Genomic DNA, 72,089 nt, shown 5'->3' with positions numbered 1-72,089 from the left:
CAGGGGTGCGCATCATCAGCCCGGTCCGGCCCGTTGCTGCTCCACGCACCAAGCCAGGGGTGCGCATCGTCAGTCCGGCACAACCCGTGCCTGGGTCACCGGTGCCTGGTCAGGTACCGGTCAGCTGCTCCACACCGGAGCTGAAGCAATCCGCTCCTACGACGTCCAGTCCAGCTCCAGCCAGCGGGGCCAGACCGGACCAGGGGCGCTACGGGGGGATTATTAGAGGGTGGTGGTCAAGCCCGGAGCCGGAACCGCCTCCGAGGAGGAATGCCCACCCAGCCCTCCCCTGGTTTGTCTATGTTGAGGCGCGGTCGCAGTCCGCGCCTTTGGGGGGGGGTACTGTCACACCCTGGCTCTGGGGACTCTATATGTTGAGCCAGGGTGTGTAGATTCTATGTGTTCTAGTTCTGTGTTATAGTTCTATGTGTTATATTTCTATGTTGGCCAGATCGGTTCCCAATCAGAGGCAACGAGTGTCAGCTGTTGCTGGTTGTCTCTGATTGGGAACCATATTTAAACAGTCTGTTTTTCCCTTAGTGTTTGTGGGATCTTGTTTCCGTTTGGTTTGTTTCCGTGTTGGTTGTGTTAACCGTAGGACTGCACGTTTCGTTTGTTGTTTTGTTGTTTATATTATCACTAAAGATAATAAACATTAAGTATGTTTGCAACTAACGCTGCGCATTGGTCTACTCCGTCTAACGATCGTGACAAAGCAAAGCATACGGTGCTTCAGAACTGTGGACCTCATTATTTTTTGTGCATACATTCTGAAAACTTTTATGCGGTCTACTAGAAAGAAGTCCTGGGCACCAATGCTCTCATACGTCCTGGGCACCAATGCTCTCATACGTCCTGGGCACCAATGCTCTTATATGTCCTGGGCACCAATGCTCTAATACGTCCTGGGCACCAATGCTCTAATACATTTCTCACAACAACACCACCAGATAACAAAGAGATGTGGTGTCAGACTCTGTGTCACCGGTAGTCCCCTACCCTCTCATCTCTAACCTCGGCATGGGTACGTACCCACTTCCTTATTTCACACATTTAACGTGATCTATAGTTCCCCTTATTAGTATAGATTAGGGGTGTGGTGGTACACAGAAGAGCTGCAACGCCCGAATATCACTCAAATGGATACTAACTGTGCAGTTTCAGTCCCCCTCTCCACCCCTCATATCTCATAAACAGCTTCAACAACTAAATGGATCAACTAGCAGATTAGCTTTCAGGCTGAACCAGTTGTCTGATTGAACCACTGCCGTGACCTGAGCAGTTCAGATGTCATGTCAGTGGTTGCATGCCAGGCAGCTATTCCACATAGATAAGGACATAAAGGCATTATGACAACATGTCACAGTCATATTTTATCAAGATACACTGTGACCTGATTGTAGCCAGAGGTCCAGTGAGTTAGTCACAGTGACTGGCTGTGTTTGGTAAACTGGTGAGGCCACGTCTCTCTCCTATCCCATGGACCTGTCTGTCTGTTACAGTCTGGTCTGGCACAGTAAGACAGATCTCAGTTACTGATAGGAGCCCTGACAGTTGCACAAGAGCAGCCAGAATGTCAACAGAACCATAATAATGGGTAAAATATTAATCTCTTTAAATTCACTATTTCACTATGGCTGATCCTAGTTCAGCTGCTGAACCCTGCTCACTGTAACCTAAGCCAAAGCCACCCACACAGTCAGAGGCTGAACACCAAGGGAAGGGCCACAGGCTAAAGAAAACAAAGACACTTACTCCCCAGGGACCTTTACCTTCAGATAAGACTCTTCAAGATGGTGATGTATTTTAAATGGGACCCATAACAATCTGCAACATTTGTTTTTAAGCTCGATAACCACCTGGCGCTATCTGGGGACATACAGATAAGGCCAACCCATAAATACATTGAATGGCATTTAATAAATCATTTATTATATGAGTCATATGGCTGGCATATGGATAGGGGAAAAAAAAAGACTAGGCAAGGCACTCCTTAAAGTAGTGGAGTTAGAAAGAAGTAATTTGTCATTGCAAACCCCATTTACATTGCTGTTGTAGGACAGACTAGAGTGTCCACATTTTAGCTGTGGACAGGCTATCTGGATTCCATTAAACTGCCTCCCTCCATTTCTCTTTACTGTGGATTCCCAAAATGGCCACAAAGAGGTTTAATGCAACATGGTGCTATTCATTTATGCCTAAGAGAGTGTTTTTTAAAGAGCCCAACAAGTGAGGACTTCACTTGTGCCTGTGCATGCTTATATGCTCCTCCTTGCTCCTATATCATTCCACATGAACATGCCACATAACAGTGGAATGGAAACCGGGTAGATTATGTATTGAATGTTATTATTGGCATGTTCAGTATATTACAGTTTCTGTAAATCTTTCACCCACCCTCTCCCCTAACGTATAAAGACCTCAGTCTTCAGTCCTAGTAAATGGAGCATCAGCCTTATCTGGTGATCTGAGCGTCAACACACTCCTCCATCCATCACTCCATCTGAGAGACACATCACTTAGATTAGATTCCCAATGTCCCCCCCCCCCCCCCCCCCCGCTTTCTCTCTCCCCCCTCTCTCTGTCATTATTTCTGTGTACTGTATAGATCTCCTTTTTCCTTGCTCTTTTTCTGTTCTGTTGTAGTGTAAAGTATTTGCATCTGCATAGGGTACACTCTCACATCATTCAACTAAGTCTTATAAGGAGAAATAAGGAGCCAACTGGTGAAGGCTTTAATACAGCACCATGTGCATTACCATTTAACAATAAAGAAACACCTTTTTTTGAACCTCCACTTTGAAGATTCCTTTGCAGATCCAGTAGTAGTAGCCTACATACCACAGGCATACTGGGGAGAGCCACTGAGATGAGGTGATAGCGCAGCAGTCTGTCTGAGAGCCACCGCCATTCATACCAAACAGGTGCTCTGCCTTCCTTCTGCTCTGTCTGACAGGTAAACACTTTGAAGGATTCAGCATTATCTAGCCTGAAACCCAGTCTGATACTTGGTTATAAATCTTTGTTATGATATGCGAATGCATGTTTGATCCCAATGTTTTAGCATGCATTAACAACAGGTTGTATTGTATGGTGATGTTGTTTATAAGCTTCTTTCATGCATTTATACAATGCAACAATGCAGTGCACTCAATGCACTGTCAGTCTTGAGTTGTATTTGTTTACTAAAAAACAAAAGCAGGTGGAAGTCATTCCTAACTTCAATATAAAGAGGCCTTGAGACCAGTAGACCCCATTGTTTGAAATGCTGCTTACTGTACATGGAGGTGTACTTGATTACCTCACAAACGAACACACATGGCCTACTACAGGACATACTGGGAACGCCTGAACACAATGTATGTCCCATTGTCCTATTTATGTGTGTGTTTGTGTGTGTTGGGTAATGAACCTATCTGAGTCAGGCCCCATGCTTCCCAGCCTGATCCCCTCTTTGAGTCACTTCCTCCTCCACATTCCCGGGCTTCTTTCCAAAACGCTGCTTTCTGTGACTCATGACGTGACCTCACACAGGCCCAGGCCAGAGCTGCAGCGTTCACACAGTCACAAACCCCCCTAAAATCAGGTGTAACATAGGTTTCAAGGGCAGACTGGCTGGCCCTGTCCAGGGAAGCCACGCAGCGGTCATCTTTCCCCTATTCAGCTTTCAACACATAGGGACAGCATCAGACTGTGTGTGTGTGTGTGTGTGTGTGTGTGTGTGTGTGTGTGTGTGTGTGTGTGTATGTGCAGTTGAAGTCGTAAGTGTACATACACCTTAGCCAAATACATTTAAACTCAGTTCTTTACAATTCCTGACATTTAAACCTAGTAAAAATTCCCTGTCTTAGGTCAGTTAGGATCACCACTTTATTTTAAGAATGTGAAATGTCAAAATAATAGTAGAGAGAATGATTTATTTCAGCTTTTATTTCTTTCATCACATTCCCAGTGGGTCAGACGTTTACATACACTCAATTAGTATTTGGTAGCATTGCCATTGTTACTTCAATATATCCACATAATTTTCCTTCCTTATGATGCCATCTATTTTGTGAAGTGCACCAGTCCCTCCTGTAGCAAAGCACCCCCACAGCATGATGCTGCCACCCCCGTGCTTCACGGTTGGGATGGTGTTCTTCGGCTTGCAAGTTACCCCCTTTTTCCTCCAAACATAGCGATGGTCATTATGGCCAAACAGTTCTATTTTTGTTTCATCAGACCAGAAGACATTTCTCCAAAAAATACGATCTTTGTCCGCATGTGCAGTTGCAAACCGTAGTTTGGCTTTTTTATGGTGGTTTTGGAGCAGTGGCTTCTTCCTTGCTGAGTGGCCTTTCAGGTTGTGTCGATATAGGACTAGTTTTACTATGGATATAGATACTTTTGTACCTGTTTCCTCCAGCATCTTCACAAGGTCCTTTGCTGTTGTTCTGGGATTGATTTGCACTTTTCGCACCAAAGTACGTTCATCTCTAGGAGACAGAACGCGTCTCCTTCCTGAGCGGTATGACGGCTGCGTGGTCCCATGGTGTTAATACTTGCGTACTATTGTTTGTACAGATGAACGTGGTACCTTCAGGTGTTTGGAAATTGCTCCCAAGGATAAACCAGACTTGTGGAGGTCTACGATTTTTTTTTCTGAGGTCTTGGCTGATTTCTTTTGATTTTCCCATGATGTCAAGCAAAGAGGCACTGAGTTTGAAGGTAGGCCTTGAAATACATCCACAGGTACACCTCCAATTGACTCAAATGATGTCAATCAGAAACTTCTAAAGGCATGACATCAATTTCTGGAATTTTCCAAGCTGTTTAAAAGCACAGTCAACTTAGTGTATGTAAACTTCTGACCCACTGGAATTGTGATACAGTGAATTAAAAGTGAAATATTTGTGTCATTCACAAAGTAGATGTCCTAACCGACTTGCCAAAACTATAGTTTGTTTTACAAGAAATTTGTGGAGTGGTTGGAGTTTTAACCCTTGTGCTTTGCTGGAAAAAAATGACATCCATTATGTTACGGGTCAAATTGACCCGCACAGTTTAAACACACTCAAGACAGTCAAAGAATTAAGTAAAAACAGAAACAACTTTATTTTGTCTTATCAGACATTTCAGAAAGAAGAAATACAATACTTTTTATTTTTTTTAAACAATATTTAAGAACTATTTGTTAAACATATTTCCTTTCTCACAAACAAGATTTTTCAGTTTCCCCAAGTAGGTTTTTTCCCCCCCTATTGGTCCATATTATCCCTTCAGTCTTTCTCTCTACATGTTGAACACAATGTGTGTGTGTGCTTTCTGCAGATGTATTTATTGCATTCTACACAAGTGGTGCTTGTTTTACTGTCTTGTCGAGGGGGGCAGAGCTGGCATCTTTTCCGTTTCTTGCCACTGCCTGTATCCACTGGATCCATTTCTGGTTGATTGGAGGCATGTGTTGATGGTCCAGCTTGAATTTTCTGGACGGCAGATGCAGCTGCTGTCGTCCGAGGAGGCCGGACTCTCCTCTGGATCTTGGGAGTGATGAGAGCTTTGCCGAGCTCCTCTAGGAAAAGCCGGCGTCGGTACAATTTGCCACCATTCCATTGCTGGTTGATTTCAGTCCACAGGACATAGGCATTGTAAGCAGACACATCCACAATGTTGTAGAAAATCACCAAAGGCCAGCGGGCAGTCATGCGCTGACAACTATATGTTGCTGTGACTTTATCCAAATTGTCAACTCCTCCTTTGGTGGAATTGTAGTCCAGTATTATTTGTGGCTTGATGTCCTCTCTTGCACTCAGCGATGCATCTTTGTGCATTGTGCTCATTACAAGAACATTCTTGTTCTTCTTTGGGCAGTATGAAACAACAGTTGCATTTTCAGAGAAAGCAAATTTAGAGGAATGCACAGTTCTGCCCTGCATTTTCAGAAGCTCACTGGGAAGTTCAGGTTTGTTTTTTCTGATTGTTCCAACCATGGTCAGCTTTCTCTTCTGTAGTTCAACACCAAGGCGGTAGGATGTGAAGAAGTTGTCACACGTGATGTTATGACCTTGCAGCCCTTCACTCATGTCCAGCACCACCCGCATCCCCTGGTTTTTCTCAGGCACTCCGCCGGGTGGCTTCCCAGTGTAAACTTGCATATTCCATGCATAGCTTGATGTGGCATCACATGCTGCCCATATTTTGATGCCACATTTTGCAGGCTTGTTTGGCATATACTGTCTGAAGGGACAACGTCCTCTGAATGGAACAAGGCGTTCATCAACTGTAACATGAGGACTGGGATTGTACAGTAACGGTAGAATTTCCACCCATTTATCCCATACATCTCTGATTGCAGCTAGTTTGTCTCTTTCACGTCGACCCGGTCTGGTATCACGGTTATCAAAGCGAATCACCCGAGAAATTATGTGGAATTCTTGTAGAGACATTGTTGCCCGAAATATTGGCCTTCCATTCTCTTCATTCCACAGGCTGGCCGTTGCTTCTCCGTTTGACCGGTAGACTCCAGCTAATATGAGCAATCCAATGTATGCATGCAAGTCAATCCGATCCAGTGGCTTCCAGTTCTCTTGAAACACACGGCTCCCCTCCAAGTTGGTCATGTCCAGAACAATCTTCTCTATTGCTTGGGGTAAAAAGAGCTCAAAAGCTGATTGTATGTCATGGACTCGAGTGACAGCAAATCGTGTAGGTCCTGGAACCATTTTTATTACATTGGAAGCTGAGAGTCTACCTTGACCTCGTTGTGGTGACGGTGACCATTCAATATGACCATCTTTAGACTTCCATGTCTTCTCTTCTCTTGATGATGCTTGTTGCATGCTCTGTCTCTCATCTGATGTAGGGGATGGTACGGCAGACTCCTCCTCTGAATCCTCTTCAATGAAGACAAAATCTGGATCATCAACAGCATTGTCCTCTATCTCTGAAATATCCTCTGTCTCTGAAACCTCTTCTTCTTTTTCACTGTCACAGTCCAGAATTTGTGATAAGACTTCATTGATTGAAAATCTTTTGGAGCTCATTTTTGAGTGTCTGTGTCAGGGACCTGCTGCTCTCACACTGAGGAGAAGCTTGGGAAAGCCCTTTTTAACCCAAACACAATTCTAAAAGTGCAACCAGGACCAGTCAAAACAAAATAAATCAAAGACACTTTTTTGTTTTGCACCTGTGCAAATATATATACACATGAAAGCCTCCGGGTCAAAATGACCCACAACATCATGTTTGTATACAAAATGTACACAGACATTCCACAACACATCAGTGTGTCCACATTTTGCAGTTAGGTTCATGACCCTAAATGAGGAAAAGTCATGTAATTTCATGGCGAAAAAGAGTGGTTAACTAGTATTTTAGACAACGCAAAAGTGGAAACGGGTCAAATTGACCCACAACATAACAGGAGGGTTAATGACTCCAACCTAAGTGTATGTAAACTTCCGACTTCAACTGTATGTATACATTGACAGGGAAAACAGCCTGCCACTTCCTGGTCCATGTGAATGCAAGTCAGACCCCTTGTTTGCGGGCAATACAGTGAGGGAAAAAAGTATTTGATCCCCTGCTGATTTTGTATGTTTGCCCACTATCAAAGAAATGATCAGTCTATAATTTTATGGTAGGTTTATTTGAACAGTGAGAGACAGAATAACAACAACAAAATCCAGAAAAAAGCATGTCAAAAATGTTATAAATGTATTTGCATTTTAATGAGGGAAATACGTATTTGACCCCTCTGCAAAACATTACTTAGTACTTGGTGGCAAAACCCTTGTTGGCAATCACAGAGGTCAGACGTTTCTTGTAGTTGGCCACCAGGTTTGCACACATCTCAGGAGGGATTTTGTCCCACTCCTCTTTGCAGATCTTCTCCAAGTCATTAAGGTTTCGAGGCTGACGTTTGGCAACTCGAACCTTCAGCTCCCTCCACATATTTTCTATGGGATTAAGGTCTGGGACTGGCTAGGCCACTCCAGGACCTTAACGTGCTTCTTCTTGAGCCACTCCTTTGTTGCCTTGGCCATGTGTTTTGGGTCGTTGTCATGTAGGAATACCCATCCACGACCCATTTTCAATGCCCTGGCTGAGGGAAGGAGGTTCTCACCCAAGATTTGACGGTACATGGCCCCGTCCATCGTCCCTTTAATGCGGTGAAGTTGTCCTGTCCCCTTAGCAGAAAAACACCCCCAAAGCATAATGTTTCCAACTCCATGTTTGACGGTGGGAATGGTGTTCTTGGGGTCATAGGCAGCATTCCTCCTCTTCCAAACACGGTGAGTTGAGTTGACGCCAAAGAGCTCAATTTTGGTCTCATCTGACCACAACACCTTCACCCAGTTCTCCTCTGAATCATTCAGATGTTCATTGGCAAACTTCAGACGGGCATGTACAGTGGGGAGAACAAGTATTTGATACACTGCCGATTTTGCAGGTTTTCCTACTTACAAAGCATGTAGAGGTCTTTAATTTTTATCATAGGTACACTTCAACTGTGAGCAACGGAATCTAAAACAAAAATCTAGAAAATCACATTGTATGATTTTTAAGTAATTAATTTGCATTTTATTGCATGACATAAGTATTTGATCACCTACCAACCAGTAAGAATTCCGGCTCTCACAGACCTGTTAGTTTTTCTTTAAGAAGCCCCCCTGTTCTCCACTCATTACCTGTATTAACTGCACCTGTTTGAACTCGTTACCTGTATAAAAGACACCTGTCCACACACTCAATCAAACAGACTCCAACCTCTCCACAATGGCCAACACCAGAGAGCTGTGTAAGGACATCTGGGATACAATTGTAGACCTGCACAAGGCTGGGATGGGCTACAGGACAATAGGCAAGCAGCTTGGTGAGAAGGCAACAACTGTTGGCGCAATTATTAGAAAATGGAAGATGACGGTCAATCAACCTCGGTCTGGGGCTCCATGCAAGATCTCACCTCGTGGGGCATCAATGATCATGAGGAAGGTGAGGGATCAGCCCAGAACTACACGGCAGGACCTGGTCAATGACCTGAAGAGAGCTGGGACCACAGTCTCAAATAAAACCATTAGTAACACACTACGCCGTCATGGATTAAAATCCTGCAGCGCACGCAAGGTCCCCCTGCTCAAGCCAGCGCATGTCCAGGCCCGTCTGAAGTTTGCCAATGACCATCTGGATGATCCAGAGGAGGAATGGGAGAAGGTCATGTGGTCTGATGAGACAAAAATAGAGCTTTTTGGTCTAAACTCCACTCGCAGTGTTTGGAGGAAGAAGTAGGAAGAACACCATCCCAACCGTGAAGCATGGAGGTGGAAACATCATTCTTTGGGGATGCTTTTCTGCAAAGGGGACAGGACGACTGCACCGTATTGAGAGGAGGATGGATGGGGCCATGTATCGCGAGATCTTGGCCAACAACCTCCTTCCCTCAGTAAGAGCATTGAAGATGGGTCGTGGCTGGGTCTTCCAGCATGACAACGACCCGAAACACACAGCCAGGGCAACTAAGGAGTGGCTTCGTAAGAAGCATCTCAAGGTCCTGGAGTGGCCTAGCCAGTCTCCAGACCTGAACCCAATAGAAAATCTTTGGAGGGAGCTGAAAGTCCGTATTGCCCAGCGACAGCCCCGAAACCTGAAGGATCTGGAGAAGGTCTGTATGGAGGAGTGGGCTAAAATCCCTGCTGCAGTGTGTGCAAACCTGGTCAAGACCTACAGGAAACGTATGATCTCTGTAATTGCAAACAAAGGTTTCTGTACCAAATATTAAGTTCTGCTTTTCTGATGTATCAAATACTTATGTCATGCAATAAAATGCAAATTAATTACTTAAAAATCATACAATGTGATTTTCTGGATTTTTGATTCTTGATTCCGTCTCTCACAGTTGAAGTGTACCTATGATAAAAATGACAGACCTCTACATGCTTTGTAAGTAGGAAAACCTGCAAAATCGGCAGCGTATCAAATACTTGTTCTCCCCACTGTATATGTGCTTTCTTGAGCAGGGGGACCTTGCGGGCGCTGCACGATTTCAGTCCTTCACGGCGTAGTGTGTTACCAATTGTTTTCTTGGTGACTATGGTCCCAGCTGCCTTGAGATCATTGACAAGATCCTCCCGTGTAGTTCTGGGCTGATTCCTCACCGTTCTCATGATCATTGCAACTCCACAAGGTGAGACCTTGCATGGAGCCCCAGGCTGAGGGAGATTGACAGTTATTTTGTGTTTCTTCCATTTGCGAATAATCACACCAACTGTTGTCACCTTCTCCAGCTTGGTGATGGTCTTGTAGCCCATTCCAGCCTTGTGTAGGTCTACAATCTTGTCCCTGACATCCTTGGAGAGCTCTTTGGTCTTGGCCATGGTGGAGAGTTTGGAATCTGATTGATTGATTGCTTCTGTGGACAGGTGTCTTTTATACAGGTAACAAACTGAGATTAGGAGCACTCCCTTTAAGAGCTCATTACCTGTATAAAAGACACCTGGAAGCCAGAAATCTTTCTGATTGAGAGGGGGTCAAATACTTATTTCCCTCATTAAAATGCAAATCAATTTTATAAAAATGTTGACATGCGTTTTCTGGATTTTTTAGTTGTTATTCTGTCTCTCACTGTTCAAATAAACCTACCATTAAAATTATAGACTGATCATTTCTTTGTCCGTGGGCAAACGTACAAAATCAGCAGGGGATCAAATCCTTTTTTCCCTCACTGTATGTATGTATGTATGTATGTATATATTTGCGAGAGAAAAAAACATGGGGGATTGGAAGTGATGCAGACAATTACATTGATGTAAGTTACAATCTATCTGAAATATTAAAGCTGATCTACCCCCTAAAAAGAGACGGAATTCACCCAAACTATCTCAGGGTTTATACATTGCAAAGCCATTTTAAGGCTGCTCTGAGAGACTGACTGGGATATAACCCGCACTCTAACCAGGTTATCCCAACCATCATCACACATCAAATTGTTAAATACTCTAGTCAAGTCAAGGAAATCTACATTATCCCCTTCTTAATTTCAATAGGATTTAAACAACCACCAAATAGATGCAGCCGCAGGCCCATCGGGGAAAGCTTTGATAACTTAATTTCTATTCCTACGAAATCTCCTGACTTACTTAATGATAAAGTTTATAATGACATGGTTAGGGTAAATATGGACACCCCTGCTGTTTTTAAGTCTCGCAAATGGCTGGGTCTGTTACATTTAAATGTGCGAAGTATGACGTCAAAGATGGACTTTATCGACATCTGGATGCATGACACAAACACAGACATTCTTGTTTTATCAGAGATTTGGTTAAATGATTCAATCATGGATAAGGACATTGACATTGCTAATTACAACATTTTTAGATGTGATAGGCAGAGAAAAGGTGGAGGGGTGGCGATGTACAGTCGTGGTCAAAGGTTTTGAGAATGACAAGTATTGGTCTTCACAAAGTTCGCTGCTTCAGTGTTATGAGATATCTTTGCCAGATGTCACTATGGTATACTGAAGTATAATTACAAGCATTCCATAAGTGTCAAAGGCTTTTATTGACAATTACATTAAGTTTATGCAAAGAGTCAATATTTGCAGTGTTGACCCTTCTTTTTCAAGACCTCTGCAATCCGCCCTGGCATGCTGTCAATTAACTTCTGGGCCACATCCTGACTGATGGTAGCCCATTCTTGCATAATCAATGCTTGGAGTTTGTCAGAATTTGTGGGTTTTTGTTTGTCCACCCGCCTATTGAGGATCGACCACAAGTTCTCAATGGGATTAAGGTCTGGGGAGTTTCCTGGCCATGGACCCAAAATGTTGATGTTTTGTTCCCCGAGCCACTTAGTTATCACTTTTTCCATATGGCAAGGTGCTCCATCATGCTGGAAAAGGCATTGGTCGTCACATTTTTTACATTTTTGTCATTTAGCAGACGCTCTTATCCAGAGCGACTTACATTTAGTGAGTGCATACATTATATATATTTTTTTCATACTGGCCCCCCGTGGGAAACGAACCCACAACCCTGGCGTTGCAAACGCCATGCTCTACCAACTGAGCTACATCCCTGCCGGCCATTCCCTCCCCTACCCTGGACGACGCTGGGCCAATTGTGCACCGCCCCATGGGTCTCCCGGTCGCGGCCGGCTACGACAGAGACTGGATTCGAACCAGGATCTCTAGTGGCACAGCTAGCACTGCAATGCAGTGCCTTAGACCACTGCGCCACTCGGGAGTACAGTCACCAAACTGTTCTTGGATGGTTGGGAGAAGTTGCTCTCGGAGGATGTGTTGGTACCATTCTCTATTCATGGCTGTGTTCTTAGGAAAAATTGTGAGTGAGCCCACTCCCTTGGCTGAGAAGCAACCACACACATGAAAGTCTCAGGATGCTTTACTGTTGGCATGACACAGGACTAATGGTAGCGCTCACCTTGTCTTCTCTGGACAAGGTGTTTTCCGTATGCCCCAAACAATCGGAAAGGGGATTCATCAGAGAAAATGACTTTACCCCAGTCCTCAGCAGTCCAATCCCTGTACCTTTTGCAGAATATCAGTCTGTCCCTGATGTTTTTCCTGGACAGAAGTGGCTTCTTTGCTGCCCTTCTTGACACCAGGCCATCCTCCAAAAGTCTTCGCCTCACTGTGCGTGCAGATGCACTCACACCTGCCTGCTGCCATTCCTGAGCAAGTTCTGCACTGGTGGTGCCCCGAACCCGCAGCTGAATCAACTTTAGGAGACGGTCCTGGCGCTTGCTGGACTTTCTTGGGCGCCCTGACGCTTTCTTCACAACAATTGAACCTCTCTCCTTGAAGTTCTTGATGATCCAATAAAGGACCAGACAACCCCCAGTGAATCCTTGTACTCTCTAGAGCAACTGTCTACTTCTAATGTATTGGAACAACTAATGATTGATGTAAAAAACATCTACTGGGGCTGATATGCTTGATCCCTTCTTATTTTTAACTTGACAATTATATCGAGTACTATCCCTAGAGTTTGGAAGGCGGCCCATGTGCTTCCTTTGCATAAAGGTGGCGACCCGAGTTATCTAAATAATTATCGGCTATTTCCATACTCTCTTGTCTAGCAAAAATCCTGGATTCATTGATTAATACTCAGCTTAGATCCCATTTAACTGCCTCTTCATTGACCTGTCCAAGGCTTTTGACACTGTGGATCACACCTTACTTATTCAGAAACTCTCTACCATTACCTTAGATCAGGCTGCTTGAAGCTGGTTTGAGAAGTATTTAAAAGACAGAACACAGTGTGTACTTACTGATGGCATTAAATCTGGATTTTTAGACATAACAAAAGGTGTCCCACAGGGTTCGATTCTTGGTCCAGTTCTTTTCACTATTCATATTAACAGCATTGGTCTATCTGTACAAAACTGTAACTTTCATCTGTACGCAGATGACACTGTTGTATACGCTACTGCCCCTACGGCAGCTCAGGCTCTGTTGACTCTTCAATTTGCTTTTACTACCTTGCAGAATGCCTTGGTTGACCTGAAGTTGATACTAAATGCTGGTTAAACCAAGTATATGTTATTTTCCAAAGTATGTAATAATGTAACTGATGATTTGTGCATAAGTACGTTAGATGGTGCCCTCATTGATCGTGTCCCCGCCTATAAATATCTGGGCATCTGGATTGACGAAAAGCTATCTTTTAAAAAGCATGTTGACGAGTTAGTCAAGAAATTAAGAATTAAGTTGGGCTTCTTCTATAGGAATTCTAAAGGCTTGCCTTTCATTAACTAGTAGAAAACAGATAATTCAGTCTACATTCATCCCTGTTATAGATTATGGCGACATTATATACATGAATGCAGCTACCAGTGTTTTGAAGCCCTTGGACACAATATATCATAGCGCACTTCGTTTTATAACATCTGACAGTTTTGACACTCACTACTGCATCCTTTATCATAAATTTGGTTGGACCTCGCTAAAAACACGTAGGTCACTTCATTATTTTGTTTTTGTTTATAAAGCCTTACTCAATAAACTACCAATTTACTTAACATCATTGTTGAAATATAGAAACTCGGATTACAACACTAGATCACAGGGTTGGTTAATGCTGGAGACTCCACGTGTATCCACAGAGTTGGGTAAATCTGCCTTTTCCTACCAGGCCCCTATCATGTGGAATAATAAGTAACGTTTCATTTGGATGTGTTGTCTCAGGGTCAGTTTAGGAGAAAGGGATTTTCACATTGATAAACGTGTTTGTTTTGTTTGATTGTATATTGTGTATATAATATTTGCTATTTATTTAATTTTGTGTTTTAAATTGTGTATAACTTTATTTTCTGTATTGTTCCCAGGGCACATTTGCAAATGAGACTTAGGTCTCAATGTGTTTTTCCCTGATAAAAAATATATATTGTATTAAACTGAAACATGTTCTTGTATTTGTTTGTAAGTGTCTATTTTTGTATCAAGTCTGGTACGACTTTTGCCATTCTATTACTTATAAGCTTTGTTATTATTTTGTCACAATTGATTAAACTTATGGGTCTATAAATCAGCAGGGGACTCTAGATTTTCCTGGTTTTAATACAACTGAAATAACCGTTTGATACATGGAACTAGGAAGTACAGAATTGAGAGTGACGTGTGTTGTCATATGTGTAAATAGGGGGGGCTAAATGTTGAATAGAATTCTATGGGAAAGGCATCCATTCCTGGTGCTTTTCTCCACGTGAATGTTTTAACAGTATCAAATATTTTTTATGGGCTTTTTCTAAGATTTTTTTCTCTTTCATTTTAATTTCTAAATGTGATTTAACTTTTGCAGAGTATGATTATCATCCCCCTAATGTACGCCTTAAAGGCATCCCAAATTATATCGGGGGATCGGCTTTTCTCTTTTCTACATTTGTAATGGTAAAGGTTTTTATTGTTTCGTTTAAGTTTACGTATTTAATACATTTCGGGTCCGGAATTTCCAAACTCTGTCACTAAGTGTATTTTCTATTGGTGTAATTAAACATGATTCCGGAGAATGACCCAATATCACTGTATCATACATTTTTGAATCCAGTAAATTATTGAGTGCATTTTTGGAAATAAAAATGTAGTCAATTCTTGAATAGCTTTTCTTACTTTGAGAAAATGTATAGTTGGGAATAATAATCTCCAGGTGTCCTGTAAATCATTTGTAGAGATTACATTTTTCATTCTCTTTGGAGGCTTCCTACATTTACCTTTTTTTATTACTACGTCTGTCAATCTTATTGAATGTATAATTTAGGTCACCTGCTAAAATAATAGTTCCTGTCTGGATTTGATCCAACATAGGTTGAATTCTATCTACAAACACCAGATTTGCCCCTTGTGGGATATACAATGAAATCAATGTGTCTTTTTTGCTATGTAATGTACAATTCAACTTTAGAAAACAGTGTATTCTTATTTATCAAGATGCCTACACCTCTGCTGTTACTACAGTAGGTGGCAGCATAGGCCTCTCCAACCCAGCTCGTCTTCAAATGTTCAATTTCTAATTTTCTTAAATGGAACTCGTGCAAGAAAACCACATCTGCTGACAATCTAAGTGTTCGAGAGTTGGATTTTGTTGGTCTTTACTTGAATAGAATCAAAGTTAACCTTGTATTTTCCATCTATCATTAAATAACTAAGTAAAACATTTGGGCAGACATGACATATGAGGGCAGTGGGCATTTCATAGAATGGGAGGTTCATAGTATAAATACATACAGTACCAGTCAAAAGTTTGGGCACACCTACTCATTCAAGAGTTTTTCTTAATTTTTTACTTTTTTCTACATTGTAGAATTATAGTAAAGACATCAAAACTATGAAATAACACATATGGAATCATGCAGTAACCAAAAAAGTGTTAAACAAATCAAAATATAAAAAGGTAGCCACCCGTTGCCTTGATGACAGCTTTGCACACTCTTGGCATTCTCTCAACCAGCTTCATGAGGTAGTCACCTGGAATGCATTTCAATTAACAGGTGTACCTTGTTAAAAGTTAATTGGTGGAATTTCTTTCCTTCTTAATGCGTTTGAGCCAATCAGTTGTGTTGTGACAGTCCATATTATGGCAAGAACAGCTCAAATAAGCAAAGAGAAACAACAGTCCATCATTACTTTAAGACATGAAGGTCAGTCAATACGGAAAATGTCAAGAACTTTGAAAGTTTCTTCAAGTGCAGTCGCAAAAACCATCAAGCGTCACAGGAAAGGAAGACCCACAGTTACCTCTGCTGCAGAGGATAAATTCATTAGAGTTAACAGCACCTCAGATTACAGCCCAAATAAATGCTTCACAGAGTTCAAGTAACAGACACGTCTCAACATCAACTGTTCAGAGGAGACTGCATGAATTAGGCCTTCATGGTCAAATTGCTGCAAATAAACCACTACTAAAGGACACCAATAAGAAGAAGATACTTGCTTGGCCCAAGAAACACGAGCAATAAACATTAGACCGGTGGAAATCTGTCCTTTGGTCTGATGAGTCCAAATTTGAGATTTTTGGTTCCAACCTCTGTGTCTTTGTGAGACGCAGAGTAGGTGAACGGATGATCTCCGCATGTGTGGTTCCACCGTGAAGCATGGAGAAGGAGGTGTGATGGTGCTTTGCTGGTGACACTGACTGTGATTTATTTAGAATTCAAAGCACACTTAACCAGCATGGCTCAGCATATGTGGGAACTCCTTCAAGACTGTTGGAAAAGCATTCCTCATGAAGCTGGTTGAGAGAATGCCAAGAGTGTGCAAAGCTGTCATCAAGGCAAAGGGTGGCTACTTCGAAGAATCAAACATCTAAAATATATTTTGATTTGTTTAACACTTTTGGGGTTACTACATGATTCCATATGTGTTATTTCATAGTTTTGATGTCTTCACTATTATTCTACAAATTGTATACAAAAACAACACACAAAAAAACCAAAGCAAAGTATGTCTCCTCTCTCCATTCTCACCAATAATCACCATTACATCTTAGTTGTAATGCCAAACAAGGATTAATAATTATTCGACATCCTTTCCTAATCTGTCCAGAACTCTTATTCATTTTACGAGTTCACAAGTCATTAAAAAAAAAAATACAATTACAATGTAGTATAATTAAGTCCTAACTTCTCTCTCCCAAACTAAATCCATCCCTCTCCACCACCCCCTCCCTGTTCTCCCCCCTTTACCCCACCCAAGCCAAGCTTATCCCCACCTCCCATCTTCACTCCCCCAAGCCAACCTACCCTCCCATCCTTATCCACCCAGGCCAAGTTTATCCCAAACTCAAAGAAGAAGGGAGGGGGGGGAACGACTAACACATTTACAACATCCCATTTCTATACATCTACTTACTCATCCATTCTCCCTTATTCACACACAACATAAACCCTATGCACACCCATTCTCTCCCGCCCTCCTACACATATTCATAATCACCCTCCTTCATTCTCCCATGTATATGCACAGATGAATACCCACACATACACCCTCTCGTCCACACACACAACAATTGACAATTATTGACTTACATGCTATATTTCCTCTATTGTATTGTCTTTTCAGTGACCATGTATGTCATTGGCTAATTCTATTGTTACTTCCTATAGAAAAAAAGTTGCTTGGGGACTATACATTTACATTTACATTTGAGTCATTTAGCAGACGCTCTTATCCAGAGCGACTTACAGTTAGTGAATACATATTTTTTTATACTGGCCCCCCGTGGGAATCGAACCCACAACCCTGGCGTTGCAAATACCTGGTCCACTCTAACATATCACCTGGACACCTGCTTGAGGCTAGCAATCAGTAGCTACAACCTAGACTATGCAAAGCTTGCTGACAACATGCAGTGCAAATAATCCAATCAATAAGGTGACATTTTATTTAATATTGGCGGGGGAGAGGGCGACGGGGGGGTGGTGGGTGTACAATGCCACAGATGTCTCAAGTTTTGAGGGAGTGTAAAATTGGCATGCTGACTGCAGGAATGTCCACCAGAGCTGTTTCCAGATAATTGAATGTTAATTTCTCTACCATAAGCCGCCTCCAATGTCGTTTCAGGGGGGGGAGTATTTCTGTCTGTAATAAAGCCCTTTTGTGGGGAAAAACTCATTTTGATTGGATTTTTTTTTATACTGGCCCCCCGTGGGAATCGAACCCACAACCCTGGCGTTGCAAACGCCATGCTCTATCAACTGAGCTACATCCCTGCCGGCCATTCCCTCCCCTACCCTGGACGACGCTGGGCCAATTGTGCGCCGCCCATGAGCCTCCCGGTCGCGGCCGGCTCTCTAGATTCGAACCAGGATCTCTAGTGGCACAGTTAGCACTGCGATGCAGCGCCTTAGACCACTGCGCCACTCAGGAGTACAGTCTAGATCAGGGCTCTAGATAGTCTAGATCAGGGCTCTCCAACCCTGTTCCTGGAAAGCTACCCTCCTGTAGGTTTTCGCTCCAACTCCAGTTATACCTAACTTGATTCATCTTATCAACCAGCTAATTATTAGAATCAGGTGTGATAGATTAGGGTTGGAGCGAAAACCTACAGGACAGTAGCGCTCCAGGAACAGGGTTGGAGAGCCCTGGTCTAGATTGTATGGGGGGAGGGGGAAGGAATATTGTCTCAATTTACAATAAGCTGGTCTTGGGCATCACTGTGCCCTCATAATGTTGACTTTGGTCTGATAGTTCCACAGCTTAAAGTTGACCATCTGAGGGTATTTATTGTTCTTCTGCTTCACGCCGATCCGATGGCATCACTCCAGATTCTCCGGTGATACATCCACGCCAAGCTCCTCCGATATCAGCTTGATCACGTAGCTTGAAAGGTCCCCTTTTTCCCTCGTCTTCCGGTAGGGACAATATTCTCATTATTTTGTCTCTTTTCTAGCTGATCCTGTTCATCTTCTTAAGTTTGCACCTTTGTTTCCAGAAGGCCAATTTTGTCTTGTTCGTCCAAGCGCACGCCTTGTATATGCATATCTGACACGATATAGACCACCTTCCTTTCGAGCAAATCAAATTTTTTAACAAAATTGTAAGTTTGTTTGTTTTGGTGAGCATTTAAGCTATGTTTTCCTGGATATCCTTCAGCTGTTCGCTGCTCTCATTTGCATCTCCAAGTTGTTCTTTGTCTTCTCCTCTAAGGGAAGCCATGACTTGTTGGGTTCCAGTCGCAGTGTCGCTTCATTCACAGATTGGTTCGCTGTTGTGTATAACCAACCGCTCCCTCTCCTGGTTGCTTGGGGATATATTGATCTATCGATTTTAAAGGCTTAACTATGTTGTCTGGCTTCTACATATAATCACAGCTGACAGTACAAAACAGAGCTACTATTCATCAACCCAATGTGTCCTATCAGTACATGCATGCGCTTCCTCAAGGAGACATACTTCTGTTGTGTAAAGGGCAGACCAGCTATGCAGAACCGGTCTATGTATCACCATTATGATCTAAAGCTCATCAGCTGAGACAATGGCAGATAGATTTGTTTTAGAGAGAGAGAGAGAGAGAGAGAGACTCACAGGCCTGCATGCTATTCACACCCCAGTGGTCTGCAGGGAGATATTCCATTCTGATCTGGAGCCGGAGCATGAGGAATGCACGCAACACAGCATCTGGACTCACATCACAACTCTCAGAGGAGAGTAGAAAGTGAATTAACACAAATGGGCTGTAGTGATAGATATCCAAGACCAGTTTGAATAGTTTTATGCTATGTTGGAATACTTTGAAAATACATCCTTCCTCCCACACTTTCTTGAAATCAATCATTGGTCAAACACGTTTGGATAGGTGAAAGCAGGGGTGCCACTACATAGCTTTCACAGATGCAGTCATGTCAGATAACTGATTGCATCCATCCATCCTTTGTTGAAGTATTTTCAAATTATTCAAATGTAGCCTAAACATGCTGCAGACAACATAATGCAGTAGGAAGCCTGCAATCAAGTCGAAAATAGTTCATCAATACAAAGGAAACAGTCAAGCTCTTTTTGATAAAACTACTTTATAGATGCTTGATTTTAAAGAAATGGATAACAATACATGCAACTCAATACCACTGCTAAAATAGGTTTCCTAATTTTAACTATTTGAAGGGTTCCTTGTGTCATATAATTAAAAAGTAAGCAAAAGTTTGGTTGGATGATGAAGTCCAACAAAAAAATATTTCATTCCATTTCATTTTAAAAGATCAATTAACTGAAGGTCTAAAAAAAAGTTAGATCAAATCGAGGACACTTTCAGATACATTTTCTGGGGAAGCAAAAGCTCTCGCCACAACAGTGTTGTGATCAAAATGAATGGACAAAAAACACAGAGAAACCTCAAACCCAAACTCACAACCACTAGGACTGTTGTCTATTTGATTTGGACATAAACAACAGTTTACAGCAAACAAGACGATCAAACTATGAGGGAGAAAATATCCGATGGTGGGATCACCAAAGCAATGTTTTTGCAAATTTGCGGTTTACAGCTTTTGGCCTAGTTTTTGAGAACTTATTGAAATCAACCATGGCAGTCAACTGTTAACACAAGTCATCTAAAATATCTGCTAGCAATGTACAATAACATTTCATAGCTAGCTTCATTCAGAACGGTTTATAAATGTTGTATTCCACTGACCATGTTGTATTCCACTGACCAATGTGAGGATAAGAAACCAAAACAGAAAGATGAAAATGACACACAAAACAAACAAAAAAAACTACTCAGCAGCCAATTAGCAACTTAATACATCCTAATAAACATTTAGGATTTGATTCTTCACAGAGGTAATGGTGGCCTAAAGGAACTGCAATTTCTGAGTCATGAGAAAAACATAAAAACTGATATGTGGCACATATTTTATTATAGTTTGACCATTTTAAGTGCTCACTTCGATCTGCACGAATGTACCATTGCACATCATTCTCATCACAACAGCCATACAGACTATGCTGTCTGATGATTCCGGACCAGACAATATATTGAAGAGCTTTTTCAGCCTTGCATCAGGCTATCACCAAGTAAACGGGACAACAGATAAATGAAGAACGCTGTGTATAAATTCACATTAAACTTCTTATAACACTTTACTGTTTCATTGGTCACACTCAACTTGTAACACCTGAAATTAACCTATAAAATATATGATCACATCTCAGGCAGGTAATTTAGATGGTAAAGGGGTAAGTAGAGTATCAACAATTGTATTCATTATTTGCAACTGACCTACTATAGAAATATCATACATTTCACTACTTTTAGAACAGAACTGTAACCAAATAAAAGCTTATATTTAGAATTTTCAGAGGAATATAATTTTTGTATTATGGCACTAAACTTGAAACAAACTTCAAACTTGAAAACAAATGAAGACATTTGACAAGAAATGTCCATGACAAAGGACTAAAAGTAATTATACATCCGTGACCAATAATGGTCCATCCATAGAAATATGGACCATTCCCTTTCCTGTTGCAGTTTCTATTGGGTTCGGAGCTGGTAATCTGGAAAAGAAAATGGAAACAAATATCATTAGTTACATCAATTTAGTTGACAGTCATTCATGGATATTTACTGATATATAAACACCGGTTTGGCCATAAAAGCGCATGCTTATAGAGAAGCCATTTTCCTACCCTTCCACCTTAACCTCAAACACAATGGAAAATAATTCATCAAAATGAATTAGTGTTTTAATATTATTCCTAGAGCCAAACAAAAGAAAACCGGATGCGTCTCTTGGGAGCTGGCTCCGCCCATTGCAAAACTAACAGAGGACAAGTAAGTATGAGACAACTGATTAAACCAGCAGAACCAGCTCAAAGATAAGTTTCCTTATTTTGGTTCCCTAAGTCCAAAAATTGTGTGTTTGTAAGGAGATGTGGAGTTAAGTTCCTCTGGTGCTTTGCTTGGCAGTATGAGTTGTAAACAAACATACACAGATTTACAATGGGAAGCACACAGCTGTGTCCAGTTTGGTTTCTCCGCTCAGGCCAAGTTCTGACTGCTTATCTGTTCAGGAATCTCAGAGTTTTGAGTAGAGGTGAGCATGACATCCGCACTCCCTCCCTCACACACACACACACACAACGGCTTGTGTACTTCTTTATGTTTGTGTGTTTGTGGACTGTGTGTGTCCTCTTACACATCACAACGAGGGCAAGCACGCAGCATGGGCCGGATTTAATGAGATCAGTACCGTCTGTTAGTAGAAACCTCTCCAAAATCACACTCTTTAGCCTAAGAAACACAGCCTCAATTTATGTAATAACAATAGTTCGTTATGGAAACAGTGTGGTGTGTGGAACGTTAGACGTGGAATGATAAAACCGCTTGCCCCCTAAGCCCAGCGTATCTGGTTTTCATTTGCCTTGAACCGTATCTGCTTTAAGAGCAATTAAGTGCAAAGGTTAAGGTGGAGCAATGTTTTTGTGGTTGTTAGGGGGAACCAGGGGCACTTGGAACAATAGTGACCGGAGCCCAATAGTATTGTTGTGTGACGTGGGTTGACTTGGAAACACACTACTGACATATTTGTAATTCGCTCGTGACGGTGGTTGGAGAAATTCTGTGCCAAATTCAGTAGTTATGAAGAGTCTAACACAGACGCCCACAAGTCCCTGCCACACACGCTTTAAATTTCACAACATGTTTACTTCTAGTGAAACTCAATGGTTCGCTTTCTAAATGTGGGGATTCATATTGTTCGTTTGAAATACTTTTTTCACGTGCATGAAACAGAATACTTTTGGACCCTTTTTAAACGTTGAACAACTAAAAGACCTAATAAACATCAAAATACTACTACTTTATAATATTATGACATTTCTTAAAAAATATGATACTTTTAACGGAACTCTTTAATCCAGTCTACGCATCAGTCTAAATGACCGACTCGGTAGGATAACTATTTTTAATTGTAGCAAGCACATGCCACGGGCTAGACAATGGGTCTAGTGGCTCCCCCCCTTCTTAACCATCAAACACATGCTGGTTCCCTATATGGCTTTTGAGTGAGAACATTAAAAGGGGTAGAATAAGACAGCTTAAGTCTAGGACTACTTTGGCTGTGGTAATTGATAGGCTGTGTTTACAGGCCTTTACTGCCCGCTCATGGGAGATCTCTCATTTGGTCCTATGCTCCCCTCTCCCCAAAAACGCACGCACACACACACAGTTGTTCTTGCGGAGACGGAGCCAGTGCGTGGCTTTGCTGACTCAGGCTCCTGGCCACTGCACAGTCACACACACAGGGACACCCAGATTACGTGCCATTCGCTCTCCGTGGTCCACAACAAAGTGTTTGTCGGTGCAGGGGTAAAGCTAAACCACAGCCCTGTGACCTCACAGCCACCAACATGCCAATCAGGACCTAAGGCCACATCAAGGGCCCCAGGCCACTCTGAAAATCTGACAAGGCTTTTCAATCAGCCTGAAGAAACCACCAGGCTGCCAAAGGCATCAAGGTCTCTAGTTGAGTTAGGGCCAGTGCTTTATTGTTGTACAGTGACGTGTATCACTTCTCCATAAAAGAACACTGCTCCTCTTTAAAAGTGATATGAAACGTGGAATTTGAAGTACTTCGTCTTTCATTGTTTGATAACAGAGTGATATGTCATATCGGCTAGGCATTGGTCAATAATGATTAACTTCTTTCCCTTTGAAGTTGTAAACGTTAATAGATGAAGTTAATAAAACCACACAGGGTGCCACGCTTAATATTAAGGAAGCCTAATTACATCTGCTCTATTAAATGAATAAATCTCAAAGACTGAATCATCTGTCAGTTAAGGCTCAGGACATATTTCTGCTAACCTTGCATCACTTTTGATCAACAAAATTACAGAGGAGAAAAAAACAAAAACAAAATGGTGGTGTGGTAGCAGTCTGCGGTGGGCACTGGCAAGGAATCAGTCTGGAAACTGGTGCCCAGTGTGGCCACTAAAACCAAGAGCTCATCAAGATGATGCAAGCACTCAGATCAGGTGGCGTTGGCTTGTATTCAGTTGGGCCCTTGGGGGTGAATGTGGACTTAAAACTTGGCACTTCCCAGAGTACATGAGGTAGCCTACATGAGATGTCTTGTCTTCACAGTTAATTACAAACACCTTCACATCTAGTTTGTAATTACACGGCTGTGATCTCCTGTGTGGTTTAATTGCCGTGACAGCTTACATAACATGTTAACTTAATGTGTTTAATAACAGCTTTGATGAGAGATAAAGTTGGATTTTGTATTAACATTAGGGACATAAACAAAAGCTCTAGAACTAGTGGAATACGCCACACATGCACATGACAAATACAGATGCTTAGTATGGAAAAGGGTGGCTACAACTTCCCTTTTGGTGAGATACAACAGTGCAGTATGCTGGCACCGTTCTTAAATATATATTTTTTATATCTGTGTTAAACTAAAGAATTTAAAGATTAATCTATATGCACAGTACATCTACTGTAAGTATTCAGCGATCCACCCACAGTTAAGGTCTAACCTCTCCAGTATGAAATCTATCGCCCATACTTAAGACTTGAGTAATTCAACAGACCCACTGGTGCTTGTTTTATTAAATCTTATCAGAAACATTTAGAGAGAGAGGGACAATCGACAAAATTACGCTTTCAGTTTCAGCAGCCCTGAATTCCCCTACTCACATACGCATTCCTAAATCATTCCTTGGCTAAATGCACTGGCAATAACCCCTAGACAAAAGGTAACAAACATTTAAGAGCAAGGGCGTGCATATGTAGTCCCTGTGGGCTGCCTACACTCGTCATCCGCCAACCCCAAACTGGAGGGGTCACCATCGTTTGGCAAAGACCTCTCCGGCCAGCCCTCCCCTCTCGCTACGCAAGCAGGTTCTCTCAGTCCTCCGGGACCTCAAAGCTTTTACCCCCTCCTGTGTTTTTATTCCCTTTTTTCACTCTTGCAAAAGATAGTATCAATGCCAGAGGTGCAGAATCATTCTTAACTGCTTCAGCATATGTTGGTTTAATCTCTCCTCGCAGAAAATGGAGGTGGAACTCATCTATTCAGAGGGATTGAGACAAAAAGGAGCTGTCTTATTGCCAGGACTCATTATACTTTCTAGTGAAAATGGATCACTGGAGATTAGGCTTGGGCGGTATACCGTATATACTGGGCTATTTTGGGGGGGGGGGTTTGGGGGGCCCTAAAGCTCAGGGGGGATGCATGCTACGCCACTACTTATAACTATAACTTAACTAAAACACTAACTCCAGCAATGCATTTGGTTTGCTAACTTGAAAGATCAAGCTTGTTGTTTACAGCAGAGACAATCAATCCCTCCTGGATCAAGATCTCTGCCTCCTAAATTTGTTTTGTGAGTCAAATGTATAATTTGTTTATGTTTGGAAAGAAAATAGCGCCCCTTGTGTGCACTGCTGGTAATACTGTATACCCCGGTATGGTACAGGAATGGTATGAAGACAGAGCTCAACATTCAGGCAGAGCTCAACATTCAGGGCTGCCCACTGGCCCAGCAACTTCTGCCGAGCTCACCTGGGCCAGTTAAGCAAGCTTTCATATAGCCGCTTGAGCCACTACATTTTCAAACTACAAAACAAAAAATAAGAATTTATATTTGTATTTAATCCTTAACAATCTTCCCGACATCTGACGCTTCACACTTAATCAGCATTCGGTTTCCAAGCGGAGGAAAGAATGTCAAAGTCTTCCATCGCTGTCTCGAGTGAGCCCCGCCTCAGTAGGCTACGTCCTGGATACTCGTGCCAGACCCATCTCAGCGGAGGCGGGAAGCCCAATTCAGAGTTGAACATTGGCACTTGGATTCCACACAATCACAGAATAAAAGTCATCCACCTGCTTTTCAGTATTTTTTTTATATAAGACGACATCCTACACAGCGATGTCATTATTAGCAAAGAAAGGTTTACGTAGGCCTACACTATGGAACTGCTTGCTTGTCAAGACATGATCATTATTTACACAAATCACTTTTTTGGTTAAATATAGGAAGAAGAAGAAGAAACATAAATATTTTAATAATGCTATTGTGTGTAGTCTATATCATTTTTTAAAAACAGATGAATTCCCAAATCTGTTAAGTAGCTATGTCGTTTATTTATCAGCTGAATATCAATTGTCGGGTGGCAAAAGAGCGCAACTCCTCACACAGCTGATTGCTGAGTGGAAAATAATACAGTGGGGGGAAAAAAGTATTTAGTCAGCCACCAATTGTGCAAGTTCTCCCACTTAAAAAGATGAGAGAGGCCTGTAATTTTCATCATAGGTACACGTCAACTATGACAGACAAATTGAGAAAAAAAATCCAGAAAATCACATTGTAGGATTTTTTATGAATTTATTTGCAAATTATGGTGGAAAATAAGTATTTGGTCACCTACAAACAAGCAAGATTTCTGGCTCTCACAGACCTGTAACTTCTTTAAGAGGCTCCTCTGTCCTCCACTCGTTACCTGTATTAATGGCACCTGTTTGAACTTGTTATCAGTATAAAAGACACCTGTCCACAACCCAAACTCCACTATGGCCAAGACCAAAGAGCTGTCAAAGGACACCAGAAACAAAATTGTAGACCTGCACCAGGCTGGGAAGACTGAATCTGCAATAGGTAAGCAGCTTGGTTTGAAGAAATCAACTGTGGGAGCAATTATTAGGAAATGGAAGACATACAAGACCACTGATAATCTCCCTCGATCTGGGGCTCCACGCAAGATCTCACCCCGTGGGGTCAAAATGATCACAAGAACAGTGAGCAAAAATCCCAGAACCACACGGGGGGACCTAGTGAATGACCTGCAGAGAGCTGGGACCAAAGTAACAAAGCCTACCATCAGTAACACACTACGCCGCCAGGGACTCAAATCCTGCAGTGCCAGACGTGTCCCCCTGCTTAAGCCAGTACATGTCCAGGCCCGTCTGAAGTTTGCTAGAGTGCATTTGGATGATCCATAAGAGGATTGGGAGAATGTCATATGGTCAGATGAAACCAAAATAGAACTTTTTGGTAAAAACTCAACTCGTCGTGTTTGGAGGACAAAGAATGCTGAGTTGCATCCAAAGAACACCATACCTACTGTGAAGCATGGGGGTGGAAACATCATGCTTTGGGGCTGTTTTTCTGCAAAGGGACCAGGACGACTGGTCCGTGTAAAGGAAAGAATGAATGGGGCCATGTATCGTGAGATTTTGAGTGAAAACCTCCTTCCATCAGCAAGGGCATTGAAGATGAAACGTGGCTGGGGCTTTCAGCATGACAATGATCCCAAACACACCGCCCGGGCAACGAAGGAGTGGCTTCGTAAGAAGCATTTCAAGGTCCTGGAGTGGCCTAGCCAGTCTCCAGATCTCAACCCCATAGAAAATCTTTGGAGGGAGTTGAAAGTCCGTGTTGCCCAGCGACAGCCCCAAAACATCACTGATCTGCATGGAGGAATGGGCCAAAATACCAGCAACAGTGTGTGAAAACCTTATGAAGACTTACAGAAAACGTTTGACCTGTGTCATTGCCAACAAAGGGTATATAACAAAGTATTGAGAAACTTTTGTTATTGACCAAATACTTATTTTCCACCATAATTTGCAAATAAATTCATTAAAAATCCTACAATGTGATTTTCTGGAAAAATTTCTCATTTTGTCTGTCATAGTTGACGTGTACCTATGATGAAAATTACAGGCCTCTCTCATCTTTTTAAGTGGGAGAACTTGCACAATTGGTGGCTGACTAAATACTTGTTTTCCCCACTGTATGTTCTAATAAGCCCAGTCACTGCACAACATTTCTAAATGCAATCTCAGGAAAAGACAACAGTTTTGATTGCAATTATTCAAACAAGAGCGTGATCACAGCTTTTCAGTGCTGTAACTCCATTTTTACAATCGAGGTGTCTTGCATGACAATAAAAAAAGTAACCCAGGGAAGCGCGTCGGCCAATTTAATGCATAAACGGTATGCCTATATTCACTGTAAAATGCACACAATTACACAGTATTTGTTAAAAAACACTCAAAATCACATGATTTTATTAGCGACAGTGGGATTTTTTTTTTGTTGGGACATTAAAACAAGCAACAAGATGATATTTCGAGTCTGTGGTCTAGCTAATGATTAGCCCATTGTGGTAAACAATGCAGAAGAGCAACCCCATGGCTTCAGCCATGTAGCCTAGAGTATGTGGACAACTACAAATATCTAGGTGTCTGGTTAGACTGTAAACTCTCCTTCCAGACTCACATTAAGAATCTCCAATCCAAAGTTAAATCTAGAATCGGTTTCCTATTTCGCAACAAAGCCTCCTTCACTCATGCTGCCAAACATGCCCTCGTAAAACTGACTATCCTACCGATCCTTGACTTCGGCGATGTCATTTACAAAATAGCCTCCAACACTCTACTCAGCAAATTGGATGTAGTCTATCACAGTGCCATCCGTTTTGTCTCCAAAGCCCCATATACTACCCACCACTGTGACCTGTACGCTCTTGTTGGCTGGTCCTCACTACATATTCGTCGCCAAACCCACTGGCTCCAGCCCATCTATAAATCACTGCTAGGCAAATCCCCGCCTTATCTTAGCTCATTGGTCACCATAGCAACACCCACCCGTAGTCTGCGCTCCAGCAGGTATATCTCACTGGTCATCCCCAAAGCCAACACCTCCTTTGGCCGCCATTCCTTCCAGTTCTCTGCTGCCAATGACTGGAACAAATTGCAAAAATCTCTGAAGCTGGAGACACTCATCTCCCTCACTAACTTTAAGCATCAGTTGTCAGAGCACCTTACCGATCACTGCACCTGTACACAGCCCATCTGAAATTAGCCTGCCCAACTACCTCATCCCTATATTGTTATTTATTTTGCTCATTTGTACCCCAGTATCTCTATTTGCACATCATCTCTTGCACATCTATCATTCCAGTGTTAATACTAATTGTAATTATTTTGCACTATAGCCTATTTATTGCCTTACCTCCATAACTTGCTACATTTGCACACACTGTATATATATGTATTTCTGTTGTATTTTTGACTTTGTTTTGTTTTACCCCATATGTAACTCTGTGTTGTTGTTTTTAATCGCACTGCTTTGCTTTATCTTGGCCAGGTCGCAGTTGTAAATGAGAACTTGTTCTCAACTGGTTTACCTGGTTAAATAAAGGTGAAATAAAAAAATAAAATAAAAAATAGCCACCATGCTGCATCCATCAGACTACAGGTGATAATGCTTATTGCTATAATAGCACACCTGCCTGATAATATGGATCTTGTACATGCCCTAAAGATATTGCTTTTCATCAATATGTTATTGGGCTCATTTCAGGAGGAGAATATTATATTTTAAACGGTTTCATATGTTAAGGCTATATGTCATCCTTGAGAGGGGGGATGGTTTAATTTATTTTTCCCAAACAATCAGTGTAAATATCAGATTTTATGGTTAGCTATAATATAAGAAAAGGTACTTGTCCAGACTGCAAATGAAACATGAAATCACCCACTATTGAAATTCTGCGTTCATAACTTGCTTTCCTGTGATCTTTGCCCGGGCCAGTAATTTTCTCATTTGGGCCAGTAGTTCACTTGGTACTGGCCCGGCGTGCCGCTGACAAATTTACCTGAATGTCATACCCTGGAAGGTAAGAAAATCTGGCTACCGCCCAACCCTACTGGAGATATAGTTTGTCAGTTTAATCTACTTTTATTGTAGTAAAAACATTTACATGAATTCCATCAGCGAGTCAGCGATTCCAAATAGGCTACAGATAGACTGGATTTGAGCTAGGCTAGTCTTCAACTGTATCTTCAAGTCACGCTCGCAGACAACAACAGACCCAGGACCTGTAGTCTGACCTTGAACAGAGCAGACACAAAAGACCGCCCTGACCAAAAAATGTAACCCCCCGATTGACAAAGTATCAAAACAAACGTTACAGTCGAGTGGAGACGAATGCCTTCCTCTGGTTGATATTGGAGATAATTAATATTGGCTGGGTCTGCTTTGCTTTATAACTTAAGACAGCCATTCGTTGGGGTGTAGTACAGTGTGACAGCTGGCCAGCAGCCGCCAAGAACAATGCTATTGCCTGGCTGCTTCCTTCCTGCCAATCTGAGGTGGGAGGGGAGTGGCCCTGTCTCAGACCATCTGCACAGATAACCTTATTAGGAAGAGAGGCCTGGAGAGACGGACTGCAGACTGTACAGTCGTGGTCAAAAGTTGACACGAGTATTGGTCTTCACAAAGTTCGCTGCTTCAGTGTTATGAGATATTTTTGTCAGATGTTACTATGGTATACTGAAGTATAATTACAAGCATTCCAGAAGTGTCAAAGGCTTTTATTGACAATTACATTAAGTTTATGCAAAGAGTCAATATTTGCAGTGTTGACCCTTCTTTTTCAAGACCTCTGCAATCCGCCCTGGCATGCTGTCAATTAACTTCTGGGCCACATCCTGACTGATGGCAGCCCATTCTTGCATTATCAATGCTTGGAGTTTGTCAGAATTTGTGGGTTTTTGTTTGTCCACCCGCCTCTTGAGGATCGACCACAAGTTCTCAAATGGGATTAAGGTATGATGTTTTGTTCCCCGAGCCACTTAGTTATCACTTGCTCCATCATGCTGGAAAAGGCATTGGTCGTCACCAAACTGTTCTTGTATGGTTGGGAGAAGTTGCTCTCGGAGGATGTGTTGGTACCATTCTTTATTCATGGCTGTGTTCTTAGGCAAAATTGTGAGTGAGCCCACTCCCTTGGCTGAGAAGCAACCCCACACATGAATGGCCTCAGGATGCTTTACTGTTGGCATGACACAGGACTGATGGTAGTGCTCACCTTGTCTTCTCCGGACAAGGTGTTTTCCGGATGCCCCCAAACAATCGGAAAGGGGATTCAGAGAAAATGACTTTACCCCAGTCCTCAGCAGTCCAATCCCTGTACCTTTTGCAGAATATCAGTCTGTCCCTGATGTTTTTCCTGGAAAGAAGTGGCTTCTTTACTGCCCTTCTTGACACCAGGCCATCCTCCAAAAGTATTCGCCTCTCTGTGCATGCAGATGCACTCACACCTGCCTGCTGCCATTCCTGAGCAAGCTCTTCCCTGGTGGTGCCCCGATCCCGCAGCTGAATCAACTTTAGGAGACGGTCCTGGCGCTTGCTGGACTTTCTTGGGTGCCCTGACGCCTTCTTCACAACAATTGAACCTCTCTCCTTGAAGTTCTTGATGATCCGATAAATGGTTGATTTAGGTGGAATCTTACTAGCAGCAATATCCTTGCCTATGAAGCCCTTTTTGTGCAAAGCAATGATGACGGCACGTGTTTCCTTGCAGGTAACCATGGTTAACAGAGGAAGAACAATGATTTCAAGCACCACCCTCCTTTTAAAGCTTCCAGTCTGTTATTCTAACTCAATCAGCATGACATAGTGATCTCCAGCCTTGTCCTCGTCAACACTCTCACCTGTGTTAACGAGAGAATCACTGACATGATGGCAGCTGGTCCTTTTGTGGCAGGGCTGAAATGCAGTGGAAATGTTTTTTTGGGATTAAGTTAATTTTCATGGCAAATAGGGACTTTGCAATTAATTGCAATTCATCTGATCAATCTTCATGACATTCTGGAGTATATGCAAATTGCCATCATCAAAACTGAGGCAGCAGACTTTGTGAAAATTAGTATGTGTCACTCAAAACTTTTGACCACGACTGTACTGTAGAGCCTCACAACAAGATGTACAGTAGAAGAGGAGAGAGAAAATAATCAAATCCACTGGAGTTACAGACCACTTGCTAGCAGTCTGTCTCCTAGATGGATTCCATGGCAGGGAAAAAAGTTCCCTGAAGCAATATTCAGGAGGGTCCACCATGAAGCAGGAGATCCAATGGCGCCACGGAGGACAGGAGCAGAGCCACATGGCTGTTCAGACACATGCACAATCCAACACATAGGATTGATGGTAGATGACAGTGTTTTATATGCAGATGTTTAGTGGGTGGTATGATAATGAGAGATCATTATTACAGTAGTGGGCTGTGGTTAAGTCTTCTTTCGGAGGCTTTGAGAGTGTTTATGCCTATTATTATTATTATTATTATTATTATTATTATTATTATTATTATTATTATTATTATTATTATTATTATTATTATGATTATTATTATTATTATTATTCAGCCTTACCCCCGTTCTGTGTGATGTATCGAACCCATGGCAGAGCCTGGTAGCCACTCTTCTCAATGATCTTCAGGTAGCGCACCTAAAAACAAGAGTGAGCAAACGTTATCACAAAACAATGTCTTTCATCACACTGAGAGCAAACAGTGATTCAAGTGAGGAGGGGGGGGTCGAACTCACATTCTGAGCCTGTTTGCAGAATCAGTGTTCATTGTAAAGTACACTATAATGAATATAACAAAATCGGGTGTACTGTATATGATACTGCATTGTTTTTACCAGGGTGATTTTATTTTTATATTCACTTAAATACTAACTTTAACAATGCCACGTTTCAGGCAACAACCATAAAGGTCAAATACGCCCTGGCTGCAACACAAGTCAATGTCTACAGATGAGAACTTTTCTCACATTCGAGAAACAAGCTGGTATGAAGAAGTGGTTAAGAAACTTTTCATTATTAATACAAAGTGGGGAACTGGCACTTCCCAATCCTATGTGAACTTTCATCAATTCTTCACTTGCCCTTCTTGTCAAACTACAACCTATTGAATAAGATCTACCAAGGGCACAAATATTGCATAATATTACATAAAGAATTTACCAAATCGAGCCATACCATGGGGGCGGGGTGGAGTGGGCTAACTGTTCCAATTAAGACTTTTATCCACTTCCCCAGAGTCAGATGACCTTGTGGACACCATTTTTATGTCTCTGCGTGCAGTTTGAAGGAAGATACCATAGATTTTCAGTCATTGCGCTAAAGCTAGTTGGCATTGTCTCGCAAATCTACCTCCAACTTCCTTCATACTGGATGCAAAGACATAAAAATGCCATCCATGAGTTCATCGGACTCTGGGGAAGTAGATAAAGGGCTTTATTGTCAAAAACCAGAAGTATCCCTTTAATATGCTTATCTTCGTGGTGGTCTTATCATTGAATTGAGCTTCATATTCCCCCATCATAAAACAGTTCCCCATTGTTTCATGGCCGGGCTCTCATTGAAACGAGGAGCACCTTGAGGCATTCAGAGATTCTATCAGAAAGAGAGTGGGGGGGGATTAGGTCTTAAATCTTCCCCAAGATAAAACACTTGCAATAATGGCCCAGAGAATTACACTGACAGGCAGATTTGACAATGTGTAAATGGCCTCAGCACACCACACCGCAGCCCAGCTGTCTTCACATAAATTCTGAGCTTTTTATCAACACCATATGGGGAAGATAATAGTTTTTGCATTAGGGAGTGAAACACTTTACACCAAGGGTACCATCAATCATAACTGGGCCGTAACGAAGAAACCCAAGCTACTTACAGGACATCACCGGCCCTTATAGGCTCCTCAACGAGCACATCTAGGTCTGATCTGTCTGGGGGTCCTGATGAAGATGCAACAGGCGTGCAGTCGGCCGCCCAAAACAAATATTTTATCTTCCTCTCAGAAAGGTGTGAACACTGCTAGTACTAGGATGCAACCTGCCTCCAAGACACACAAGGTTCATTTGTCTCATAACAGGCAACAAAGAAACAATTGATGTAGTTCTGTCCTTGAGCTGTTCTTGACTATTAATGTTCGGTATTACGTCATGTTTTGTGTGGACCCCAGGAAGAGTAGCTGCTGCTTTTGCAACAGCTAACGGGGATCCTAATAAAATACCCCAAAATACCAGAACAGCTAGAGAGGGAGCTGCTGCATTCCTCTATGAAAAGGCTGTAATCCCACATACTGGTGCAAAGGTAACCTAGTAGGATACAAACACATAATTTACTCCACCGAGGTAAATCTGTCTGCTGACTTGACATTATCCATGTCAGACTAGTGCTGTATTTGGACTGTGAGCTGTAAATCTCCTCCCATTTGCGCACAACGCCAATTCCATGTGTAATTTAAGATCTAAAAGGGTGTTCGAGGCAGATCACACGACCGATATACAATGCGAAATGAATAGGTCTATATGCATGTGGGAGGACTATCTGAACTGTCTCAGAGCGGTGTGTGTGTGTGAGTGCCTCCGTGTGTGCGTCTGCAGTCTAGACAGTGGAGGCTCTTCTCATTGTGAGAACAGGAGGATCTCAGTGCTGGCATGTCAAAGCTAACATCAGTCAGGTCCAGTGGTTGTCATTGGCAGAACAGGAGCGCTAGCAGGTTAAAGCAAGCCTACAAGGCCGAATCAGAAAGGCCTGGTGGTTATCACTTTGACAGTGTCCCTAACTAACCTCAATTGTGCTACCACCTCATACATAGACCTACACAGCAATAAAGATTATGAATGACGTATTTGTAGAACATTTCCAAAACCTCTGGCCTATATTGATACATTCATACTTTTCTCAACAAGAATCACGCTAACCTTTAGTCTCATCTTGCCTAAATGTGATACGCTAACTGAGCCTATTCAAAGTTGAACTTAACTAATATTTCATAGTTTCTAAAGTTTTAGTTAACAAGAGTCATAGTGAGAAATAGCCAGAGATACAGGAATAGTACCCACCGGGTGAAACAAGGACAAAGCCTTATTCTCCTTCGGAAGTCTCCAACATTAGTTGACCTGTCTACAACTCTACACGGCCTGTGGTGAAATTGGTAGCTTCTTATTCCTACACTACCAGTTAGTCACAGACAGTAACAAGGTTGGCTGATGTGATTCTGTAATAAAAAGCAGCTAAATCGAGGTGTAGCCTACTATACTCTATGTCTAAGTTGTCTGGTGCCTTACAAATTTAGATGTTTGTTGTTATAAACTACAGTAAGACCAAAGCAGGCACGATTTGGCAACATTTTTCACACATTCAGTCCAAAGTTTCAGACACATTTGGACCAAGCTAAATATGCCATATTTCAAGGACACCCACTTGAAATATAGCATATTTAGCTTGGGGATGAATGTGTCCTCAGTCTTCAAGGATTTCTCTGAGATGGTTCAGAATGTGAAAACAGAGACAGTAGTTATTTATAAGCGGTTTCTCCAGGCTATCTGTTAGATCATTTACCATTTCAACAGCTCTTTGATTTGACCAGCATGAGGAAAGAGCTTCAATTAATGCTCAAGCTGAAAGGCACTGAATCTGTCAACCATGGTCCAATAAATAACTTGTTTTTGAAGTTCTTCTTTGAAACAACTAGGCCTACATGACAGCTCTACTACCTACTGATAGATGTCCGATCATTGCTATTTATAACAGGAACAACTTTTACATCAAATTAAGATCAAATCATCATCTGCATATAAAACATACAGCTAAGGCACATCCATCGATCGCTTTCTTGGGTACGTGAAGTTGGTACCACACCGTAATATCTACTTTTCAGGATATCTGTGATGATGTCTGTGCCAAATAACGTTTTTATTTTCATACACAGTACAAACATGATATGGACTATGATATATTTCGTGTAAATGTTATAGTACATGAGTACTGGCAGTTAGCCGTGCGTTCTATTCTGGTGGTTGACTAGGCCTATATGGAGTACATCTCTGAGGGGCTGGTGGGTCACACCACTGTGTCTGAGGGGAGGGGGAACCTGGCTATAATTATCCCCTGGAGGGGGACAGATGAGCCCTGATGTGGTTTCCCCCCCCTACCATCAGCAGGCTATAAAGAAAAACTGCAGCCCCCACCTCTACAGCAGTCCAACCACTCTGGTGGTAAACTTCCCTTTTCTACCTCAGATGGGATATGGCTGGGGTGCTTGATGCGCATCTGCCTGTACGTCTGGCAAGGCTGGCGGTGGGGTTAAACACCACTTTGATACGCTCTGATATACCACACTGTCTAATTAAGGAGCTGATGACGTGGCTCCTCTTTTTTTTTTTTTGGTGCCGTGTGTCGTGTCCGAGAGACAAGGGAGCGTGGAGAGAGTGAGCACGCACAGTCGCACACACACGCAGAGGCACGCATACATACGCCCACACACCAGGGTTTCCGTTAGGAAAATGTGGTGCCGGACATTTGACCGGCAGCATTTTAATTTCGCAGACATTTAAGAAATTTACCGGACCCATATGCATTGGATGCGTAAACTGATTAGGGCGTCCATCCACGGTGCTCAGAATGACTGAAATCACATGTAGATAAGGGTAGGCCTAATTCTCGAGGATGCAACGGTGTGCGTCCTTCTTACCGAATTCCGATGCCAATTTGAAATGTTAGAATAACGGTCCACATTTACTTTTCCACAGTCAACAACAAGAGTATTGAACAGCAAAATCACAAGCCTATGTCAATCTACTATCCTCCACAGTAGAAAAGTTCACCTATTCTATTGGTCAGCTTGTCGTTCTGTGTGAGAAATAAATAGCGTATTCCAAAACAGACTCTGGGAGTTGTCGGATGATATATCACAAATTCATACAACCAGCAGGCCTAGGCTACATCGAAAAAACATTAAAAAGCAATGAGGCTCATACAACAGATCAGAACATTTAGCTTAAAATGTTGATAAACTATACTGAACAAAAATTTTAAAAAATGCAACATGCAACAATTTTACTGACTTAAACTTTATGTAAGGAAATCAGTCAATTGAAATAAATTAATTTGACCCTAATCTATAGATTTCACATGATTGGGCAGGGGCGCAGCCATGGGTGGGCTAAGGCCCACCCACTGGGGAGCCAGGCCCAGCCAATCAGAATACGTTTTTCCCTACAAAAGGGCTTTATTACAGTATTTCATCAGCTGTCCCGAGTGGCTGGTCTCAGACAATTCCGCAAGTGAAGAAGCCGGATGTCGAGGTCCTGGGCTGGCGTGGTTACACGTGGTCTGCGGTTGGGAGGCTGGTTGGACATACTGCCAAATTCTCTGAAATGACGTTGGAGGCAGCTTATGGTAGAGAAATTAACATTCAACTCTCTGGCAACAACTCTGGTGGACATGCCAATTGCACGCTCCCTCAAAACTTGAGACATCTGTGGCATTGTGTTATGTGACAAAACTGCACATTTTAGAGCAGCCTTTTATTGTCCCCAGCACAAGGTGCACCTGTATAATGATCATGCTGTTTAATCAGCTTATTGATATGCCACACCTGACAGGTGGATTGATTATCTTGGCAAAGGAGAAATCCTCACTAACTGGGATGTAAACAAATATGTACACAAAATTTGAGAGATAAGCTTTTTGTGCGTATGGACATTTTTGGGGATCTTTTATTTCAGCTCATGAAACATGGGACCAACACTTCACATGTTGCGTTTATATTTTTGTTCAGTATATTATTTATTCTCATTATAAGCACAGCAATGCACACAAGGCAGTAGGTACTCGCGAATGTTCATTCCATAATGCACTTGTTGTCAAAAGCGCACCACACATGTGAGCGGTTTCATGAGACAGATGAAAATATGTAGAAATGTAGAAAGAGGGCAGATAAAGATGCAACAACTAGCATGGGATGCTAATATGACTAGGATTGTGCCTTTGGCTACTGGACAATGAAAGACATTTGAAAACCAATAGGACATGAGAGAATAGGCTACTGGTTTCAATGGCATATGGAAGTCTTTATAAAATAATTACTTGCACGTTTGGTTGGATTTTGGCTAGGCTACTTTGAAGCAAGGTAAGACATGCCTCATATGATGTTGCCAATTATTTTAATGATTACTTCATTGGCAAAGTGGGCAAACTTAGGCAGGAAATGCCAACAATGAACAGTGAGCCATCGCATTCATGCATTAAAAAAAAACAATTATGAAAGAAAAGCATTGCTTATAGGGAAGGGCACTCAACATGTACTGCACTGACACAAATGACTGATGATTGGTTGAAATAAATTGATAAGAAGATTGTGGGAGCTGTACTGTTAGATTTCAGTGCAGCCTTTGATATTATTGACCATAACCTGTTGTTGAAAAAACTTGTGTTATGGCTTTTCAACCTCTGCCATATCGTGGATTCAGAGCTATCTATCTAATAGAACTCAAAAGGGTTTTCTTTAATGGAAGCTTCTCTAATGTCAAACATGTCAAGTGTGGTGTACCACAGGGCAGCTCTCTAGGCCCTCTACTCTTTTCTATGTTTACCAATGACCTGCCACTGGCATTAAACAAAGCATGTGTGTCCATGTATGCTGATGATTCAACCATATACGCATCAGCAACCACAGCTAATGAAGTCACTGAAACCCTTAACAAAGAGTTGCAGTCTGTTTTGGAATGGGTGGCCACTAATAAACTGGTCCTGAACATCTCTAAATCGAAAAGCATTGTATTTGGTACAAATCATTCCCTAAGTTCTAGACCTCAGCTGAATCTGGTAATGAATGGTGTGGCTGTTGACCAAGTTGAGGAGACTAAATTACTTGGCGTTACCTTAGATTGTAAACTATCATGGTCAAAACATATAGATTCAATGGATGTAAAGATGGGGAGAGGTCTGTCCGTAATAAAGAGATGCTCTGCTTTTTTGACACCACACTCCAAAAAGCAAGTTCTGCAGGCTCTAGTTTTGTCTAATCTTGATCATTGTCCAGTCGTGTGGTCCAGTGCTGCAAGGAAAGACCTAGTTAAGCTGCAGCTGGCCCAAAACAGAGCGGCACGTCTTGCTCTTCATTGTAATCATAGGGCTGATATAAATACTATGCATGCCAGTCTCTCTTGGATAAGAGTTGAGGAGAAACTGCATTACTTCTTCTTTTTATAAGAAAATCCCAAATTGTTTGCATAGTCAGCTCTGACACACACACTTACACCACCAGACATGCCACCAGGGGTCTTTTCACAGTCCCCAAATACAGAACAAATTAAAGAAAGTACAGAATTATATAGAGCCATTATTGTATGGAACTCCGTTCCATCTCATATTGCTCAAATAAACAGCAAACCTGGTTTCAAAAAACAGATAAAGCAACACCTCACGGCACAACGCCTCTCCCCTATTTGACCTAGATAGTTTGTGTGTATGTATTGATATGTAGGCTACGTGTGCCTTTTTAAAAAATGCTTGTAGTTCTGTCTTGAGCTGTTCTTGTCTATTAATGTTCTGTATTATGTCATGTTTCATGTTTGTGTGGACCCCAGGAAGATTCAGCCTGCTGCTTTTGCAACAGCTAATGGGGATCCTAATAAAATACCTAAAATATGTAGTAAAACGTTCATGTTTCAAACAATGAAGTAGGCCTATAGGTTTTCAAAATGCATACTGCCTCCAGCTCATTGCAAAGTGGTGTTTGATGTGCTGAAGCCTGCCTAGTTGCACTTAAATGGTGCTTCAATTAGCAGTTGAGAAATAAAAAGAGTTGCTATTTTTTAATCGTGGCCATCAAAACTGTTTTTGAACACACGATTGCATTTACAATTGTTGAGCAATGATTGGGCTTATAAAAGCATCTTTCACACCAGCAGCAACTAACAAGCTGTTTGATGGAGCTGTAGCAGCAGCTCTCGCGCTACATTGACAGGTATTTCAATCAATGAGTAGGCTAAAATGCATGTTTTCTTCTCCTGGACAATTGGCCGAAGCCATTTTTATTTATCGGCTTTTCTTGGATGGTTTTTTTTTTTTTGTCGGTTATTACTGGCTAACGGAAACCCTGCCAGACACACACACACACACACACACACACACAGACACACAGACACAGTAGTGAGTAGTAAATGGCATACTCTCTGTAATAAGTTCAGGCTGCCTAAATGTTCCCTCCATGCTAGCAGAGATCCTTGGTGGCGTGCGGTGCGGTGGGCTCCGTTGGAGCTACCACAGAGGCACTGCACAATTCAAGAGGACCTGGAACACCAGCGAAGCGGCCTTGGGGTCAGCCAGAGCCACAAAATACAGTAGCTCAATCAAACTCCCTAAATAGTATCTTCCAGCAGCTAATAGTGGCATCTCTCTGATGATGGCTCCATTGATCTCTGGTTGAGTGTGTTGAGGAGCTGCGATTTACAAGCAACTCTTTCCTCAAGGTGCCATTACTGGGGTTAAGTAGACCTACATGTGGCTATGTTAACGAGAGCATCTTGGAGTGATGATGAAACCTTTCAGTGACCGTTCTCTGATAGAACATAACAGGAAAACACTGTCAATATCTCTGTCGCTTGATTTCATTACACAATCCCTCATTTCCCATTAGTGCCAAAACTTCCTGATTTCCAGAGAAATTCAAGCAAAGTGTAATTTAAACCTCTGCCTCAATTCTGTGTGGGATGCTGTTATTGAATGTATTGCAGAACATCGATATGGGTCATTCCACCTCAAAAAGCACAATAGGTTTGACACCCACCATCTCAGATTGTTCTGAAATTGTTTCTGTTGCTAGAAACATAAGATTAGCATAACTGCAACATTATTTTGTTGAAATAGAATTGGAACTGAGAAATTAAGCTAATTGATTGCACCCAAATTGGCCATTTTAATTTATCGGATTCATATCATATTCAATAAATATAGACCCTAACATCAGATTTTGACTAAACCTTTTTCTAACAATGAGTTAGACATGAGGAATCCAAAGAAATGGTCAAAAGCAACCCACTGACCCACCACACCCCAGCAACGAGTATATAGTATCAGTTATCTATGTCTGACAAGTAGTATAGAGGTGCGGCTCAGAGTATTGCTTCTTCATCCTATGTCAAGTATTCCCAGTGAATTTGGTGATGTTTTTCTTCCCCTGAAATATGTCACAACAACTGTGGGAAGCATTGGAGTCAACATTGGCCAACATCCTTGTGAAATGCTTGACACCTTTTAGAGTCCATGCCCTGACGAATTTAGGCTGTTCTGAGGGCATACAAAGACATGAGGTGAGAGAACTCCCTCTGAGCCAATGAAAAGGCATTCCTTTGATTCTCTGGGCTATGATGTCGTTTCCCTGGTGGCAGATATGGAGGTTGATTGAATATATCAGGGGACCCACAGAGAATGACATTGACCCAGAACAACAAGGACCTGCACACTGTACTGTGCTCCTAATTGTTCTTCGCTTAACCATCCCATCTACAAGCTTTTGACCATTATGTCACAGTATTATGGTCAAAACAAGGCAATTTAGAGTCCTAAAAGCAGTGAGTGTGTGCATCGTTTATTATTTTAAAAAATTGGCAATTGCCTGATGCTGTTTCCCAGAAAGAGTGCAACTTATCAACTCCTAAGCTCTCCAGTGTAGCTTTGTAACAGAGAGACCCACATCTTTGACAGAGACCCACCAGGCAAACGCTATGATGAAGGGATGTTGTTCTACCTGTGTTGACTGACAGTGTGCCTGTCATACAGTCTGTCGTCAAAATGCCATATACAAATAGCACCAGTCCCCGAACAGCAAACCAGGCTCACCAAACCAGGCAAACCTCAGGTCTCAGCTTGAACAGCCAGACCTCATATGTGTTATAATAGCTCCATCATGTGTTAGAATGATTTCCAGTGTCCCACTACTAAAAGCAACAAGAGACACCTGGTGGATAGAATAGGTACTGCAGTGAGGACGGCATCTTACCTGGATGCCAGAAGTAGTGAAGTAGGGGATCTCAAACTTGACACTGATGGGGGGCTTCCCCTCCTTGTCCTCTGCTTCCACACTGGGCAGACCGAAGTGGGCTCTCATCAGATACTCCTTACCCCCCTGGGACAAGATGAAACAGAGCAAGAGTTAGGATTGTGGTGTTGTTTCTTTTTACATAAAATGATCCAGGTTAGTTGAAGTGACACTTGAGATCTTTATTTCTGGTTATGATGTTCAATCACTTAAAGAACCCCACTTTGAGAACTATGGTTTACTGTAGCATGCAGTCCAGTGTGTTGTTGTACTCACCGGGAATGACTTAATGGACCAGACGACCTCGCTGTTCTCTGGGATCCACTTGACACTGCCCACCGTGGTCTTGAACTTGGGCGAGTCGGCGTCTGTGGGAACTGGAATGTGGATCTCCACGTTGTTGGCCGTGGACCGCCTCTTGAACTGACTTTTAGCCTGAGTGAGTGAGTGAGTGAGTGAGTGAGAGATCAATATATTGTATTTCAGAAGATCATGCTTATAGTGTTTATGATAGCTTCGTGGTTAACTATTGATTTGATACCAAAGCATACTGTTATCTTAGCTGCTGGGTAACGTTACAGGGCTGGTGTTTACCTTGATCATGTACTCGATCCTGCTGTGGGAGTGTTTCTCTATCACAGACTCTATCCAGATCAGGGGCTTCACCTGGGGACAACACATTTCAAAGGCTTAAAAAAACAACTCCTCATCAATACAACAAAAGTGTAATTTCTGCTTTGACACGTCTTTCTCATACATGCATGTCATGATGTCACAATCTCATATGCATAAAAAAATGTACTAATACCGTAAAGCTGCAATCTACATAAGATGAAACAGTGCCACTGTTTACACCAGCGCATTTATTATTGTTTTAGTTGATGAAACGGATGAGAGGAGCATCCAGCATCGTAGCAAAAAAAAAGTACATACTCTGCTGTTCTATCGCGCATGCGATGATATGCAATGATGTCCGAGGGAAGAAAACTGTATTCGTTGTTCGAAGTAACTTCTTTGTTGTTGTAATAATCGCAAAATGGATGTGGCAGTTTCACCAAGTAAGGATTTCAACTTTTACTTGAACACTTCTAATGGCATGCGCATCCCAAAAGGGCGGTTTCCCGGACAGATATAAAGCCTAGTCTTGGACTGAGAAGACATTTCAATGGATAATCTCCATTAAACAGGGGTTTGAAGCCCTTTGAATGGAGAATATCCATAAACAACATGGGCTTGCAGATTCAGAGACTCTTTAAAGGTGCAATATGCCGAAATTACGCCGCCATTTCCTGGTTGCTAAAATTATAATAGTACGCCTAATTTTAGTTTGTGAAAAAACAAGCAGTCATTGTGTAGAGAATCATTGTACCATCTAAACCACTGTGAAATACATTTTCCATAACTAAAAATATTGTATAGTAAACAAAAATAAACGCAACATGCAACAATTTAATTGATTTTACTGAGTTACAGTTCATATGTGGAAATCAGTCAATTGAAATAAATTCATTAGGCCCTAATCTATGGATTTTACATGACTGGGAAAACAGATATGCATCTGTAAAAAAAAAAAAAATGGGCCTCAGTTTCTCGTCACTGTAGTTTTGTGCATTCAAATTGCCATCAATAAAATGCAATTGTATTTGTTGTCCGTAGCTTATGCCTGCCCATACCATAACCCCATCGCCACCATGGGGCACTCTATTCATAACGTTGACGTCGGCAAACCGCTCACCCACACGATGCCATACACATGGTCTGTGGTTGTGAGGCCGGTTGGACGTACTGCCAAATTCTCTAAAACAACGTTGGAGGCGGCTTATGGTAGAGAAATGAACATTCAATTCTCTGGCAACAGCTCTGGTGGACATTCCTGCAGTCAGCATGCCAATTGCACGTTCTCTCAAAACTTGAGACATCTGTGGCATTGTGTTGCGTGACAAAACCGCACATTATAGAGTGGCCTTTTATTGTCCCCAGCCCAAGGTGCACCTGTGCAATGATCATGCTGTTTAACCAGCTTCTTGATATGCCACACCTGTCAGGTGGATGGATTATCTTGGCAAAGGAGAAATGCTCACTAACAGGTATATAAAAAAATGGTGCACAATTTGAGAAATATTTTTTTTGCGTATGGAACATTTCTGGGATCTTTTATATCAATCAGATCATGAAACATGGGACCAACACTTTACATGTTGCGTTTGAAGTTGGTGTACAAACCCAAAAGTAAAAGATGCAAAACCAAAACTTCAGAATGGGAAGCATAGAAATAGCACACATAGAAAATACCTACCGCTTTGTAGACTTGCTTTCAACGGGACTAAATTTTTTATTTTACCTTTATTTAACTAGGCAAGTCAGTTAAGAACAAATTCTTATTTACAATGACGGCCTACACCGGCCAAACCCGGACAACGCTGGGCCAATTGTGCGCCGCCCTATGGGACTCCCAATCACGGCCGGTTGTGATACAGCCTGGAATCGAACCAGGGGGTCTGTAGTGACGCCTCAAACACTGAGATGCAGTGCCTTAGACCACTGCGCCACTCGGGAATGAAAGATCTAACTCACATTTCTATGTGAATTTGGTTGGGTTGACCAAAAAACTAGCTTAAAATCCCTGCTGAAGACACACTTTTATAAAGATGCTTTTAATGTATGATTTCAATGTATGAGTTTAATTAGCTATCTTTTTTCATTCTCCTTCCTCTAGTCTTTGTTAATACTTGTATTTTATGATGTGAAGCACTGTTACTTGTATTGAAAAGCACTATAAAAATAAAGTTATTATGAGGGGTTATTCTTAGATGGTCAAATAACTCAAGCATGAAAAAAATCTAATTTGGCACACAGAAACTAGAGGCCATGAGTAACTTGGTCAAAAAGAATGGCACCGATTGGCCTATAGGTGGCGCCGTTATAAGCAATCTCACTTAAACCCTCATATCCACTATCCTCATTGACCTAGAGACTTGAAACTTTGTATGTAGGTGTCTTTTCTTATGCTGAAACAATTTTGCCTCAAGGGCCCATAAGGTCCATCAGGATAGATTTTCTTCCATCCAAATAACACTGGTATGCATGCCCATGGTACATCGCTTAACTTAGTTTGAGAAGAGCTACGGGATTGGTTAAGAGATGGCTGAGTTATTGTTAAATCAGGAAATCAGATTTTACGTGTCCATTTAAATCCTTGGTAAATCCACTTCACAATGGCCTATCAACTTAACTTTATCGAATACATTACCATGATGAACCATGTTAGGTTTGGCATTGATATCTTAAATAATAAGGAACCTTTTTTTTGTTAGTTTTTTATCTTGACATACATTGTTGGGAGATTTTTATAACTAACCCAAGATAGACCAAAGCCTGTTGTTTCCAACGGGAGCAAATTAATTATAGTGGGCAGAGCCAAGAACAAGCAAGGAGGTGGGCAGAGCCAACACGAGCTAGTGAGATCCTATTGGCACGTTCTAGCATTTATTTGCATATTTCCATTAGGGAATGCCTACTCTGTGAAGTGTGCAATAACTCAATTCGCCCTTGCACTCATAAACAATGAAAAATTGTGAAACTTTGGCAAAGGGTAAAGTCTACAAAACGCAGTCCACTGTTTGTTACAGATTCTAGTTTTGGAAACAGAATACTCTATGGAGATGAAATGTTTAAATCAATGAAAAGAATTTGCAGAATGTTTGCCAAAATCCATTTCGCTTCTCCAACTGCCGGCCACTGGGCTTCCTCTCATCACCATATTTGGTATTGAGTGGAAACGCCAACCAGGATGCTTCACATTTATATATCCAGTGAAATATCTGGCTCATTGCTCTGTGATGTATGGTTATACAGTGAGGGAAAAAAGTATTTGATCCACTGCTGATTTTGTACGTTTGCCCACTGACAAAGAAATGATCAGTCTATACTTTTAATGGTAGGTTTATTTGAACAGTGAGACAGAATAACAAAAAAATCCAGAAAAACGCATGTCAAAAATGTTATAAATTGATTTGCATTTTAATGAGGGAAATAAGTATTTGACCCCCTCTCAATCAGAAAGATTTCTGGCTCCCAGGTGTCTTTTATACAGGTAACAAGCTGAGATTAGGAGCACTCCCTTTAAGAGTGTGCTCCTAATCTCAGCTCGTTACCTGTATAAAAGACACCTGTCCACAGAAGCAATCAATCAATCAGATTCCAAACTCTCCACCATGGCCAAGACCAAAGAGCTCTCCAAGGATGTCAGGGACAAGATTGTAGACCTACACAAGGCTGGAATGGGCTACAAGACCATCGCCAAGCACCTTGGTGCGAAGAGTTGCTGCGATTATTCGCAAATGGAAGAAACACAAAAGAACTGTCAATCTCCCTCGGCCTGGGGCTCCATGCAAGATCTCACCTCGTGGAGTTGCAATGATCATGAGAACGGTGAGGAATCAGCCCAGAACTACACGGGAGGATCTTGTCAATGATCTCAAGGCAGCTGGGACCATAGTCACCAAGAAAACAATTGGTAACACACTACGCCGTGAAGGACTGAAATCCTGCAGCGCCCGCAAGATCCCCCTGCTCAAGAAAGCACATATACAGGGCCGTCTGAAGTTTGCCAATGAACAACTGAATGATTCAGAGGAGAACTGGGTGAAAGTGTTGTAGTCAGATGAGACCAAAATCGAGCTCTTTGGCATCAACTCAACTCGCCGTGTTTGGAGGAGGAAGAATGCTGCCTATGACCCCAAGAACACCATACCCACCGTCAAACATGAAGGTGGAAACATTATGCTTTGGGGGTGTTTTTCTGCTAAGGGGACAGGACAACTTCACCGCATCAAAGGGACGATGGACGGGGCCATGTACCGTCAAATCTTGGGTGAGAACCTCCTTCCCTCAGCCAGGGCATTGAAAATGGGTCGTGGATGGGTATTCCAGCATGACAATGACCCAAAACACACGGCCAAGGCAACAAAGGAGTGGCTCAAGAAGAAGCACATTAAGGTCCTGGAGTGGCCTAGCCAGTCTCCAGACCTTAATCCCATAGAAAATCTGTGGAGGGAGCTGAAAACCTTAATGACTTGGAGAAGATCTGCAAAGAGGAGTGGAACAAAATCCCCCCTGAGATGTGTGCAAACCTGGTGGCCAACTACAAGAAACGTCTGACCTCTGTGATTGCCAACAAGGGTTTTGCCACCAAGTACTAAGTCATGTTTTACTTATTTCCCTCATTAAAATGCAAATATATTTAGAACATTTTTGACATGCGTTTTTCTGGATTTTTTGTTGTTATTCTGTCTCTCACTGTTCAAATAAACCTACCATTCAAATTATAGACTGATCATGTCTTTGTCAGTGGGCAAACGTACAAAATCAGCAGGGGATCAAATACTTTTTCCCCTCACTGTAGTATATCCAGTCACTAAATATCCTTTCCGGAGGCAAAGTCATTGATATCATTTGGGTGATTGGTTGAGGCTTGGGGGAGTGACGTTACGCCGAGCCCTTACCAAAACACCAAACATGGCGGACAGTTTTTGTCACCATCTGAAACCAGTAGTAACCACCAACTTCAATGACAGTTAACTTAAAATTAAAAGACTAATCTAACATTCCCGTGCCCCTATAACATTGTCGCAGAGGAGGTCTTGCTAGCTAGCTACAGTGTTTGAGTCATCTCAGCCGTTTTCTTGTAAAACAGAATTAGCATTTAGCTATCTAGCTAACATGTTAGCTAGACTGCTTCTAGACTCGGGAGCTCATGGGGGCTTCATGAGCCAGCGGGTTAGAATCCAAATCTAGAGCCGTGTGTAGACACGTGCAATTGTCAATATTCTATGCTAGTTAGTGAGTTACTTTCCCAGTTATAACTGATTTTATGGTCAGCAAACAGGATTTGTGTGGTCATGAAAATTTGAGGAAGCGGTTGCTCAAGAAGAGGGGGAGACATTGCATCAGCTGGTAAGCTAGCCTATAAAATAAATCATGTTAACTACATTGCCAATTCAAAACATTTTGTGTACCCTCGTCTGGCTAGTTATCTTGGTATTTAACTATTTAGAAATTAGCAGCATGTATTAACGTCATATCCTATGTTCTGTAACTGCCCTGTCCCTGTTTCGTTGCCCTCTCTCACTCATGCCCGATGTTTCTACTGTCCACTAGATGCATATGCATTTAGTTTTAGCCGGATGTCTAGCACGCATTTTCCGTACTTGACGCACGTGCTGTGCTTTTCAACTCGCTAAAAGCTAACTAAACTCAGCAAAAAAAGAAACGTCCCTTTTTCAGGACCCTGTCTTTCAAAGATAATTAGTAAAAATCCAAATAACTTCACAGATCTTCATTGTAAAGGGTTTAAACACTGTTTCCCATGCTTGTTCAATGAACCATAATCAATTAATGAACATGCACCTGTGGAACGGTCGTTAAGACACTAACAGCTTACAGACGGTAGGCAATTAAGGTCACAGTTATGAAAACTTAGGACACTAAAGAGGCCTTTCTACTGACTCTGAAAAACACCAAAAGAAAGATGCCCAGGGTCCCTGCTCATCTGCGTGAATGTGCTGCAAGGAGGCATGAGGACTACAGATGTGGCCAGGGCAATAAATTGCAATATCCGTACTGTGAGATGCCTAAGACAGCGCTACAGGGAGACAGGACGGACAGCTGATCATCCTCGCAGTGGCAGACCACGTGTAACAACACCTGCACAGGATCGGTATATCCGAACATCACACCTGCGGGACAGGTACAGGATGGCAACAACAACTGCCCGAGTTACACCAGGAACGCACAATCCCTCCATCAGTGCTCAGACTGTCCGCAATAGGCTGAGAGAGGCTGGACTGAGGGCTTGTAGGCCTGTTGTAAGGCAGGTCCTCACCAGACATCACCGGCAACAACGTCGCCTATGGGAACAAATCCACCGTCGCTGGACCAGACAGGACTGGCAAAAAGTGCTCTTCACTGACAAGTCGCGGTTTTGTCTCACCCGGGGTGATGGTCGGATTCGCGTTTATCGTCGAAGGAATGAGCGTTACACCGAGGCCTGTACTCTGGAGCGGGATCGATTTGGAGGTGGAGGGTCCGTCATGGTCTGGGGCGGTGTGTCACAGCATCATCGGACTGAGCTTGTTGTCATCGCAGGCAATCTCAATGCTGTGCGTTACAGGGAAGACATCCTCCTCCCTCATGTGGTACCCTTCCTGCAGGCTCATCCTGACATGACCCTCCAGCATGACAATGCCACCAGCTATACTGCTCGTTCTGTGCGTGATTTCCTGCAAGACAGGAATGTCAGTGTTCTGCCATGTCCAGCGAAGAGCCCGGATCTCAATCCCATTGAGCACGTCTGGGACCTGTTGGATCGGAGGGTGAGGGCTAGGGCCATTCCCCCCAGAAATGTCTGGGAACTTGCAGGTGCCTTGGTGGAAGAGTGGGGTAACATCTCACAGCAAGAACTGGCAAATCTGGTGCAGTCCATGAGGAGGAGATGCACTGCAGTACTTAATGCAGCTGGTGGCCATACCAGATACTGACTGTTACTTTTGATTTTGACCCCCCCTTTGTTCAGGGACACATTATTCCATTTATGTTAGTCACATGTCTGTGGAACTTGTTCAGTTTATGTCTCAGTTGTTGAATCTTATGTTCATACAAATATTTACACGTTAAGTTTGCTGAAAATAAACACAGTTGACAGTGAGAGGACGTTTCTTTTTTTGCTGAGTTTATATATCACCCAGCTCTTGGCAGTGGTTCCTTGCATCATACAACAATTTTCAGTCATCTTTTTTGGCCCATGGTGTTACAGACTCTAGCTTTCAGACAAGTACCAAAAAAATATCTGTCCTACTTGTCCAAAGGACAAGTGCCAAAAAAAGTTAATGTCAAGCCCTGTAGATGATTCAATCATGGGCAAACCCTGGCTACTAGAACTGAACCGATGAACATGGGGCAATTACATTTGGAATGTAAACCTTATGTATATGTCTGTGTGAATATAAGAAGCTGTGTGAATATAAAGTCACTGCAACCTTAGATGGTTGCACCAGACCAGTTGGTGGCACTACAGATGTCATTGGCACCAGTTGCACCATAGGATCCTAGAGCAATAACTGTAGATCAAGTGGACTTTGTCTCATGCAAATGAATGTTAGATTTAAATTATGCAGACAAACAATGTTAAATATTGTGAGTAGTATATCTGTATAATCACACTGTTGTCCTATTATGTGGTCTGAACGTAGTGAAAAGTGGATATTTTATTCTGTAAAATGAGAAACCGGAAGTCATGCCACTTGCGCAGTCAGCGTATTACAGTCGTGAGAGTGTATTGAAGTATTTTGGAACGCTAATGTGGTGTGTACCAACAGATTTAAATCAACATGGTAATGCTATCACTGACTGCACATAAAGGAAGATTGCACATGAAGGGAGATAGTGCTTTCACTGATTGCACATAAACATGATAGAGTGCTTGCTATCCAACTGATCATGTGTCCTTTCTGTCATCCTGTGAATCCTGTTCATTGCTGCTCGCAGCTATATTTATTAAAGCCCTTTCCATGGAGAATATCCATTAAACATAGGTTTGAAGGCATTTCAATGGAAAATCGCCATTATTAGTCTAAGACTATACTTAATCTTTGTCCGGAAAACCGAACTATAATGACAAGCCCATCTTATACAATTAAACTGGCCTTTCTCTGATACAGTACATACGTGTGTGTTGAGGCGGTAGGACATGAGCTCAAACTCTCCGTCAGGAGGAATGAAAGAGATGGTGCGGTCATTCTCAAAGCGGGACAGACGCACACACTGGTGGAACTTTGTGTCCTCCAGCTCCACTGATTTACTCTTCCCTCCTGTGATGAGCACAGCAACAGAGAAAGATGGAGAGTTGGAGAGGGCATGAGAGGATTGGACTTGGTACAAGTACAGTTATGAGAAAAATTAAAGCTATGTTTGTAATTGAAATAGATTAGAGGTAAGAGCTGAATCCTGACTTGGGATATGTGTGCACACAACTCCAACTTTCTTGCAAATCATGCAATGATGTCTATGGGAAATTGTGAGCAAAAGGCTAAGTGTATAAAGTCAGGGCTGAAAATACACACAGAAACAGCTTTGAAATCTACATGCATTTGTCTTTTAACTGAACTGTAACCCATCCACAGTGACAAACAGTGCAGAGGAACTCACGGCCAGTGTTCTCAAAGAGAACTTTGTCGTTGAGCCCCAGACGCAGCTCAGGCATCCCTGACAGGAACACACGCATCTTGATGGAGCCCACGATCTCACTGCGCAGCACGTTACCATTCGCACTGACCTGCACATACAAGAGAAAAGGGGGAGAAGTATCAGACCTTTTACAACAATTGCAGAAATGTGTCTAAGTTCAAATGGTTGACAGTATCTCAATAAAACACTGAATCATTTTGTCATAAACAAAAATAAACATTGCAAGCCACGACTGTATTAGAGAGAGGGGAGTGTTAGAACACGACGTGACAAGGCGCCTCACCAGAAGATTAACAGACTCGATGACGTCCAGGAAGACTTCGTTCTTCCTGTACTTGATGCCCTCTGACCTCCAGGACACGGCGTTGGTGACGGTGGCAGGGGGACGCGGGCCCCCCGTGTCCAGCTTGTGCCCCTCTTGGGTGATGTACCTACAAACCAACAGAGACGGACAGGTTGAGAGGATAGGACAACAGTGAGAGAGACTGTCTGTCTGCAGCCATACTGGGTGTTTGGGTGAAATTCAAGATATACGGTACATACAGTACTGTAGATCACTACGTATCTTATCTTTAACTTGGAGGAATTTGAAAATGTTTAATGGAAGCTAAACATAGGTTTGTACAGAGTTTTGTAGACTGATTAAGGGCTGGATAGGATATTCACTCTTGAAGGATCTTGCTGTCAGTAGTCTGGGGGTAGCCAAAGTCCATCAGCTCATCCATCAACTCATAGATTATGACAAAGTTATCTCTGATACTCTCCTCTTCCAACTCCTTAAAATACTCTGAGAAAACCTGAAGAGACAAAAGACTTGAGTAAAGTTACCCCGCTGCATTTTCTCATGAAGTTGGTAGCAGTGCTTCATATAATTCAAAGACTAGCTATAACACATTTCTTACCAGTTAATCATCTGTAATAATAACCTATGGGTAATAATTGGACAAATAAGACTACGATTTTCATCACCCTCCATAGTCAACACTCTACTGGACACCATTTTAGACCATAAAATAGACAAAATATGCAACTCACCTGAATAATTTTGTAGAGGAAAGAGAAGACCAATGAGACACAAGCATTTTTCTTAGACGTTGCTACAACTGATTGAAAATATGTTAAGGTGAAGTTGATGTGGGGCTGATAAGTAAAACAAACATGAGCTGAATTCTATCTACCTGAAAAAAGTGGTCAGTTTGAGAATGAACTGAAAGTGGAATTTGCAGGAAGTGATCCTATCCATTGTGTGAGCTCTCAGGGAGTAGTAGTATATTTGACCTAAGCAATCATCACTCTCCCTTTTACCCAGAGCAAGATAAGTACAATTTCCCCATTCGTATTGGGGGCTCTAATATTGGAAAGGCAAAGGAATACTGAAGCAGTAGTTGTAAACACATTTGTGAGAGGCTGAGTGAGTGGCAGTAAGGATACGGTACAGGTTGTTGTGTTTGATCCACATGAAGCGGACCCCTCCGTGGGCCAGGATAGGGGATAAGTTGCCCTCTTCCTCTCTGTCCATGAGGATGGGCATAAAGTGCTCAATCTCTGACATGTCCACATCTCCTCTGTAGTTACGGCAGACCAGAACCTGAAAAGGTGAAACAAATCAACAGGAACTTACTCTCCCCTTCTCTATCCTCCATGTTAGGACATCTACATGGCCTGTGTCTCCTGACGACATCCTGAACTGGCATCACTGGCAATGTATTCATATCTTCAAGTGTCCTTGATATGGAACACAAAAATCTACATGGCTCATCATAACTGGACTATGCATTTGAGCCTTAACATACACTCAGTGGCCAGTTTATTAGGCACACTACCCTGTTCAAATAGTTAGCTCCTATGTACAGTGAGTCACGTGGCCGTGGCTTGCTATAAAAAGCAGGCATCGAGGCATTCAGTTACTGTTCGATTGAACGTTAGAATGGGCAAAGCGAGTGACCTAAGTGACTGAGCGTGGTATGATCGTCGGTGCCAGGCGCGCCAGTTCCAGTATATTTTCACGCGCAACAGTGTCTATAGTTTACTGAGAATGGTGCAACAATCAAAAAACATCCAGTCATCAGCAGTCCTGTGGGTGAAAACAGCTAATTGACGAGAGGTTGAAGGAGAATGGCAAGACGCTTGCAAGCTAACAGGCGGCCCACAAACAGGCGCAGTACAACAGTAGTGTGCAGAACGGCATCTCGGAAGGCACAACTCGCCGGTCCTTGTCACGGATGGGCTATTGCAGCAGAGGACCATACCGGGTTCCACTCCTATCAGCAAAAACAAGAAAAAGCGACTCCAGTGTGCACGCGATCACAAACATTGGACAATTGAGGAGTGGCCCAACGAATTCCAGTTCCTGTTGCGTCATGCTGATGGCAGAGTCAGGATTTGGCGTAAGCAGCATGAGTCCATGGCCTCATCCTGGCGGTCTCAACGGTACATGCTGATCACGGTGGTGTAATGGTTTGGGGAATGTTTTTCTGGCACAAGTTAGGTGCCGTGATACCAATTGAGCAACGTTTCCATGTCCCGAAGAATTCCGGCTGTTCTGGAGGCAAAGGGGGGTCCGACCCGGTACTAGATGTGTGTACCTAATAAACTGGCCACTGAGTGTATGTTCGCATCCTCAAACAGGCCTTTGGATGGGGGAAACTGTTGGTGATCATGATGACAACCATGGAAAGTAATGGCTCTCGTCAGGCTTGTAGCCGGCCGCGACCGGGAGACCCATGGGGCGGCGCACATTTGGCCCAGCGTCGTCCAGGGTAGGGGAGGGAATGGACGGCAGGGATGTAGCTCAGTTGGTAGAGCATGGCGTTTGCAACGCCAGGGTTGTGGGTTCGATAAAATAATGTATGCGCTAACTGTAAGTCGCTCTGGATAAGAGCGTCTGCTAAAATGACTAAAATGTAAATGTTGTAATACAGCCTACTGTTCATAAGACCACCACCATTATCATAATCATCATCATGTAGAATTTGTCCTTAATGCATCACGTGATCCATTGAACCAGTCCATCCAAAACCAGTCCAGCTGGTGGGGTAGCTAGCTAGCTAAGTAACGTTACTTTCCTGCAGTTTTCAAAGCACTACTGATCCGACACAATGTACCGATGCTCGTTTGAAAATGAACATTATCACGTGATCAATGACGTCCGAAGCTTCGTTGATTACGTGGTTTTTCAAACGTGTGTTCCAAACGGCGAGATCCCACTGATCCAAGCTGCTTTCAAACACGGATCTCTACTGGACACCATACTTACTATGTACAGTACCAGTCAAAGGTTTGGACACACCTAATAATTCAAGGGTTTTTCTTTATTTATACTATTTTCTACATTGTATACTAATAGTGAAGACATCAAAACTATGAAATAACACATATGGAATCATGTAGTAACCAACAAAGTGTTAAACAAATCAAAATATATTCGAGATTTGAAATTCTTCAAATAGCCACCCTTTGCCTTCATGACAGCTTTGCACACTCTTGGCATTCTCTCAACCAGCTTCACCTGGAATGCTTTTCCAACAGTCTTGAAGGAGTTCCCACATATGCTGAGAACTTGTTGGCTGCTTTTCCTTCACTCTGCGGTCCAACTCATCCCAAACCATCTCAATTGGGTTGAGGTCGGGGGATTGTGGAGGCCAGGTCATCTGATGCAGCACTCCATCACTCTCCTTCTTGGTAAAATAGCCCTTACACAGCCTGGAAGTGTGTTGGGTCATTGTCCTGTTGAAAAACAAATGATAGTCCCACTAAGCGCAAACCAGATGGGATGGCGTATTGCTGCAGAATACTGTGGTAGCCATGCTGGTTAAGTGTGCCTTGAATTCTAAATAAATCACTGACAGTGTCACCAGCAAAGCACCCCCACATCATCGCACCTCCTCCTCCATGCTTCACAGTGGGAACCACACATGCAGAGATCATCCGTTCACCTACTTGGAACCAAAAATCTCAAATTTGGACTCATTAGACCAAAGGACAGATTTCCACCAGTCTAATGTCCATTGCTCGTGTTTCTTGGCCCAAGCAAGTCTCTTCTTATTATTGGTGTCCTTTAGTAGTGGTTTCTTTGCAGCAATTTGACCTTGAAGGCCTGAATCACGCAGTCTCCTCTGAACACTTGGTGTTGAGATGTGTCTGTTACCTGACGTCTGAAGCATTTATTTTGGCTGGAATTTCTGAGGCTGGTAACTCTAATGAACTTATCCTCTGCAGCAGAGGTAACTCTGGGTCTTCCATTCCTGTGGTGGTCCTCATGGGAGCCAGTGGTTTTTGTGACTGCACTTGAAGAAACCTTCAAAGTTCTTGACATTTTCCGTATTGACTGACCTTCATGTCTTAACGTAATGATGGACTGTCGTTTCTCTTTGCTTATTTGAGCTGTTCTTGCCATAATATGAACTTGTTCTTTTACCAATTAGGGCTAGCATCTGTATACCAACCCTACCTTGTCACAACACAACTGATTGGCTCAAACGCATTAAGAAGGAAATAAATTCCACAAATTAACTTTTAACAAGGCACACCTGTTAATTGAAATGCATTCCAGGTGACCACCTCATGAAGCTGGTTGAGAGAATGCCAAGAGTGTGCAAAGCTGTCTTAAGGCAAAGGGGTTGCTATTTGAAGAATCTCAAATATAAAATATATTTTTGTTTAACACTTTTTGGGTTACTACATGATTCCATGTGTTATTTCATCGTTTTGATGTCTTCACTATTATTCTACAATGTAGAAAATAGTAAAAATAAAGAAAAACCCTGGAATGAGTAGGTGTGTTCAAAGTTTTGACTGGTACTGTATATAGTTAGGATTTTTTCATGTAGCGTCAGCTGAACGATAGCTCAGCAGGTAGAGTCACAGGGTCTCGGGGACCAGAACACTCAGATGACAGGGAATGGGGGCGAAGGCATATTATTTTTTGAATCGTTTTATGTGACACCACAGTTTCTGCACATTGTTACTTAAAAATGCCCAATGCAGAAATTGCTCCGCTACTTCCTGGTTGTAAAAATTCTAATAGGTCACCTAATTTTAGTTTTTGTGACAAAACAGGCAAGTATAGTGTAGAGAATCATTGTACATTTTAGTCATTTAGCAGACGCTCTTATCCAGAGCGACTTACAGTTAGTGAGTGCATACATTTTCCATATATTTTACCATCTAAACCGCTGTGAAATATATTTTCCATAATCAAAAATATTGTATTTTCAGCTGTTTTAAGCTGGGGTACAAAACCGAAAGTTAAAAAAAAGCATAAACGAAACTTAAGACTGGGGAGCATAGAAATAGCACACATAGAACAGATCTACCTCGTCTTACTTGCTTTCAATGAGAATGACAGATCTATAAGACTTTTCTATGCGAATTTGGTTGGTCTTCCAAAAACCAACATATTGCAGCTTTAAACATTTAATTTTAGTGAGTAAAGTATAAGCTTCTGTCTTAAGGATCTTACATAATGCCATAGATTCCGTTTCTGACAGCAAAAAAAGGGAAGCATGATATAAATTGCTAATCTGCAATGCAATGGTAACTGCCTACTACGAAGACTAGCGACTAACCGCTGCGCCATTGAAATTTGATGAATAGTGTGGAAAAAACGTATATATAAAACATCACACGCTACTTTTCATTGCTGACCAACAGATATAATTTACATTTTAGACATTTAGCAGACGCTCTCATCCAGAGCGATTTACAGTAGTGAGTGCATACATTTTAATACTTTTTTTTTTCATACTCGAACCGGCGCGCCAGGCACCGACGATCATCACTAATGTCAATTGTGTTCAAAACTCCGAGTAATGAACCTTTTTTCGGCACAATTTGGTGAAAGCCCCTAAGGCTTCAGAAAGCCTCGGTTTCCCATCACTACTTTCCCGTGTCAACATCAAGCTCTCAAATTCAATACTCTATATTTTTCTTAGAACGTAAAGTAGCTAGCTTTATCTTGTAATTTCTTCATCAAATTGTGCGATGCATTAGTAGCGACATTTTTTTATGTGAAACATATTTTATTTAGATTGCTAGCTAACGTTAGCTAACCCAGATATGTCCTGTCCTCTTACCTTGCCTTTGAGGTCTAACACGTAAACCGCACTTGCTGACATTTTGCTTCTAGCTTGCCGTAACTTACTACGAGTTGGTAACGGTGAGAAATATATTTATAATATCTAAATATTACAATATAAAAGTATGTAGCGGTACGGTAGCATCCAACTAGGAGTGCTAAGTGTTCTTCGCTACCATAGACCGGGTTTTGTGCACACGTCACTTCACAAACCAGAAGACACAAAACGTTATATGCTCCACTTCCGGGAAGCTGTCACCGCCTTTTCCCAACACAAATGTCTCATTCGTACATATTTAGATATAATTTGGTCCATATTGTTTTCTATTACAAATTAATATATGTAGAGACTACACTGTACTTACTTATGCATGTGGTGGTATAAGAGACCAGGGGCCATATACACAAAGCGTTTCAGAATAGGAGTGCTGATCAAGGATCTGTCAATATAATCGTATTCATTAGATCAGCACGTCTACTCCTACGATTTGTGGCCATGGGCCCAGAGCTCAGCCATCTACTCATAGAATTAGGAATAATAATAATTTAATAGGATCTCTATGCCTCTACTTTACAAATAGAAGGCTCTGCAGTTGGGCCTGTGGAAAATGCCATCTATCTGATGCGTTTCAATTTAAATCTCTTTGTACAATCTTTACAGAAATTAACTGCACACATCCAATACTAACGTAATCAATATTAAGGTGTATAAATGAGTGAATTTCAAGAGACAAGGAAAAGTAACTAACTTTAATAAAATACACATGATTACAACAGCATTCCTGTGTAATCTAGTATAATTCAGCATATGGAACCAAAATGTATTCACACAAAGGGTGTGTTCGTAAATTCACTCTGGAGTGTCAGAGTGCGCTCAGATCATGGATCACAACCGCCATAAAGGGAACTTCTAAAGCATATTCTAAAATAAAAGTGATCCTGGAGTCCTCTTCATTTGGTCCAGCTGACTTTAGGAATATCGTAATGTTCTGTCAGGCTGTCCAGGTGACGGTTGAAATCCTGAAATACAACAAAAATACTGTTGTTTATAGTATGCCAGGGGTTTGTAGAACTCAAATTTCTCCAAGCGTACTTTCTGAATTACAGTAAATGCATCAAATAATAAAGGTCTTACCTCAACTCTCCGCTTGTGAGTTTTTTCTGCTTTGTTCAAAATCCTCTCCATTTGCTGAAAGAAATTGAAAAGGTGGGGGTGAATAATGGTATTGTAAACTGGAATTAATTATTTCATCACATGACCTACATTGTCTCTATGTCAGTGCTTTAACATCAATTGGACAATACATTTAGGACAATGAGGATTACCCTCTTCTCTTGCATCTTGTCAAATGCGATTTGAGCTGGTGTTCTTTTGTCAATGTATCCACTCTTGGTCTCCTCCTCTTCGTTTCGATTTGTATTAATTTGCTGCTCCAAACGTTGCTTCTTCTCCTTGTCCTTCTTCTTCTTTCTAAAATAGTAAAATAATGCCAGTATATGAAAGGCTGTTGATGAGAAGCTAGCAAGGTAGCTAACTAGTTAGCTAACGTTACATAGTTACGACAGCTAAAGGTTTGAAGCAAATAGTAGATGTCTGTTTACTTGCACTTAAAGCTACATGAATTTGAGTAGGCTGACACTAGCTACGTATGTAACAATTTACAGTGAACAACCGATGATGTTGCTGTTGTTACCATGTGTGCTTGTAGCTAAGCTAACTTTAGCTGGTTAGCTAACTTAGCTGGTTTATAGGGACAGAGAGCTAGCTACTCTTTCACGTCCCAGGTGAAAGAGATACATAGGTGTGGACAACTTTTAGAGCACATTGACTTATAAGTAATAATAACATGAAATACATACTTTTTACCTGCGGAAACAACTCCAATCCCTTTCAATTTCAGGGAGCCACTCTGGACAGTGGCGTATTGATCCGACATCTTCGTTGTTGTGGATGATGATGATGATTCTTCTTCTTCTGTGGATTTTATATGGCGGTTGGCAACCAACTTTAAGGCGCATTACCGCCACAAACTAGACTGGAGTGTGGACCAGAGACAGTGAAGGTCTAAATCCTACCCAATAATCTCGTCTCCCTAAGGAAACGAAATACATAATGAAATACTACATCCCCTGAAGATTTCCCCAGCAGTTCACTTAATCCTGGCTCTTCAACCCAGTCTCAGCCTTGTGACTACACTTTCCTCCCTTCTCTCTCGGCCTGAGGACCTCCCTGCCCCCACCTTTTCCTGGATCTTATACAGGTGTCTTCCCTTACTCTCCCTGTTCCACAACTCCTGCCACATATTTTTAACCACTGTTCTTATTAACCCCTGGGCTTCTGCTTTACTGATTGACAGTAAGGTAGCTTAGTGGGTAAGAGCGTTGTGCCAGTAACGGTCGCTGGTTCTAATCCCCGAGCCGACTAGGTGAAAAATCTGTCGATGTGCCCTTAAGCAAGGCACTTAACCCTAATTGCTCCTGTAAATCGCTCTGGATAAGAGCGTCTGCTAAATGACTAAAATGTTTAATTCCATCTCAACATTAGGATGTTTAAGAGCCTGCTTGGCGATAATATCCACTTCCTCATTCCCCTCTACTCCCACATGAGCTGGTACCCAGAGGAACATAACAAATACCCCCATCTGTTTCACCCTATACAAGCACTGCAAAACCTCATACAATACATCATGTCTGCTCTGAGACACACATGAGCTCATCAGTGCTGCACAGGAGTCAGAGCAGATGACTACCCTGTCTGGCCTCACCTCCTCCACCCACTCTGCAGCCAATAGTATGGCCAACAACTCCATTGTGTAAACAGATAAATGATCTGTTGCTCTTTTCGTCACTGCCACCTTAAACTCAGGAACACTAAAAGCTATGAATATGACTATAAGTCGCTTTGGATAAAAGCGTCTGCTAAATGGCATATTATTATTATTATTATTAATATATTCAAGAAAGCATAGTATTGTTTTCTTAAATGTTCACTTACAACTGAATCTACTCATTCCTCAACATCTCTTACCCTCTCAAGCAACCCTAGATCTATCATTGGCTGAGGGAGAAACCAAGGTGGGATAGCAGGAAGAACCACAGAGGGGCTAAACTCCCTCCGAAACAACCCCATCTCTCTTGCCATGCAATTGCATATCCATCCAAAGCTTATATTCAGATTTCGTTCATGTTCCCAGCACTCTAGGAGCACCTTTTTTGCAAGATGTGTTACGTTATGTTCTTGTAGATTTACCCAATATGTCATGGCTAGCTGTTCTTCTTAACTTTAACAGCATCTCTCCCAACTCTACCTGCATCGCTGCCACCGGGGAGGTCCTGAGTGCTCCACAACATATTCTTAGGGCTTGGGCCTGGATAACATCTAGCTTTTTTAAAGATGTCTGAGCTGCTGATCCATATGCTATACTTCCATAATCCATTGATTACCTTAACAGCGCTATATATATCATTTTCAACTCCATTCTATCTGCCCCCCACTCCATTCCTGAAAAGTAATGCATCACATTCAATATTTTCTTTTCTTTGACAACTACTCTGTTAATATGCTCCGCCCATGTCATTCGAGTGTCAAACCAGACCCCCAGGAACCTAAACCCTCCCACCCTCTCCAGAGTCCTTCCATACAACTTCAAATATATTTCCTCCCCAACCTTCCTTCTAGAAAAAAACACAGTCTGTGTTTTCTCAACTGAAAACTTGAAGCCCCACCTGAGGGACCACTGCTCTACTTCACTAATCGCTTCTTGAACGCTTCTGGCTTTATGGGTAATATTTCTCCCTCTCTTCTACAGCTCTCCATCATCCGCAAACAATGACCTCCCAATATTAGGTCTCACCTGAGAGAATACATCAGGGTTCTTCAATTCCGGTCCTGGAGGGCCGAAACACTTCTGTTTTTTATTTCTACCTGGTAGTTAATTGCACTCACCTGGTGTCCCAGGTCTGAATAACCCCTGATTAGAAGGAGAGGATGAAAAACAGAGGTGTTTCGGCCCTCCATGACCGGAATTGAAGAACCCTGGAATACATCGTCAATCATAATAGAGAACAACAAAGGACTAATGACACTTCCCTGGGGGGTACCATTAGCTACCTCATAGCTTTCTGACATAGAGCTCCCCACCCTCACTTGTATTGATCGCCCAAAACGAAAAACGAAAATCCTTTATCCAGTTAAAAACACTTCCTCCAACCCCCATGTTATCCAGCTTGATAAGTACAGTTGAAGTCGGAAGTTAACATACACTTAGGTTGGAGTCATTAAAACTTGTTTTTCAACCACTCCACAAATTTCTTGTTAACAAACTATAGTTTTGGCAAGTCGGTTAGGACATCTACTTTGTGCATGACACAAGTAATTTACCAACAATTGTTTACAGACAGACTATTTCACTTATTTACATTTACATTTTAGTCATTTAGCAGACGCTCTTATCCAGAGCGACTTACAGGTAGTGAGTGCATACATTATAAAAAAAAAAATAATAATCATACTGCCCCCCCGTGGGAATCGAACCCACAACCCTGGCGTTGCAAACGAGCTGAGCTACATCCCTGCCGGCCATTTCCTCCCATACCCTGGACGACGCTGGGCCAATTGTGCGCCACCCCATGGGTCTCCCAGTCGCGGCCGGCTACGACAGAGCCTGGATACGAACCAGGATCTCTAGTGACACAGCTAGCACTGCGATGCAGTGCCTTAGACCACTGCGCCACTCGGGAGACTTATAACTCACTGTGTCACAATTGCAGTGAGTCAGAAGTTTACATACACTAAGTTTACTGTGCCTTTAAACAGCTTGGAAAATTCCAGAAAATGATGTCATGGCTTTAGAAGCTTCTGATAGGCTAATTGACATAATTTGACTCAATTGGAGGTGTACCTGGGGATGTATTTCAAGGCCTACCTTCAAACTCAGTGCCTCTTTGCTTGACATCATGGTCAAATCAAAAGAAATCAGCCAAGACCTCAGAAAATAAATTGTAGACCTCCACAAGTCTGGTTCATCCTTGGGAGCAATTTCCAAACTCCTGAAGGTACCATGTTCATCTGTACAAACAATAGAATGCAAGTGTAAACACCATGGGACCACGCAGCCGTCATACCGCTCAGGAAGGAGACGCGTTCTGTCTCCTAGAGATGAACGTACTTTGGTGCGAAATGTGCAAATCAATCCCAGAACAACAGCAAAGGACCTTGTGAAGATGCTGGAGGAAACAGGTACAAAAGGATCTATATCCACAGTAAAACAAGTCCTATATCGACATAACCTGAAAGGCCTCTCAGCAAGGAAGAAGTCACTGCTCCAAAACCGCCATAAAAAAGCCAGTCTATGGTTTGCAACTGCACATGTGGACAAAGATCGTACTTTTTGGAGAAATGTCCTCTGGTCTGATGAAACAAAAATAGAACTGTTTGGCCATAATGACCATCGTTATGTTTGGAGGAAAAAGGGGGTTTCTTGCAAGCCGAAGAACACCATCCCAACCGTGAAGCACGGGGGTGGCAGCATCATGCTGTGGGGGTGCTTTGCTGCAGGAGGGACTGGTGCACTTCACAAAATAGATGGCATCATGAGGAAGGAAAATTATGTGGATATATTGAAGCAACATCTCAAGACATCAGTCAGGAAGTTAAAGCTTGGTCGCAAATGGGTCTTCCAAATGGACAATGACCCCAAGCATACTTCCAAAGTTGTGGCAAAATGGCTTAAGGACAACAAAGTCAAGGTATTGGAGTGGCCATCACAAAGCCCTGACCTCAATCCTATATACATTTTGTGGGCAGAACTGAAAAAGCGTGTGCGAGCAAGGAGGCCTACAAACCTGACTCAGTTACACCAGCTTTGTCAGGAGGAATGGGCCAAAATTCACCCTACTTCTTGTGGGAAGCTTGTGGAAGGCTACCCAAAACGTTTGACCCAAGTTAAACAATTTAAAGGCATTGCTACCAAATACTAATTGAGTGTATGTAAACTTCTGACCCACTGGGATTGTGATGAAAGAAATAAAAGCTGAAATAAATCATTTCTCTACTATTATTCTGACATTTCACATTCTTAAAATAAAGTGGTGATCCTCCTAACTGACCTAAGACAGGGGATTTTTACCAGGATTAAATGTAAAGAATTGTGAAAAACTGAGTTTAAATGTATTTGGCTATTTTTTATTTGGCGACTTCAACTGTAGGCCTTCCTTCCACATCATAGCATAAGCCTTCGCTACATCAAAAAAAAAGTATACCACCACCTCCTTATTTGCCTGTGCCTTCTGTATGACTGACTCAAGGCACAGTACAGGATTCATCGTTCCCCTGCCTTTCCTGAACCCACATTGATCTGGTGACATTAGTCCTCTACTCTCCAGAAAGTAGTCAGTCTTTCCGTTATCATCCTTTCCATAAGTTTACATACGTGAGATGTCAACGCTATCGGCCTATAGCTTGAAGGACTAGTAGGGTCTTTCCGTATTGGCACCACTACCGCCTGCTTCCAACTACCAGGCAGTTTCGCTTCCTGCCACACCTTATTGTAAAGGCCCAATACCTTCCCCACTGCAGTGTCACTGAGATGAGCCATCATGATGTAACACATCTCATCCTTACCAGGAGATGTTACCCCAGCTTTAGCTAATGCCCTCTTCATCTCAGCCAACATAAAAGGGCCAGTCAATGTATCCCCCACCATCTCTCTCTGATCCAGGACCCCAGGATGTTCTCCTCTGACCCTCTCTCTCCCACGCTGCCCCTCTTCTGTCAGATGATTTGAGCTGTGCACCTTCACAAATGCCTGGGCTAACATCGCTGCCTTCTCCATATCTCTCACTGCAACAATCTCCCCACTTTTCAGCACAGGGAGATCCTAATCTCTTCTGACCCCACTCATCCTCTTAATCATCCACCATACCTCTCCCACAGGAGTGGTCCTGCCTATGTTTCCACAGAACCGGCGCCAATACTCCCTCTTAGCTGTCCTAATGATCCTCCTTACTACTGCTTGTGCTTGTTTATACTGAATCTGGTGCTGGTAATTATGGGACCTTTTCAACATTCTGAAAGCCCTGTTCCTACTCTTCACTGCTTCTCTACACTCTTCACTCCACCATGGGACTGTGTTACTCTTTCTCCCCCCTGTACCCATAGGAATCACCTGCCTTCCGGCCCCTACTATTGCTCCTCCTATTCCATTATTGACTGTTTCTATATCCGAATTAAGATCTACCTGAGACTACTCCTGTTCACTCAACTCCTGAAACTGACCCCACTCCGCTTTCCCAAATATCCATCTCCTAAATCATTTCCTACTGAATCTTCCACCCTCATTCCTACAGTACACATGATATGATAGTGATCACTACCCACTGTAGATTCCTCCAAAACCTCCCAACTACATCTGCCTGCCATTGAACTTGAGATCAAAGTAAGATCCAGAGCAGATTCATTTCCAGTTACTGGGTCAATCCTGGTTCCCCGGCCGTCATTAAGACTCACAAGCCCTTTCTCATCCAGTAGTTCCTCCAACACTTGTCCGTTTACATCAGTCCGTAACCCTCCCCAGAGCGTGCTATGAGCATTAAAATACCCACACCACATTACCCTCTTGACATTCTACATTCCCAAGGGCCAGCAACTCCAGTCTCTTTCACGGGTTGTAAAAGTTCACTATTACCATATTCCCCCCTCCCAACCACACCTCTACCACTACATACTGGTAGAGCATGGTGCTTGCAACGCCAGGGCTGTGGGTTCGATTCCCACGGGGGGACAGTATGAAAAATGTATGCACTCACTAACTGTATGTCGCTCTGGATAAGAGTGTCTGCTAAATGACTAAAATCTAAATGTAATACTCCTGTTCCACTCCCTCTCCCACACACCTATATGGGATCCCCCACTTTATAAAGGTAGCATACCCTCCTCCTCCCCCTGCCACCCTATCTCTACGGACTGCAACATAACCTTGTAATACAGAATCTAGAGTAGGTTTTAGACATGTCTCCTGGAGACATATCACATCAGGTTTGGCTGGTAACTCCTCAAGAAACTGTTTGAACTCTTGCCCATTAGCCATCAAACTTCTGGCATTCCATTGAAGGATTAACACCATAATGAACATTTACCAATACACGATTCCTGGCTGAACTGATTCTCAATGTTATTTAGGTCATCCTGTAAATGTTCCCATGTCAGTCCTGTGATCCCAATATACCTCACTGCCTGCTCCAATGTGATCTGTATCTTCCTAGTCTTTGATTGTAATTTTTCTGTGCAATTGATTGCTGCTGTCACAAATGTAACAACCTTCCTCATGTCTCTTACCAGTCTTGTGTTCTACCCCATTCTGCTCCCTCCATCTCGCCCAACCTGCATCCCAATCTGCCCTGGAATACCTGCTCTTCTAGGTGCCCCAATTGTTTCTGCCTGAACTACCTTCCCCGCTTCTGCATACGAGATGTTACCCCTCATTCCTCACCTGCTGCACTTCCACCTGTCTTTTCATCACTGAACAACCCCCATACGCCACACTATGGGCGCCCCAACAGTTACAGCACTTTAATTGGACCCCATCTCCCCATATGCATGTTCTCCCCCACACTTTGCCTTTACACACCGCCGCCACATGCCCAAACCTTTGACAGTTATAGCAACGCAAGGGTTTCGGAACATATGCTCGCACATAGTAACTCATATACCCAATCCTACATTTTCCTGGCAATACCACATCCTCAAAGTTTAGTAGCACTGACAAGCTATTCAATTTCATCCCATCTCGTGTCATCTGGAGGCGCTTTGCCTCAATAAGAGAGCCTCCCTTCAAGTGGTCCTTTATTTCTTGCATGTTAACAATTTCTGTAACTCCTGTAATAACTAACTCCCTTCACCCACTTCCGTCCAGTTTGATCCGGCATGCTACTGTTGGGTTCTATTTTTCTCATAATTGGATCTGTATGTGATGAATAACTTAGAAGGAATGTATTAATGAGGAGCATAGGTTTGTACTATACTGATATAAATTGTTTCACATAACAGGCTGTGATTCATGTAAGGAACGTTAGGGGTAGGATGAGATAAAACTTGTATTTCTTATAGATAAGACTTGTATTTCTCACAGATACGAACACTGCCTCTTTGTTGTCTGTGAACCGTCCTTGAACGTAGTACAGTGGAATGGTGTCTTTTGGGTGCTTACTCCACAGGTTGTTATGATAAACTTGTGCCTGGCAACAGTGTGCAACAAATGGAGCGCCGAGGAGTTGGGACCAACCCCTGCGCCAACGGATTGGCTGAGTAAAGTCTAAACCACACTCAGTCCTTTACTCTGATTGGCCAACAGAAGAGGTGGGAACTCTCTGTCAGAGTATTTGAGAAAGAACCTGTAAACAATAGTTTAGTTCTCTGTCTGCCCTGCGTGGTTTTTCAGTGAGCCCGTATACGAACCTTCATACTTATCATACATACATTTTGCATATAATAAATTAAGCTTGGATTGAAGATCTCTTGATTCTTATTCCAATACCAGATTTGAATTACGCAATTTCTAACAATTGGTGACCTCCGACTGTGATCTGGTAGCGGAACTTCGCTGGAATTCACCCAGCCTATTGGACATCACTGTCTTCGAACCATGTGTTTCACAAAGTGCCCGGGCTTCTAAAAAGGTAAGCAAACACCTATTGTAATATAACTAAAGTTTTGCACATTGGCTTTATCCAAATTAATTTTGTGAAGCACCTGTTTGATGTAAGTGAACCCTATTGTACTATAAATAACGATTACAGTATACTATTTCGATTTCATAATATACTATGCAAATGTTTGATAATTGTGATGGTTAAACCCATGGGAGTGCGAGCTATGACTAGAGACTCATAGGAGGCACTTTAAAATAGATTAGACAGTGCGACACTATGACTGAAGGCTCATAGGAGGTACTTTAAAATAGATTAGACAGTGCGACGCTATGACTGAAGGCTCATAGGAGGTACTTTAAAATAGATTAGACAGTGCGACGCTATGACTGAAGGCTCATAGGAGGTACTTTAAAATAGATTAGACAGTGCGACGCTATGACTGAAGGCTCATAGGAGGTACTTTAAAATAGTTTAGATAGTGCGACGCTATGACTGAAGGCTCATAGGGGGTATTTTAAAAGTTAGACAGTGCGAGTGTTATCGTATGCATGAGAGTGTGAATGATAAACCTGTATACCTTGATAGAAAACTAATTGGGAATTAAAACGTCTGTGGCTGTCCAAACTGTATAATTTGGTAATAAATGTTGGGTTTGTGGTTGCTTAAACCATATAACCCGTTAATAACAATTGGGAACATAAAGCTAAAGTGATGAATGACTAGTGTGACTGAACTGAAACGTTTGAGCTGATATGATTGAACTGTGGCGTTTGATGTTTGACCCTGCAAAATACTGGTTAAACAATTAGACTGAAATAATTCGGTTTATCGTTGAAATATAAATATGCACCAACTTTAACTAATTAGGTGGGAATGATTTGATTTAAATAAATAGACTAAAGTACTTTAGATAACGGCATAATATTGGGAACACTAAAACGAAAAACAGCTCTTCAAAAGAGCCTATTCCCACTGAACACTGGAGAGAGAGTTGCGAGGGGAGGGGCTGGAGAGAGCGAAAGTGTGGCTTTTGGAGCCAGGGAGTTGGCTGGGAACACCACGGGGTGATTATTTGAGAGGTGCCTGGGGGGTTCTGATGATGGATATTCTGAACTTGCTCACCCATTCGTCATGGGTGGGAAAGTGGAGAATATTTACATTTGCATTTTTTGTAATTTGGCAGACGCTTTTGTCCAGAGCGACTTGCAGGAGCGATTGGGGTTGAGTGCCTTGCTCGAGGGCACATCGGCAGATTTTTCGCCTGGTCGGCTTGGGGATTGGAACCGGTGACCTCTCGGTTGTTGGCGCGGCGCTATTGATCACTAAGCTGCCTGCCGCCCCATATGAGTTTAAGGTTGTGGCGTTGTTTGATCATGTGATAAGGTTTAATGGCTAATCGGACCATGACTAATGTGGTTATGGAAGTAATGTATAGGTAGGGGAGAGCCAATAGGGGGCTCCATTGAACTATTATGGTTTATTTGGCATTTCAATGGCATAAGGTGAAATCTGTATGCATGAGGGGAATTCGATTATGTATTATTATAGTATTATGGACACTCCGTAATAAATAAACTGAACCAAACAAGACGTTACTACAGCAATAGAGAATGGTTAAGGTTGTTACGTTAGTTCTCAAACCCGATGATAGAGGTAAATGCAGAATGCTGTTAGAGAGTGTGTTTTATTTTTGCTACTAGGGTGTTTGAGACGGAAGGGCTGGCTAGACGGGGGTGATGACGTGGCGTGATGACGTGGCTGGTTGTGAGAAAAGAAAGTATTTACTTTGAGAGAATCGCAGATGGGGGAATAGCGCCAGCCTGTGGTGGGTTATGGATTTGTTACATAAACTTATATTTTAAACTAAAGTGATGGAATAGGCTACAATTATAACATTATCAGAAAAAAGACACAATTTAATGTGAAATAGTTATTACAATTATTATTGATAGTTATTACAGTTATTATCATTGATCCAGTAATGATAGAAGGACAGTAGAGTAAAGGCAGGGGATGATATTTAGGGAAGTTATATTAGGAAGAAAATACCATTAACTGAGGGAACATTTGATGTAACCGTGATTGTATTGGCTAAAAACTCAAATATGACATTTACAGGGGGGACAGGAACAATAGAAGGGGAGACAGATTTTCCTAGGGGGTTGAACAAATAATTGATAATGGATCATTTGAGATGAGATCACATGTAGCAGAGTTAGGGTAATCAATTAAATAATCATTGTATACTCGAGGAATTTTGAGTGGTTTTATAGATTAGTTATGAGGAATTAGATTGATACAAACAATTATTGATGGGTTAAGACTGGGGATATCTGTATCATGTTTTGTGTGTACTACCATCTTTAGATTATAACCAGGAGAAAGAGATTAGCTCATCTCAGTTAGGCAGTATTTAGGTCATAAGAGGGAGCTACCAAATTAAGTTGAGCCTAACTACAGTGGGGGAAAAAAGTATTTAGTCAGCCACCAATTGTGCAAGTTCTCCCACTTAAAAAGATGAGAGAGGCCTGTAATTTTCATCATAGGTACACGTCAACTATGACAGACAAATTGAGATTTTTTTTTCCAGAAAATCACATTGTAGGATTTTTAATGAATTTATTTGCAAATTATGGTGGAAAATAAGTATTTGGTCACCTACAAACAAGCAAGATTTCTGGCTCTCACAGACCTGTAACTTCTTCTTTAAGAGGCTCCTCTGTCCTCCACTCGTTACCTGTATTAATGGCACCTGTTTGAACTTGTTATCAGTATAAAAGACACCTGTCCACAACCTCAAACAGTCACTCTCCAAACTCCACTATGGCCAAGACCAAAGAGCTGTCAAAGGACACCAGAAACAAAATTGTAGACCTGCACCAGGCTGGGAAGACTGAATCTGCAATAGGTAAGCAGCTTGGTTTGAAGAAATCAACTGTGGGAGCAATTATTAGGAAATGGAAGACATACAAGACCACTGATAATCTCCCTCGATCTGGGGCTCCACGCAAGATCTCACCCCGTGGGGTCAAAATGATCACAAGAACGGTGAGCAAAAATCCCAGAACCACACGGGGGGACCTAGTGAATGACCTGCAGAGAGCTGGGACCAAAGTAACAAAGCCTACCATCAGTAACACACTACGCCGCCAGGGACTCAAATCCTGCAGTGCCAGACGTGTCCCCCTGCTTAAGCCAGTACATGTCCAGGCCCATCTGAAGTTTGCTAGAGTGCATTTGGATGATCCATAAGAGGATTGGGAGAATGTCATATGGTCAGATGAAACCAAAATAGAACTTTTTGGTAAAAACTCAACTCGTCGTGTTTGGAGGACAAAGAATGCTGAGTTGCATCCAAAGAACACCATACCTACTGTGAAGCATGGGGGTGGAAACATCATGCTTTGGGGCTGTTTTTCTGCAAAGGGACCAGGACGACTGATCCGTGTAAAGGAAAGAATGAATGGGGCCATGTATCGTGAGATTTTGAGTGAAAACCTCCTTCCATCAGCAAGGGCATTGAAGATGAAACGTGGCTGGGTCTTTCAGCATGACAATGATCCCAAACACACCGCCCGGGCAACGAAGGAGTGGCTTCGTAAGAAGCATTTCAAGGTCCTGGAGTGGCCTAGCCAGTCTCCAGATCTCAACCCCATAGAAAATCTTTGGAGGGTGTTGAAAGTCTGTGTTGCCCAGCGACAGCCCCAAAACATCACTGCTCTAGAGGAGATCTGCATGGAGGAATGGGCCAAAATACCAGCAACAGTGTGTGAAAACGTTTGACCTGTGTCATTGCCAACAAAGGGTATATAACAAAGTATTGAGAAACTTTTGTTATTGACCAAATACTTATTTTCCACCATAATTTGCAAATAAATTCATTAAAAATCCTACAATGTGATTTTCTGGATTTTTGTTTCTAATTTTGTCTGTCATAGTTGACGTGTACCTATGATGAAAATTACAGGCCTCTCTCATCTTTTTAAGTGGGAGAACTTGCACAATTGGTGGCTGACTAAATACTTTTTTTCCCCACTGTATATTTGTGGTTGTTATTTTTCAAATTGGGTTTTTCAAACAAAAAACAACACACCTAGTATGATGTTTATAAAGCCTTGTTGTTTCAATTATGGGGGGGTTTCAGCAGGTCAAGGGTGATAGGTCTTAGAGGAGCACACACACACAGTGAATTTTATGGAGTTTTTAGGTTTTGGCTGAGTTTGGGGTATATATGATTTCTTATGAGAATGAATGTCATGAGGACTTAATGAACACTTGGGATAACTAACATTTATGAAATATTTAGAATAATGGTAATGTTTAGTATACTATGGGATTAAACAGTTCGTTAAATGATTTCAATGGCCTCTGAACTCTGTTTTAACATTCTGGTGTTATTTTAATCATCCACACTAGTAAATTCTAAAGGCATGAGAGGAGGACTTTAAGATAGTTTATTTTACTAAGTTGAGGGTAATTTATAGTACTGTGAAAATTGTGAAGAAGATTATAATTTGGTAATAATATATTTGATTTGAACCATTAAATAAAAGAAGAGAGAGTGGAGGGATGGCAATTGGATAATGAATTACCAATATTAACTAAAGTGATTGTTTAGGTAGGTGGTAATATTGACACATGGCCAAATCATGTGTCAAATGGGGGATGGATGGTATGGTAGGAGATGGTAGGATTAAATATTAAATATATACGAAGGAGAGGACAAAATACTTTAAAAAAATAAAAATAAAAAAACATGTATGATAGTTTATTAACCACACCTGTATGTCAGAGGTTTTGTGCCCCACAGGTGAACTAAAGGAGAAGGTGACCCACTCTATCTAACCAGGAGACTGAAGCAGGCTTGGCGGGAAGGGCCCTACCAAGTACTGCCTTTGCCAGCAGAATAGCTGAGAGATCCATCTGGGTGCATGTCACTCACTGCAAAAAGGTAAACCCAGCTACACCTGACGAACAAACACAGAGTTAGGAGAAAGAACCGATCACCACTAGGGCTTGGGGGTTGGCTCCTTAACGAAGATTCCCTTACCCTGTCTGATCATCCCTGTGTGAGTTCGATAGAAGGTAAAGCAATGGGTTGGCCTCTGGCGTCTGACATGTTCTCAGGGCGAGGGTGGGGATTCACAGGTCTCCCGACGGTAGGTAGCTGTCTGATTGTGGGGGCCATATTCCTAACACACACGGACCCTCCTGTTTCAGCCAGAAGTGGTAGTTAACCTAACACAAGTTGAAAAGGCATAGGAGACAGCTAGACGTAGGGAAAGGGGAAATACTAGGGACTTTAGGGAAGGACATCACCATATGTATGTCACCATGTACATCCTGGGACTATGTAGTTGCTTATACCAAGCGGGGGGGGGGATATGTCAATCTCCATACACAGTTTAGGGACAGGTGTAGTATTGTGAAAGTAGGGAATTATCAGAAATGGCAGTGCGACCCATATGAGGGTAGGTACTGTCTGA

General features: G+C 42.2%; 2 protein-coding genes across 2 annotated transcripts; both read right to left on the bottom strand.

The window, feature by feature from the left end:
• Positions 1-19,981: 19,981 nt before the first annotated feature.
• LOC311137733 (AP-1 complex subunit mu-1) lies at positions 19,982-57,162 on the bottom strand. Its single transcript, XM_084172298.1, has 12 exons — positions 56,954-57,162; positions 52,311-52,467; positions 51,915-51,982; positions 51,546-51,676; positions 51,163-51,310; positions 50,841-50,967; positions 50,361-50,503; positions 42,231-42,302; positions 41,913-42,071; positions 41,598-41,723; positions 32,167-32,242; positions 19,982-21,487 (listed from the first exon to the last, which is right to left on the bottom strand). Exons 1-12 carry the CDS (start codon positions 56,993-56,995, stop codon positions 21,465-21,467), a joined length of 1,272 nt encoding a protein of 423 aa, XP_084028424.1. The 5' UTR covers positions 56,996-57,162; the 3' UTR covers positions 19,982-21,464.
• Positions 57,163-57,691: 529 nt separating this feature from the next.
• On the bottom strand, positions 57,692-58,928 carry LOC311137112 (protein FAM32A-like). Its single transcript, XM_084171451.1, has 4 exons — positions 58,816-58,928; positions 58,282-58,426; positions 58,091-58,144; positions 57,692-57,975 (listed from the first exon to the last, which is right to left on the bottom strand). The coding sequence occupies exons 1-4, from the start codon at positions 58,890-58,892 to the stop codon at positions 57,907-57,909; spliced, it is 345 nt and encodes a 114-aa protein (XP_084027577.1). The 5' UTR covers positions 58,893-58,928; the 3' UTR covers positions 57,692-57,906.
• Between the last annotated feature and the right edge of the window lie 13,161 nt (positions 58,929-72,089).

This window comes from Coregonus lavaretus, assembly GCF_964263955.1.
Source record: "Coregonus lavaretus genome assembly, chromosome: 11".
NCBI classification, from domain to species: Eukaryota; Metazoa; Chordata; class Actinopteri; order Salmoniformes; family Salmonidae; genus Coregonus; species Coregonus lavaretus.
The sequence above is the reverse complement of the archived record's forward strand: the minus strand, read 5'-3'. Positions and strand labels throughout refer to the sequence as shown.

Excerpts from the sequence above, each read along its gene's own strand:
- LOC311137733 (XM_084172298.1), bottom strand. The coding sequence starts at position 56,995 with ATGTCAGCAAGTGCGGTTTACGTGTTAGACCTCAAAGGCAAG. Across the intron at positions 51,677-51,914 it reads TCCTCTACAAAATTATTCAG|GTTTTCTCAGAGTATTTTAA; the intron begins GTGAGTTGCATA and ends TTGTCTCTTCAG. Across the intron at positions 41,724-41,912 it reads GGTCCATTAAGTCATTCCCG|GGGGGTAAGGAGTATCTGAT; the intron begins GTGAGTACAACA and ends ATCTTGTCCCAG.
- LOC311137112 (XM_084171451.1), bottom strand. The coding sequence starts at position 58,892 with ATGTCGGATCAATACGCCACTGTCCAGAGTGGCTCCCTGAAATTGAAA. Across the intron at positions 58,427-58,815 it reads GTTGTTTCCGCAGGTAAAAA|AAAGAAGAAGAAGGACAAGG; the intron begins GTATGTATTTCA and ends TTACTATTTTAG. Across the intron at positions 58,145-58,281 it reads ACAAGATGCAAGAGAAGAGG|CAAATGGAGAGGATTTTGAA; the intron begins GTAATCCTCATT and ends AATTTCTTTCAG.